Raw genomic sequence first — 72,089 nt, 5'->3', positions numbered from 1 at the left:
GTTGAAAAAAATTTTTTTTTGGACTTAGTCATTTTTCCGTCATTTATCAGACTTTCATATAGGGCAAATGTCAGTGAGCACTCCGATTTCGGTTCCAGAGCATTTCGCCCAATGAGTCCTTGATATTTAGTCGTTTTCAGCCAATTTTCTGGATTTTTGAAAATTTCAATTTTTTGTGAAAATATCCACTAAATGAGGGAATAATATGTGTGAGGGTACCCCAGGAGAGTTCCAAATGTGTGTGGGTAGAATATATATCCCACGGGGTAAAATTGAAAAAAGTTGAAAAAAAATTTTTTTTGGACTTAGTCATTTTTCCGGCGTTTATCAGACTTTCAGATACGGCAAAGGTCAGTGAGCGATCCGATTTCAGTTCCAGAGCGATTCGCCCATTGAGTCCTTCATATTTAGTCGTTTTCAGCCAATATTTTGGATTTTTGAAAATTTCACTTTTTTGTGAAAATATCCACTAAATGAGGCAATAATATGTGTGAGGGTACCCCAGGAGAGTTCCAAATGTGTGTGGGTAGAATATATATCCCACGGGGGTAAAATTGAAAAAAGTTGAAAAAAAATTTTTTTGGACTTAGTCATTTTTCCGGCGTTTATCAGACTTTCAGATAGGGCAAATGTCAGTGAGCGCTCCGATTTCAGTTCCAGAGCGATTCGCCCAATGAGTCCTTGATATTTATTCGTTTTCAGCCAATTTTCTGGATTTTTGAAAATTTCACTTTTTTGTGAAAATATCCACTAAATGAGGGAATAATATGTGTGAGGGTACCCCAAGAGAGTTCCAAATGTGTGTGGGTAGAATATATATCCCACGGGGGTAAAATTGAAAAAAGTTGAAAAAAAATTTTTTTTGGACTTAGTCATTTTTCCGTCATTTATCACACTTTCATATAGGGCAAATGTCAGTGAGCACTCCGATTTCGGTTCCAGAGCATTTCGCCCAATGAGTCCTTGATATTTAGTCGTTTTCAGCCAATTTTCTGGATTTTTGAAAATTTCACTTTTTTGTGAAAATATCCACTAAATGAGGGAATAATATGTGTGAGGGTACCCCAGGAGAGTTCCAAATATGTGTGGGTAGAATATATATCCCACGGTGGTAAAATTGAAAAAAGTTTAAAAAAATTTTTTTTGGGACTTAGTCATTTTTCCGGCGTTTATCAGACTTTCAGACAGGGCAAATGTCAGTGAGCGTTCCGATTTCAGTTCCAGAGCGATTCGCCCAATGAGTCCTTGATATTTAGTCGTTTTCAGCCAATATTTTGGATTTTTGAAAATTTCACTTTTTTGTGAAAATATCCACTAAATGAGGGAATAATATGTGTGAGGGTACCCCAGGAGAGTTCCAAATGTGTGTGGGTAGAATATATATCCCACGCGGGTAAAATTGAAAAAAGTTGAAAAAAAATTTTTGGGAATTAGTCATTTTTCCGGCGTTTATCAGACTTTCAGATAGGGCAAAGGTCATTGAGCGTTCCGATTTCAGTTCCAGAGCGATTCGCCCATTGAGTCCTTGATATTTAGTCGTTTTCAGCCAATTTTCTGGATTTTTGAAAATTTCACTTGTTTGTGAAAATATCCACTAAATGAGGAAATAATTTGAGTGAGGGTACCCCAGGAGAGTTCCAAATGTGTGTGGGTAGAATATATATCCCACGGGGGTAAAATTGAAAAAAGTTAAAAAAAAATTTTTTTGGGACTTATTCATTTTTCCGGCGTTTATCAGACTTTCAGATAGGGCAAATGTCAGTGAGCGCTCCGATTTCAGTTCCAGAGCGATTCGCCCAATGAGTCCTTGATATTTATTCGTTTTCAGCCAATTTTCTGGATTTTTGAAAATTTCACTTTTTTGTGAAAATATCCACTAAATGAGGGAATAATATGTGTGAGGGTACCCCAGGAGAGTTCCAAATGTGTGTGGGTAGAATATATATCCCACGGGGGTAAAATTGAAAAAAGTTGAAAAAAATTTTTTTTTGGACTTAGTCATTTTTCCGGCGTTTATCAGACTTTCAGATACGGCAAAGGTCAGTGAGCGATCCGATTTCAGTTCCAGAGCGATTCGCCCATTGAGTCCTTCATATTTAGTCGTTTTCAGCCAATATTTTGGATTTTTGAAAATTTCACTTTTTTGTGAAATATCCACTAAATGAGGGAATAATATGTGTGAGGGTACCCCAGGAGAGTTCCAAATGTGTGTGGGTAGAATATATATCCCACGGTGGTAAAATTGAAAAAAGTTTAAAAAAATTTTTTTGGGGACTTAGTCATTTTTCCGGCGTTTATCAGACTTTCAGACAGGGCAAATGTCAGTGAGCGTTCCGATTTCAGTTCCAGAGCGATTCGCCCAATGAGTCCTTGATATTTAGTCGTTTTCAGCCAATATTTTGGATTTTTGAAAATTTCACTTTTTTGTGAAAATATCCACTAAATGAGGGAATAATATGTGTGAGGGTACCCCAGGAGAGTTCCAAATGTGTGTGGGTAGAATATATATCCCACGCGGGTAAAATTGAAAAAAGTTGAAAAAAAATTTTTGGGAATTAGTCATTTTTCCGGCGTTTATCAGACTTTCAGATAGGGCAAAGGTCAGTGAGCGTTCCGATTTCAGTTCCAGAGCGATTCGCCCATTGAGTCCTTGATATTTAGTCGTTTTCAGCCAATTTTCTGGATTTTTGAAAATTTCACTTGTTTGTGAAAATATCCACTAAATGAGGAAATAATTTGAGTGAGGATACCCCAGGAGAGTTCCAAATGTGTGTGGGTAGAATATATATCCCACGGGGGTAAAATTGAAAAAAGTTGAATAAATTTTTTTTTTGGACTTAGTCATTTTTCCGGCGTTTATCAGACTTTCAGATAGGGCAAATGTCAGTGAGCGCTCCGATTTCAGTTCCAGAGCGATTCGCCCAATGAGTCCTTGATATTTATTCGTTTTCAGCCAATTTTCTGGATTTTTGAAAATTTCACTTTTTTGTGAAAATATCCACTAAATGAGGGAATAATATGTGTGAGGGTACCCCAGGAGCGTTCCAAATGTGTGTGGGTAGAATATATATCCCACGGGGGTAAAATTGAAAAAAGTTGAAAAAAATTTTTTTTTGGACTTAGTCATTTTTCCGCCGTTTATCAGACTTTCATATAGGGCAAATGTCAGTGAGCGTTCCCATTTCAGTTCCAGAGCGATTCGCCCATTGAGTCCTTCATATTTAGTCGTTTTCAGCCAATATTTTGGATTTTTGAAAATTTCACTTTTTTGTGAAATATCCACTAAATGAGGGAATAATATGTGTGAGGGTACCCCAGGAGAGTTCCAAATGTGTGTGGGTAGAATATATATCCCACGGGGGTAAAATTGAAAAAAGTTGAAAAAAAATTTTTTTTGGACTTAGTCATTTTTCCGGCGTTTATCAGACTTTCAGATACGGCAAAGGTCAGTGAGCGATCCGATTTCAGTTCCAGAGCGATTCACCCATTGAGTCCTTCATATTTAGTCGTTTTCAGCCAATATTTTGGATTTTTGAAAATTTCACTTTTTTGTGAAAATATCCACTAAATGAGGGAATAATATGTGTGAGGGTACCCCAGGAGAGTTCCAAATGTGTGTGGGTAGAATATATATCCCACGGGGGTAAAACTGAAAAAAGTTGAAAAAAAATTTTTTTGGACTTAGTCATTTTTCCGGCGTTTATCAGACTTTCAGATAGGGCAAATGTCAGTGAGCGTTCCAATTTCAGTTCCAGAGCGATTCGCCCAATGAGTCCTTGATATTTAGTCATTTTGAGCCAATTTTCTGGATTTTTGAAAAATTCACTTTTTTGTGAAAATATCCACTAAATGAGGGAATAATATGTGTGAGGGTACCCCAAGAGAGTTCCAAATGTGTGTGGGTAGAATATATATCCCACGGGGGTAAAATTGAAAAAAGTTGAAAAAATTTTTTTTTTGGACTTAGTCATTTTTCCGTCATTTATCAGACTTTCATATAGGGCAAATGTCAGTGAGCACTCCGATTTCGGTTCCAGAGCATTTCGCCCAATGAGTCCTTGATATTTAGTCGTTTTCAGCCAATTTTGTGGATTTTTGAAAATTTCACTTTTTTGTGAAAATATCCACTAAATGAGGGAATAATATGTGTGAGGGTACCCCAGGAGAGTTCCAAATGTGTGTGGGTAGAATATATATCCCACGGGGGTAAAATTGAAAAAAGTTGAAAAAAATTTTTTTTTGGACTTAGTCATTTTTCCGGCGTTTATCAGACTTTCAGATACGGCAAAGGTCAGTGAGCGATCCGATTTCAGTTCCAGAGCGATTCGCCCAATGAGTCCTTGATATTTAGTCGTTTTCAGCCAATATTTTGGATTTTTGAAAATTTCACTTTTTTGTGAAAATATCCACTAAATGAGGGAATAATATGTGTGAGGGTACCCCAGGAGAGTTCCAAATGTGTGTGGGTAGAATATATATCCCACGCGGGTAAAATTGAAAAAAGTTGAAAAAAAATTTTTGGGAATTAGTCATTTTTCCGGCGTTTATCAGACTTTCAGATAGGGCAAAGGTCAGTGAGCGTTCCGATTTCAGTTCCAGAGCGATTCGCCCATTGAGTCCTTGATATTTAGTCGTTTTCAGCCAATTTTCTGGATTTTTGAAAATTTCACTTGTTTGTGAAAATATCCACTAAATGAGGAAATAATTTGTGTGAGGGTACATCAGGAGAGTTCCAAATGTGTGTGGGTAGAATATATATCCCACGGGGGTAAAATTGAAAAAAGTTGAAAAAAATTTTTTTTTGGACTTAGTCATTTTTCCGCCGTTTATCAGACTTTCAGATAGGGCAAATGTCAGTGAGCGTTCCCATTTCAGTTCCAGAGCGATTCGCTCAATGAGTCCTTGATATTTAGTCATTTTCAGCCAATATTTTGGATTTTTGAAAATTTCACTTTTTTGTGAAAATATCCACTAAATGAGGGAATAATATGTGTGAGGGTACCCCAGGAGAGTTCCAAATGTGTGTGGGTAGAATATATATCCCACGCGGGTAAAATTGAAAAAAGTTGAAAAAAAATTTTTTGGGACTTAGTCATTTTTCCGGCGTTTATCAGACTTTCAGATAGGGCAAATGTCAGTGAGCGTTCCGATTTCAGTTCCAGAGCGATTCGCCCAATGAGTCCTTGATATTTAGTCATTTTGAGCCAATTTTCGGGATTTTTGAAAAATTCACTTTTTTGTGAAAATATCCACTAAATGAGGGAATAATATGTGTGAGGGTACCCCAGGAGAGTTCCAAATGTGTGTGGGTAGAATATATATCCCACGGGGGTAAAATTGAAAAAAGTTGAAAAAAATTTTTTTTTGGACTTAGTCATTTTTCCGGCGTTTATCAGACTTTCAGATACGGCAAAGGTCAGTGAGCGATCCGATTTCAGTTCCAGAGCGATTCGCCCATTGAGTCCTTCATATTTAGTCGTTTTCAGCCAATATTTTGGATTTTTGAAAATTTCACTTTTTTGTGAAATATCCACTAAATGAGGGAATAATATGTGTGAGGGTACCCCAGGAGAGTTCCAAATGTGTGTGGGTAGAATATATATCCCACGGGGGTAAAATTGAAAAAAGTTGAAAAAAAATTTTTTTTGGACTTAGTCATTTTTCCGGCGTTTATCAGACTTTCAGATACGGCAAAGGTCAGTGAGCGATCCGATTTCAGTTCCAGAGCGATTCACCCATTGAGTCCTTCATATTTAGTCGTTTTCAGCCAATATTTTGGATTTTTGAAAATTTCACTTTTTTGTGAAAATATCCACTAAATGAGGGAATAATATGTGTGAGGGTACCCCAGGAGAGTTCCAAATGTGTGTGGGTAGAATATATATCCCACGCGGGTAAAATTGAAAAAAGTTGAAAAAAATTTTTTGGGAATTAGTCATTTTTCCGGCGTTTATCAGACTTTCAGATAGGGCAAAGGTCAGTGAGCGTTCCGATTTCAGTTCCAGAGCGATTCGCCCATTGAGTCCTTGATATTTAGTCGTTTTCAGCCAATTTTCTGGATTTTTGAAAATTTCACTTGTTTGTGAAAATATCCACTAAATGAGGAAATAATTTGTGTGAGGGTACCCCAGGAGAGTTCCAAATGTGTGTGGGTAGAATATATATCCCACGGTGGTAAAATTGAAAAAAGTTTAAAAAAATTTTTTTTGGGACTTAGTCATTTTTCCGGCGTTTATCAGACTTTCAGATAGGGCAAATGTCAGTGAGCGTTCCGATTTCAGTTCCAGAGCGATTCGCCCAATGAGTCCTTCATATTTAGTCGTTTTCAGCCAATATTTTGGATTTTTGAAAATTTCACTTTTTTGTGAAATATCCACTAAATGAGGGAATAATATGTGTGAGGGTACCCCAGGAGAGTTCCAAATGTGTGTGGGTAGAATATATATCCCACGGGGGTAAAATTGAAAAAAGTTGAAAAAAAATTTTTTTTGGACTTAGTCATTTTTCCGGCGTTTATCAGACTTTCAGATACGGCAAAGGTCAGTGAGCGATCCGATTTCAGTTCCAGAGCGATTCACCCATTGAGTCCTTCATATTTAGTGGTTTTCAGCCAATATTTTGGATTTTTGAAAATTTCACTTGTTTGTGAAAATATCCACTAAATGAGGGAATAATATGTGTGAGGGTACCCCAGGAGAGTTCCAAATGTGTGTGGGTAGAATATATATCCCACGGTGGTAAAATTGAAAAAAGTTTAAAAAAATTTTTTTTGGGACTTAGTCATTTTTCCGGCGTTTATCAGACTTTCAGATAGGGCAAATGTCAGTGAGCGTTCCGATTTCAGTTCCAGAGCGATTCGCCCAATGAGTCCTTGATATTTAGTCGTTTTCAGCCAATATTTTGGATTTTTGAAAATTTCACTTTTTTGTGAAAATATCCACTAAATGAGGAAATAATTTGTGTGAGGGTACCCCAGGAGAGTTCCAAATGTGTGTGGGTAGAATATATATCCCACGGGGGTAAAATTGAAAAAAGTTGAATAAAAATTTTTTTGGGACTTAGTCACTTTTCCGGCGTTTATCAGACTTTCAGATAGGGCAAATGTCAGTGAGCACTCCGATTTCAGTTCCAGAGCGATTCGCCCAATGAGTCCTTGATATTTAGTCGTTTTCAGCCAATTTTCTGGATTTTTGAAAATTTCACTTTTTTGTGAAAATATCCACTAAATGAGGGAATAATATGTGTGAGGGTACCCCAGGAGAGTTCCAAATGTGTGTGGGTAGAATATATATCCCACGGTGGTAAAATTGAAAAAAGTTTAAAAAAATTTTTTTTGGGACTTAGTCATTTTTCCGGCGTTTATCAGACTTTCAGATAGGGCAAATGTCAGTGAGCGTTCCGATTTCAGTTCCAGAGCGATTCGCCCAATGAGTCCTTGATATTTAGTCGTTTTCAGCCAATATTTTGGATTTTTGAAAATTTCACTTTTTTGTGAAAATATCCACTAAATGAGGGAATAATATGTGTGAGGGTACCCCAGGAGAGTTCCAAATGTGTGTGGGTAGAATATATATCCCACGCGGGTAAAATTGAAAAAAGTTGAAAAAAATTTTTTGGGAATTAGTCATTTTTCCGGCGTTTATCAGACTTTCAGATAGGGCAAAGGTCAGTGAGCGTTCCGATTTCAGTTCCAGAGCGATTCGCCCATTGAGTCCTTGATATTTAGTCGTTTTCAGCCAATTTTCTGGATTTTTGAAAATTTCACTTGTTTGTGAAAATATCCACTATATGAGGAAATAATTTGTGTGAGGGTACCCCAGGAGAGTTCCAAATGTGTGTGGGTAGAATATATATCCCACGGGGGTAAAATTGAAAAAAGTTGAAAAAAATTTTTTTTTGGACTTAGTCATTTTTCCGCCGTTTATCAGACTTTCAGATAGGGCAAATGTCAGTGAGCGTTCCCATTTCAGTTCCAGAGCGATTCGCTCAATGAGTCCTTGATATTTAGTCATTTTCAGCCAATATTTTGGATTTTTGAAAATTTCACTTTTTTGTGAAAATATCCACTAAATGAGGGAATAATATGTGTGAGGGTACCCCAGGAGAGTTCCAAATGTGTGTGGGTAGAATATATATCCCACGGTGGTAAAATTGAAAAAAGTTTAAAAAAATTTTTTTTGGGACTTAGTCATTTTTCCGGCGTTTATCAGACTTTCAGATAGGGCAAATGTCAGTGAGCGTTCCGATTTCAGTTCCAGAGCGATTCGCCCAATGAGTCCTTGATATTTAGTCGTTTTCAGCCAATATTTTGGATTTTTGAAAATTTCACTTTTTTGTGAAAATATCCACTAAATGAGGAAATAATTTGTGTGAGGGTACCCCAGGAGAGTTCCAAATGTGTGTGGGTAGAATATATATCCCACGGGGGTAAAATTGAAAAAAGTTGAATAAAAATTTTTTTGGGACTTAGTCACTTTTCCGGCGTTTATCAGACTTTCAGATAGGGCAAATGTCAGTGAGCACTCCGATTTCAGTTCCAGAGCGATTCGCCCAATGAGTCCTTGATATTTAGTCGTTTTCAGCCAATTTTCTGGATTTTTGAAAATTTCACTTTTTTGTGAAAATATCCACTAAATGAGGGAATAATATGTGTGAGGGTACCCCAGGAGAGTTCCAAATGTGTGTGGGTAGAATATATATCCCACGGTGGTAAAATTGAAAAAAGTTTAAAAAAATTTTTTTTGGGACTTAGTCATTTTTCCGGCGTTTATCAGACTTTCAGATAGGGCAAATGTCAGTGAGCGTTCCGATTTCAGTTCCAGAGCGATTCGCCCAATGAGTCCTTGATATTTAGTCGTTTTCAGCCAATATTTTGGATTTTTGAAAATTTCACTTTTTTGTGAAAATATCCACTAAATGAGGGAATAATATGTGTGAGGGTACCCCAGGAGAGTTCCAAATGTGTGTGGGTAGAATATATATCCCACGCGGGTAAAATTGAAAAAAGTTGAAAAAAATTTTTTGGGAATTAGTCATTTTTCCGGCGTTTATCAGACTTTCAGGTAGGGCAAAGGTCAGTGAGCGTTCCGATTTCAGTTCCAGAGCGATTCGCCCATTGAGTCCTTGATATTTAGTCGTTTTCAGCCAATTTTCTGGATTTTTGAAAATTTCACTTTTTTGTGAAAATATCCACTAAATGAGGGAATAATATGTGTGAGGGTACCCCAGGAGAGTTCCAAATGTGTGTGGGTAGAATATATATCCCACGGTGGTAAAATTGAAAAAAGTTTAAAAAAATTTTTTTTTGGACTTAGTCATTTTTCCGGCGTTTATCAGACTTTCAGATAGGGCAAATGTCAGTGAGCGTTCCGATTTCAGTTCCAGAGCGATTCGCCCAATGAGTCCTTGATATTTAGTCGTTTTCAGCCAATTTTTGGATTTTTGAAAATTTCACTTTTTTGTGAAAATATCCACTAAATGAGGGAATAATATGTGTGAGGGTACCCCAGGAGAGTTCCAAATGTGTGTGGGTAGAATATATATCCCACGCGGGTAAAATTGAAAAAAGTTGAAAAAAATTTTTTGGGAATTAGTCATTTTTCCGGCGTTTATCAGACTTTCAGATAGGGCAAAGGTCAGTGAGCGTTCCGATTTCAGTTCCAGAGCGATTCGCCCATTGAGTCCTTGATATTTAGTCGTTTTCAGCCAATTTTCTGGATTTTTGAAAATTTCACTTGTTTGTGAAAATATCCACTAAATGAGGAAATAATTTGTGTGAGGGTACCCCAGGAGAGTTCCAAATGTGTGTGGGTAGAATATATATCCCACGGTGGTAAAATTGAAAAAAGTTGAGAAAAATTTTTTTTTGGACTTAGTCATTTTTCCGGCATTTATCAGACTTTCAGATAGGGCAAATGTCAGTGAGCGCTCCGATTTCAGTTCCAGAGCGATTTGCCCAGTGAGTCCTTGATATTTAGTCGTTTTCAGGGAATTTTCTGGATTTTTTAAAATTTCACTTGTTTGTGAAAATATCCACTAAATGAGGAAATAATTTGTGTGAGGGTACCCCAGGAGAGTTCCAAATGTGTGTGGGTAGAATATATATCCCACGGGGGTAAAATTGAAAAAAGTTGAAAAAAATTTTTTTTTGGACTTAGTCATTTTTCCGCCGTTTATCAGACTTTCAGATAGGGCAAATGTCAGTGAGCGTTCCCATTTCAGTTCCAGAGCGATTCGCTCAATGAGTCCTTGATATTTAGTCATTTTCAGCCAATATTTTGGATTTTTGAAAATTTCACTTTTTTGTGAAAATATCCACTAAATGAGGGAATAATATGTGTGAGGGTACCCCAGGAGAGTTCCAAATGTGTGTGGGTAGAATATATATCCCACGGGGGTAAAATTGAAAAAAGTTGAAAAAAATTTTTTTTTGGACTTAGTCATTTTTCCGGCGTTTATCAGACTTTCAGATACGGCAAAGGTCAGTGAGCGATCCGATTTCAGTTCCAGAGCGATTCGCCCATTGAGTCCTTCATATTTAGTCGTTTTCAGCCAATATTTTGGATTTTTGAAAATTTCACTTTTTTGTGAAAATATCCACTAAATGAGGGAATAATATGTGTGAGGGTACCCCAGGAGAGTTCCAAATGTGTGTGGGTAGAATATATATCCCACGGTGGTAAAATTGAAAAAAGTTTAAAAAAATTTTTTTTGGGACTTAGTCATTTTTCCGGCGTTTATCAGACTTTCAGATAGGGCAAATGTCAGTGAGCGTTCCGATTTCAGTTCCAGAGCGATTCGCCCAATGAGTCCTTGATATTTAGTCGTTTTCACCCAATATTTTGGATTTTTGAAAATTTCACTTTTTTGTGAAAATATCCACTAAATGAGGGAATAATATGTGTGAGGGTACCCCAGGAGAGTTCCAAATGTGTGTGGGTAGAATATATATCCCACGCGGGTAAAATTGAAAAAAGTTGAAAAATTTTTTTTGGGAATTAGTCATTTTTCCGGCGTTTATCAGACTTTCAGATAGGGCAAATGTCAGTGAGCGTTCCGATTTCAGTTCCAGAGCGATTCGCCCAATGAGTCCTTGATATTTAGTCGTTTTCAGCCAATATTTTGGATTTTTGAAAATTTCACTTTTTTGTGAAAATATCCACTAAATGAGGAAATAATTTGTGTGAGGGTACCCCAGGAGAGTTCCAAATGTGTGTGGGTAGAATATATATCCCACGGGGGTAAAATTGAAAAAAGTTGAATAAAAATTTTTTTGGGACTTAGTCACTTTTCCGGCGTTTATCAGACTTTCAGATACGGCAAAGGTCAGTGAGCGATCCGATTTCAGTTCCAGAGCGATTCGCCCATTGAGTCCTTCATATTTAGTCGTTTTCAGCCAATATTTTCGATTTTTGAAAATTTCACTTTTTTGTGAAAATATCCACTAAATGAGGGAATAATATGTGTGAGGGTACCCCAGGAGAGTTCCAAATGTGTGTGGGTAGAATATATATCCCACGGTGGTAAAATTGAAAAAAGTTTAAAAAAATTTTTTTTGGGACTTAGTCATTTTTCCGGCGTTTATCAGACTTTCAGATAGGGCAAATGTCAGTGAGCGTTCCGATTTCAGTTCCAGAGCGATTCGCCCAATGAGTCCTTGATATTTAGTCGTTTTCAGCCAATATTTTGGATTTTTGAAAATTTCACTTTTTTGTGAAAATATCCACTAAATGAGGGAATAATATGTGTGAGGGTACCCCAGGAGAGTTCCAAATGTGTGTGGGTAGAATATATATCCCACGGGGGTAAAATTGAAAAAAGTTGAAAAAAATTTTTTTTTGGACTTAGTCATTTTTCCGGCGTTTATCAGACTTTCAGATACTGCAAAGGTCAGTGAGCGATCCGATTTCAGTTCCAGAGCGATTCGCCCATTGAGTCCTTCATATTTAGTCGTTTTCAGCCAATATTTTGGATTTTTGAAAATTTCACTTTTTTGTGAAAATATCCACTAAATGAGGGAATAATATGTGTGAGGGTACCCCAGGAGAGTTCCAAATGTGTGTGGGTAGAATATATATCCCACGGGGGTAAAATTGAAAAAAGTTGAATAAAAATTTTTGGGAATTAGTCATTTTTCCGGCGTTTATCAGACTTTCAGATAGGGCAAAGGTCAGTGAGCGTTCCGATTTCAGTTCCAGAGCGATTCGCCCATTGAGTCCTTGATATTTAGTCGTTTTCAGCCAATTTTCTGGATTTTTGAAAATTTCACTTGTTTGTGAAAATATCCACTAAATGAGGAAATAATTTGTGTGAGGGTACCCCAGGAGAGTTCCAAATGTGTGTGGGTAGAATATATATCCCACGGTGGTAAAATTGAAAAAAGTTTAAAAAAATTTTTTTTGGGACTTAGTCATTTTTCCGGCGTTTATCAGACTTTCAGATAGGGCAAATGTCAGTGAGCGTTCCGATTTCAGTTCCAGAGCGATTCGCCCAATGAGTCCTTGATATTTAGTCGTTTTCAGCCAATATTTTGGATTTTTGAAAATTTCACTTTTTTGTGAAAATATCCACTAAATGAGGGAATAATATGTGTGAGGGTACCCCAGGAGAGTTCCAAATGTGTGTGGGTAGAATATATATCCCACGGGGGTAAAATTGAAAAAAGTTGAATAAAAATTTTTGGGAATTAGTCATTTTTCCGGCGTTTATCAGACTTTCAGATAGGGCAAAGGTCAGTGAGCGTTCCGATTTCAGTTCCAGAGCGATTCGCCCATTGAGTCCTTGATATTTAGTCGTTTTCAGCCAATATTTTGGATTTTTGAAAATTTCACTTTTTTGTGAAAATATCCACTAAATGAGGGAATAATATGTGTGAGGGTACCCCAGGAGAGTTCCAAATGTGTGTGGGTAGAATATATATCCCACGGGGGTAAAATTGAAAAAAGTTTAAAAAAAATTTTTTTTGGACTTAGTCATTTTTCCGGCGTTTATCAGACTTTCAGATAGGGCAAATGTCAGTGAGCATTCCGATTTCAGTTCCAGAGCGATTCGCCCATTGAGTCCTTGATATTTAGTCGTTTTCAGCCAATATTTTGGATTTTTGAAAATTTCACTTTTTTGTGAAAATATCCACTAAATGAGGGAATAATATGTGTAAGGGTACCCCAGGAGAGTTCCAAATGTGTGTGGGTAGAATATATATCCCACAGTGGTAAAATTCAAAAAAGTTTTAAAAAAAATTTTTTTTTTGGACTTAGTCATTTTTCCGTCATTTATCAGACTTTCATATAGGGCAAATGTCAGTGAGCACTCCGATTTCGGTTCCAGAGCATTTCGCCCAATGAGTCCTTGATATTTAGTCGTTTTCAGCCAATTTTCTGGATTTTTGAAAATTTCACTTTTTTGTGAAAATATCCACTAAATGAGGGAATAATATGTGTGAGGGTACCCCAGGAGAGTTCCAAATGTGTGTGGGTAGAATATATATCCCACGGGGGTAAAATTGAAAAAAGTTGAAAAAAATTTTTTTGTGGACTTAGTCATTTTTCTGGCGTTTATCAGACTTTCAGATACGGCAAAGGTCAGTGAGCGATCCGATTTCAGTTCCAGAGCGATTCGCCCATTGAGTCCTTCATATTTAGTCGTTTTCAGCCAATATTTTGGATTTTTGAAAATTTCACTTTTTTGTGAAAATATCCACTAAATGAGGGAATAATATGTGTGAGGGTACCCCAGGAGAGTTCCAAATGTGTGTGGGTAGAATATATATCCCACGGTGGTAAAATTGAAAAAAGTTTAAAAAATTTTTTTTTGGGACTTAGTCATTTTTCCGGCGTTTATCAGACTTTCAGAGAGGGCAAATGTCAGTGAGCATTCCGATTTCAGTTCCAGAGCGATTCGCCCAATGAGTCCTTGATATTTAGTCGTTTTCAGCCAATATTTAGGATTTTTGAAAATTTCACTTTTTTGTGAAAATATCCACTAAATGAGGGAATAATATGTGTGAGGGTACCCCAGGAGAGTTCCAAATGTGTGTGGGTAGAATATATATCCCACGGTGGTAAAATTGAAAAAAGTTTAAAAAATTTTTTTTTGGGACTTAGTCATTTTTCCGGCGTTTATCAGACTTTCAGACAGGGCAAATGTCAGTGAGCATTCCGATTTCAGTTCCAGAGCGATTCGCCCAATGAGTCCTTGATATTTAGTCGTTTTCAGCCAATATTTTGGATTTTTGAAAATTTCACTTTTTTGTGAAAATATCCACTAAATGAGGAAATAATTTGTGTGAGGGTACCCCAGGAGAGTTCCAAATGTGTGTGGGTAGAATATATCTCCCACGCGGGTAAAATTGAAAAAAGTTGAATAAAAATTTTTTTGGGACTTAGTCACTTTTCCGGCGTTTATCAGACTTTCAGATAGGGCAAATGTCAGTGAGCACTCCGATTTCAGTTCCAGAGCGATTCGCCCAATGAGTCCTTGATATTTAGTCGTTTTCAGCCAATTTTCTGGATTTTTGAAAATTTCACTTTTTTGTGAAAATATCCACTAAATGAGGGAATAATATGTGTGAGGGTACCCCAGGAGAGTTCCAAATGTGTGTGGGTAGAATATATATCCCACGGTGGTAAAATTGAAAAAAGTTTAAAAAAAATTTTTTTGGGACTTAGTCATTTTTCCGGCGTTTATCAGACTTTCAGATAGGGCAAATGTCAGTGAGCGTTCCGATTTCAGTTCCAGAGCGATTCGCCCAATGAGTCCTTGATATTTAGTCGTTTTCAGCCAATATTTTGGATTTTTGAAAATTTCACTTTTTTGTGAAAATATCCACTAAATGAGGGAATAATATGTGTGAGGGTACCCCAGGAGAGTTCCAAATGTGTGTGGGTAGAATATATATCCCACGCGGGTAAAATTGAAAAAAGTTGAAAAAAATTTTTTGGGAATTAGTCATTTTTCCGGCGTTTATCAGACTTTCAGATAGGGCAAAGGTCAGTGAGCGTTCCGATTTCAGTTCCAGAGCGATTCGCCCATTGAGTCCTTGATATTTAGTCGTTTTCAGCCAATTTTCTGGATTTTTGAAAATTTCACTTGTTTGTGAAAATATCCACTAAATGAGGAAATAATTTGTGTGAGGGTACCCCAGGAGAGTTCCAAATGTGTGTGGGTAGAATATATATCCCACGGTGGTAAAATTGAAAAAAGTTTAAAAAAATTTTTTTTGGGACTTAGTCATTTTTCCGGCGTTTATCAGACTTTCAGATAGGGCAAATGTCAGTGAGCGTTCCGATTTCAGTTCCAGAGCGATTCGCCCAATGAGTCCTTGATATTTAGTCGTTTTCAGCCAATATTTTGGATTTTTGAAAATTTCACTTTTTTGTGAAAATATCCACTAAATGAGGGAATAATATGTGTGAGGGTACCCCAGGAGAGTTCCAAATGTGTGTGGGTAGAATATATATCCCACAGTGGTAAAATTCAAAAAAGTTTAAAAAAAAATTTTTTTTTGGACTTAGTCATTTTTCCGTCATTTATCAGACTTTCAGATACGGCAAAGGTCAGTGAGCAATCCGATTTCGGTTCTAGAGCATTTCGCCCAATGAGTCCTTGATATTTAGTTGTTTTCAGCCAATTTTCTGGATTTTTGAAAATTTCACTTGTTTGTGAAAATATCCACTAAATGAGGAAATAATTTGTGTGAGGGTACCCCAGGAGAGTTCCAAATGTGTGTGGGTAGAATATATATCCCACGGTGGTAAAATTGAAAAAAGTTTAAAAAAATTTTTTTTGGGACTTAGTCATTTTTCCGGCGTTTATCAGACTTTCAGATAGGGCAAATGTCAGTGAGCGTTCCGATTTCAGTTCCAGAGCGATTCGCCCAATGAGTCCTTGATATTTAGTCGTTTTCAGCCAATATTTTGGATTTTTGAAAATTTCACTTTTTTGTGAAAATATCCACTAAATGAGGGAATAATATGTGTGAGGGTACCCCAGGAGAGTTCCAAATGTGTGTGGGTAGAATATATATCCCACGGGGGTAAAATTGAAAAAAGTTGAATAAAAATTTTTGGGAATTAGTCATTTTTCCGGCGTTTATCAGACTTTCAGATAGGGCAAAGGTCAGTGAGCGTTCCGATTTCAGTTCCAGAGCGATTCGCCCATTGAGTCCTTGATATTTAGTCGTTTTCAGCCAATTTTCTGGATTTTTGAAAATTTCACTTGTTTGTGAAAATATCCACTAAATGAGGAAATAATTTGTGTGAGGGTACCCCAGGAGAGTTCCAAATGTGTGTGGGTAGAATATATATCCCACGGTGGTAAAATTGAAAAAAGTTTAAAAAAATTTTTTTTGGGACTTAGTCATTTTTCCGGCGTTTATTAGACTTTCAGATAGGGCAAATGTCAGTGAGCGTTCCGATTTCAGTTCCAGAGCGATTCGCCCAATGAGTCCTTGATATTTAGTCGTTTTCAGCCAATATTTTGGATTTTTGAAAATTTCACTTTTTTGTGAAAATATCCACTAAATGAGGGAATAATATGTGTGAGGGTACCCCAGGAGAGTTCCAAATGTGTGTGGGTAGAATATATATCCCACGGGGGTAAAATTGAAAAAAGTTTAAAAAAAATTTTTTTTGGACTTAGTCATTTTTCCGGCGTTTATCAGACTTTCAGATAGGGCAAATGTCAGTGAGCATTCCGATTTCAGTTCCAGAGCGATTCGCCCATTGAGTCCTTGATATTTAGTCGTTTTCAGCCAATATTTTGGATTTTTGAAAATTTCACTTTTTTGTGAAAATATCCACTAAATGAGGGAATAATATGTGTAAGGGTACCCCAGGAGAGTTCCAAATGTGTGTGGGTAGAATATATATCCCACAGTGGTAAAATTCAAAAAAGTTTTAAAAAAAATTTTTTTTTGGACTTAGTCATTTTTCCGTCATTTATCAGACTTTCATATAGGGCAAATGTCAGTGAGCACTCCGATTTCGGTTCCAGAGCATTTCGCCCAATGAGTCCTTGATATTTAGTCGTTTTCAGCCAATTTTCTGGATTTTTGAAAATTTCACTTTTTTGTGAAAATATCCACTAAATGAGGGAATAATATGTGTGAGGGTACCCCAGGAGAGTTCCAAATGTGTGTGGGTAGAATATATATCCCACGGGGGTAAAATTGAAAAAAGTTGAAAAAAATTTTTTTGTGGACTTAGTCATTTTTCTGGCGTTTATCAGACTTTCAGATACGGCAAAGGTCAGTGAGCGATCCGATTTCAGTTCCAGAGCGATTCGCCCATTGAGTCCTTCATATTTAGTCGTTTTCAGCCAATATTTTGGATTTTTGAAAATTTCACTTTTTTGTGAAAATATCCACTAAATGAGGGAATAATATGTGTGAGGGTACCCCAGGAGAGTTCCAAATGTGTGTGGGTAGAATATATATCCCACGGTGGTAAAATTGAAAAAAGTTTAAAAAATTTTTTTTTGGGACTTAGTCATTTTTCCGGCGTTTATCAGACTTTCAGAGAGGGCAAATGTCAGTGAGCATTCCGATTTCAGTTCCAGAGCGATTCGCCCAATGAGTCCTTGATATTTAGTCGTTTTCAGCCAATATTTAGGATTTTTGAAAATTTCACTTTTTTGTGAAAATATCCACTAAATGAGGGAATAATATGTGTGAGGGTACCCCAGGAGAGTTCCAAATGTGTGTGGGTAGAATATATATCCCACGGTGGTAAAATTGAAAAAAGTTTAAAAAATTTTTTTTTGGGACTTAGTCATTTTTCCGGCGTTTATCAGACTTTCAGACAGGGCAAATGTCAGTGAGCATTCCGATTTCAGTTCCAGAGCGATTCGCCCAATGAGTCCTTGATATTTAGTCGTTTTCAGCCAATATTTAGGATTTTTGAAAATTTCACTTTTTTGTGAAAATATCCACTAAATGAGGGAATAATATGTGTGAGGGTACCCCAGGAGAGTTCCAAATGTGTGTGGGTAGAATATATATCCCACGGTGGTAAAATTCAAAAAAGTTTAAAAAAAAATTTTTTTTTGGACTTAGTCATTTTTCCGTCATTTATCAGACTTTCAGAAAGGGCAAATGTCAGTGAGCATTCCGATTTCAGTTCCAGAGCGATTCGCCCAATGAGTCCTTGATATTTAGTCGTTTTCAGCCAATTTTCTGGATTTTTGAAAATTTCACTTTTTTGTGAAAATATCCACTAAATGAGGGAATAATATGTGTGAGGGTACCCCAGGAGAGTTCCGAATGTGTGTGGGTAGAATATATATCCCACGGTGGTAAAATTGAAAAAAGTTGAGAAAAATTTTTTTTTGGACTTAGTCATTTTTCCGGCATTTATCAGACTTTCAGATAGGGCAAATGTCAGTGAGCGCTCCGATTTCAGTTCCAGAGCGATTTGCCCAGTGAGTCCTTGATATTTAGTCGTTTTCAGCCAATTTTCTGGATTTTTTAAAATTTCACTTGTTTGTGAAAATATCCACTAAATGAGGAAATAATTTGTGTGAGGGTACCCCAGGAGAGTTCCAAATGTGTGTGGGTAGAATATATATCCCACGGGGGTAAAATTGAAAAAAGTTTAAAAAAAATTTTTTTGGACTTAGTCATTTTTCCGGCGTTTATCAGACTTTCAGATAGGACAAATGTCAGTGAGCGTTCCGATTTCAGTTCCAGAGCGATTCGCCCAATGAGTCCTTGATATTTAGTCATTTTGAGCCAGTTTTCTGGATTTTTGAAAAATTCACTTTTTTGTGAAAATATCCACTAAATGAGGGAATAATATGTGTGAGGGTACCCCAAGAGAGTTCCAAATGTGTGTGGGTAGAATATATATCCCACGGGGGTAAAATTGAAAAAAGTTGAAAAAAAATTTTTTTTGGACTTAGTCATTTTTCCGTCATTTATCAGACTTTCATATAGGGCAAATGTCAGTGAGCACTCCGATTTCGGTTCCAGAGCATTTCGCCCAATGAGTCCTTGATATTTAGTCGTTTTCAGCCAATTTTCTGGATTTTTGAAAATTTCACTTTTTTGTGAAAATATCCACTAAATGAGGGAATAATATGTGTGAGGGTACCCCAGGAGAGTTCCAAATGTGTGTGGGTAGAATATATATCCCACGGGGGTAAAATTGAAAAAAGTTGAAAAAAATTTTTTTTTGGACTTAGTCATTTTTCCGGCGTTTATCAGACTTTCAGATACGGCAAAGGTCAGTGAGCGATCCGATTTCAGTTCCAGAGCGATTCGCCCATTGAGTCCTTCATATTTAGTCGTTTTCAGCCAATATTTTGGATTTTTGAAAATTTCACTTTTTTGTGAAAATATCCACTAAATGAGGGAATAATATGTGTGAGGGTACCCCAGGAGAGTTCCAAATGTGTGTGGGTAGAATATATATCCCACGGTGGTAAAATTGAAAAAAGTTTAAAAAAATTTTTTTGGGGACTTAGTCATTTTTCCGGCGTTTATCAGACTTTCAGATAGGGCAAATGTCAGTGAGCGTTCCGATTTCAGTTCCAGAGCGATTCGCCCAATGAGTCCTTGATATTTAGTCGTTTTCAGGGAATATTTTGGATTTTTGAAAATTTCACTTTTTTGTGAAAATATCCACTAAATGAGGGAATAATATGTTTGAGGGTACCCAGGAGATTTCCAAATGTGTTTGGGTAGAATATATATCCCATGGGGGTAAAATTGAAAAAAGTTGAATAAATTTTTTTTTTGGACTTAGTCATTTTTCCGGCGTTTATCAGACTTTCAGATAGGGCAAATGTCAGTGAGCACTCCGATTTCAGTTCCAGAGCGATTCGCCCAATGAGTCCTTGATATTTATTCGTTTTCAGCCAATTTTCTGGATTTTTGAAAATTTCACTTTTTTGTGAAAATATCCACTAAATGAGGGAATAATATGTGTGAGGGTACCCCAGGAGAGTTCCAAATGTGTGTGGGTAGAATATATATCCCACGGGGGTAAAATTGAAAAAAGTTGAAAAAAAATTTTTTTGGACTTAGTCATTTTTCCGGCGTTTATCAGACTTTCAGATAGGGCAAATGTCAGTGAGCGTTCCGATTTCAGTTCCAGAGCGATTCGCCCAATGAGTCCTTGATATTTAGTCATTTTGAGCCAATTTTCTGGATTTTTGAAAATTTCACTTTTTTGTGAAAATATCCACTAAATGAGGGAATAATATGTGTGAGGGTACCCCAGGAGAGTTCCAAATGTGTGTGGGTAGAATATATATCCCACGGTGGTAAAATTGAAAAAAGTTTAAAAAAATTTTTTTGGGGACTTAGTCATTTTTCCGGCGTTTATCAGACTTTCAGATAGGGCAAATGTCAGTGAGCGTTCCGATTTCAGTTCCAGAGCGATTCGCCCAATGAGTCCTTGATATTTAGTCGTTTTCAGCCAATATTTTGGATTTTTGAAAATTTCACTTTTTTGTGAAAATATACACTAAATGAGGGAATAATATGTTTGAGGGTACCCAGGAGAGTTCCGAATGTGTGTGGGTAGAATATATATCCCACGGTGGTAAAATTGAAAAAAGTTGAGAAAAATTTTTTTTTGGACTTAGTCATTTTTCCGGCATTTATCAGACTTTCAGATAGGGCAAATGTCAGTGAGCGCTCCGATTTCAGTTCCAGAGCGATTTGCCCAGTGAGTCCTTGATATTTAGTCGTTTTCAGCCAATTTTCTGGATTTTTTAAAATTTCACTTGTTTGTGAAAATATCCACTAAATGAGGAAATAATTTGTGTGAGGGTACCCCAGGAGAGTTCCAAATGTGTGTGGGTAGAATATATATCCCACGGGGGTAAAATTGAAAAAAGTTTAAAAAAAATTTTTTTGGACTTAGTCATTTTTCCGTCATTTATCAGACTTTCAGACAGGGCAAATGTCAGTGAGCATTCCGATTTCAGTTCCAGAGCGATTCGCCCAATGAGTCCTTGATATTTAGTCGTTTTCAGCCAATTTTCTGGATTTTTGAAAATTTCACTTTTTTGTGAAAATATCCACTAAATGAGGGAATAATATGTGTGAGGGTACCCCAGGAGAGTTCCAAATGTGTGTGGGTAGAATATATATCCCACGCGGGTAAAATTGAAAAAAGTTGAAAAAAAATTTTTGGGAATTAGTAATTTTTCCGGCGTTTATCAGACTTTCAGATAGGGCAAAGGTCAGTGAGCGTTCCGATTTCAGTTCCAGAGCGATTCGCCCATTGAGTCCTTGATATTTAGTCGTTTTCAGCCAATTTTCTGGATTTTTGAAAATTTCACTTGTTTGTGAAAATATCCACTAAATGAGGAAATAATTTGTGTGAGGGTACCCCAGGAGAGTTCCAAATGTGTGTGGGTAGAATATATATCCCACGGGGGTAAAATTGAAAAAAGTTGAAAAAAAATTTTTTTTGGACTTAGTCATTTTTCCGGCGTTTATCAGACTTTCAGATAGGGCAAATGTCAGTGAGCGTTCCGATTTCAGTTCCAGAGCGATTCACCCATTGAGTCCTTGATATTTAGTCGTTTTCAGCCAATATTTTGGATTTTTGAAAATTTCACTTTTTTGTGAAAATATCCACTAAATGAGGGAATAATATGTTTGAGGGTACCCAGGAGAGTTCCGAATGTGTGTGGGTAGAATATATATCCCACGGTGGTAAAATTGAAAAAAGTTGAGAAAAATTTTTTTTTGGACTTAGTCATTTTTCCGGCATTTATCAGACTTTCAGATAGGGCAAATGTCAGTGAGCGCTCCGATTTCAGTTCCAGAGCGATTTGCCCAGTGAGTCCTTGATATTTAGTCGTTTTCAGCCAATTTTCTGGATTTTTTAAAATTTCACTTGTTTGTGAAAATATCCACTAAATGAGGAAATAATTTGTGTGAGGGTACCCCAGGAGAGTTCCAAATGTGTGTGGGTAGAATATAAATCCCACGGGGGTAAAATTGAAAAAAGTTGAATAAATTTTTTTTTTGGACTTAGTCATTTTTCCGGCGTTTATCAGACTTTCAGATAGGGCAAATGTCAGTGAGCGCTCCGATTTCAGTTCCAGAGCGATTCGCCCAATGATTCCTTGATATTTATTCGTTTTCAGCCAATTTTCTGGATTTTTGAAAAATTCACTTTTTTGTGAAAATATCCACTAAATGAGGGAATAATATGTGTGAGGGTACCCCAGGAGAGTTCCAAATGTGTGTGGGTAGAATATATATCCCACGGGGGTAAAATTGAAAAAAGTTGAAAAAAATTTTTTTTTGGACTTAGTCATTTTTCCGGCGTTTATCAGACTTTCAGATACGGCAAAGGTCAGTGAGCGATCCGATTTCAGTTCCAGAGCGATTCGCCCATTGAGTCCTTCATATTTAGTCGTTTTCAGCCAATATTTTGGATTTTTGAAAATTTCACTTTTTTGTGAAAATATCCACTAAATGAGGGAATAATATGTGTGAGGGTACCCCAGTAGAGTTCCAAATGTGTGTGGGTAGAATATATATCCCACGGGGGTAAAATTGAAAAAAGTTGAAAAAAAATTTTTTTTGGACTTAGTCATTTTTCCGGCGTTTATCAGACTTTCAGATAGGGCAAATGTCAGTGAGCGTTCCGATTTCAGTTCCAGAGCGATTCACCCATTGAGTCCTTGATATTTAGTCGTTTTCAGCCAGTATTTTGGATTTTTGAAAATTTCACTTTTTTGTGAAAATATCCACTAAATGAGGGAATAATATGTGTGAGGGTACCCCAGGAGAGTTCCAAATGTGTGTGGGTAGAATATATATCCCACGGGGGTAAAATTGAAAAAAGTTGAAAAAAATTTTTTTTTGGACTTAGTCATTTTTCCGGCGTTTATCAGACTTTCAGATACGGCAAAGGTCAGTGAGCGATCCGATTTCAGTTCCAGAGCGATTTGCCCATTGAGTCCTTCATATTTAGTCGTTTTCAGCCAATATTTTGGATTTTTGAAAATTTCACTTTTTTGTGAAAATATCCACTAAATGAGGGAATAATATGTGTGAGGGTACCCCAGGAGAGTTCCAAATGTGTGTGGGTAGAATATATATCCCACGCGGGTAAAATTGAAAAAAGTTGAAAAAAAATTTTTGGGAATTAGTCATTTTTCCGGCGTTTATCAGACTTTCAGATAGGGAAAGGTCAGTGAGCGTTCCGATTTCAGTTCCAGAGCGATTCCCCATTGAGTCCTTGATATTTAGTCGTTTTCAGCCAATTTTCTGGATTTTTGAAAATTTCACTTGTTTGTGAAAATATCCACTAAATGAGGAAATAATTTGTGTGAGGGTACCCCAGGAGAGTTCCAAATGTGTGTGGGTAGAATATATATCCCACGGGGGTAAAATTGAAAAAAGTTGAAAAAAAATTTTTTTTGGACTTAGTCATTTTTCCGGCGTTTATCAGACTTTCAGATAGGGCAAATGTCAGTGAGCGTTCCGATTTCAGTTCCAGAGCGATTCACCCATTGAGTCCTTGATATTTAGTCGTTTTCAGCCAATATTTTGGATTTTTGAAAATTTCACTTTTTTGTGAAAATATCCACTAAATGAGGGAATAATATGTTTGAGGGTACCCAGGAGAGTTCCGAATGTGTGTGGGTAGAATATATATCCCACGGTGGTAAAATTGAAAAAAGTTGAGAAAAATTTTTTTTTGGACTTAGTCATTTTTCCGGCATTTATCAGACTTTCAGATAGGGCAAATGTCAGTGAGCGCTCCGATTTCAGTTCCAGAGCGATTTGCCCAGTGAGTCCTTGATATTTAGTCGTTTTCAGCCAATTTTCTGGATTTTTTAAAATTTCACTTGTTTGTGAAAATATCCACTAAATGAGGAAATAATTTGTGTGAGGGTACCCCAGGAGAGTTCCAAATGTGTGTGGGTAGAATATAAATCCCACGGGGGTAAAATTGAAAAAAGTTGAATAAATTTTTTTTTTGGACTTAGTCATTTTTCCGGCGTTTATCAGACTTTCAGATAGGGCAAATGTCAGTGAGCGCTCCGATTTCAGTTCCAGAGCGATTCGCCCAATGATTCCTTGATATTTATTCGTTTTCAGCCAATTTTCTGGATTTTTGAAAAATTCACTTTTTTGTGAAAATATCCACTAAATGAGGGAATAATATGTGTGAGGGTACCCCAGGAGAGTTCCAAATGTGTGTGGGTAGAATATATATCCCACGGGGGTAAAATTGAAAAAAGTTGAAAAAAATTTTTTTTTGGACTTAGTCATTTTTCCGGCGTTTATCAGACTTTCAGATACGGCAAAGGTCAGTGAGCGATCCGATTTCAGTTCCAGAGCGATTCGCCCATTGAGTCCTTCATATTTAGTCGTTTTCAGCCAATATTTTGGATTTTTGAAAATTTCACTTTTTTGTGAAAATATCCACTAAATGAGGGAATAATATGTGTGAGGGTACCCCAGTAGAGTTCCAAATGTGTGTGGGTAGAATATATATCCCACGGTGGTAAAATTGAAAAAAGTTTAAAAAAATTTTTTTGGGGACTTAGTCATTTTTCCGGCGTTTATCAGACTTTCAGATAGGGCAAATGTCAGTGAGCGTTCCGATTTCAGTTCCAGAGCGATTCGCCCAATGAGTCCTTGATATTTAGTCGTTTTCAGCCAATATTTTGGATTTTTGAAAATTTCACTTTTTTGTGAAAATATCCACTAAATGAGGGAATAATATGTGTGAGGGTACCCCAGGAGAGTTCCAAATGTGTGTGGGTAGAATATATATCCCACGCGGGTAAAATTGAAAAAAGTTGAAAAAAATTTTTGGGAATTAGTCATTTTTCCGGCGTTTATCAGACTTTCGGATAGGGCAAAGGTCAGTGAGCGTTCCGATTTCAGTTCCAGAGCGATTCGCCCAATGAGTCCTTGATATTTAGTCATTTTGAGCCAATTTTCTGGATTTTTGAAAAATTCACTTTTTTGTGAAAATATCCACTAAATGAGGGAATAATATGTGTGAGGGTACCCCAGGAGAGTTCCAAATGTGTGTGGGTAGAATATATATCCCACGGAGGTAAAATTGAAAAAAGTTGAAAAAAATTTTTTTTTGGACTTAGTCATTTTTCCGCCGTTTATCAGACTTTCAGATAGGGCAAATGTCAGTGAGCGTTCCCATTTCAGTTCCAGAGCGATTCGCTCAATGACTCCTTGATATTTAGTCATTTTCAGCCAATATTTTGGATTTTTGAAAATTTCACTTTTTTGTGAAAATATCCACTAAATGAGGGAATAATATGTGTGAGGGTACCCCAGGAGAGTTCCAAATGTGTGTGGGTAGAATATATATCCCACGCGGGTAAAATTGAAAAAAGTTGAAAAAAATTTTTTGGGACTTAGTCATTTTTCCGGCGTTTATCAGACTTTCAGATAGGGCAAATGTCAGTGAGCGTTCCGATTTCAGTTCCAGAGCGATTCGCCCAATGAGTCCTTTATATTTAGTCATTTTGAGCCAATTTTCTGGATTTTTGAAAAATTCACTTTTTTGTGAAAATATCCACTAAATGAGGGAATAATATGTGTGAGGGTACCCCAAGAGAGTTCCAAATGTATGTGGGTAGAATATATATCCCACGGGGGTAAAATTGAAAAAAGTTGAAAAAAAATTTTTTTTGGACTTAGTCATTTTTCCGTCATTTATCAGACTTTCATATAGGGCAAATGTCAGTGAGCACTCCGATTTCGGTTCCAGAGCATTTCGCCCAATGAGTCCTTGATATTTAGTCGTTTTCAGCCAATTTTCTGGATTTTTGAAAATTTCACTTTTTTGTGAAAATATCCACTAAATGAGGGAATAATATGTGTGAGGGTACCCCAGGAGAGTTCCAAATGTGTGTGGGTAGAATATATATCCCACGGGGGTAAAATTGAAAAAAGTTGAAAAAAATTTTTTTTTGGACTCAGTCATTTTTCCGGCGTTTATCAGACTTTCAGATACGGCAAAGGTCAGTGAGCGATCTGATTTCAGTTCCAGAGCGATTCGCCCATTGAGTCCTTCATATTTAGTCGTTTTCAGCCAATATTTTGGATTTTTGAAAATTTCACTTTTTTGTGAAAATATCCACTAAATGAGGGAATAATATGTGTGAGGGTACCCCAGGAGAGTTCCAAATGTGTGTGGGTAGAATATATATCCCACGCGGGTAAAATTGAAAAAAGTTGAAAAAAAATTTTTGGGAATTAGTCATTTTTCCGGCGTTTATCAGACTTTCAGATAGGGCAAAGGTCAGTGAGCGTTCCGATTTCAGTTCCAGAGCGATTCGCCCAATGAGTCCTTGATATTTAGTCATTTTGAGCCACTTTTCTTGATTTTTGAAAAATTCACTTTTTTGTGAAAATATCCACTAAATGAGGGAATAATATGTGTGAGGGTACCCCAGGAGAGTTCCAAATGTGTGTGGGTAGAATATATATCCCACGGGGGTAAAATTGAAAAAAGTTTAAAAAAAATTTTTTTTGGACTTAGTCATTTTTCCGGCGTTTATCAGACTTTCAGATAGGGCAAATGTCAGTGAGCGTTCCGATTTCAGTTCCAGAGCGATTCACCCATTGAGTCCTTGATATTTAGTCGTTTTCAGCCAATATTTTGGATTTTTGAAAATTTCACTTTTTTGTGAAAATATCCACTAAATGAGGGAATAATATGTTTGAGGGTACCCAGGAGAGTTCCGAATGTGTGTGGGTAGAATATATATCCCACGGTGGTAAAATTGAAAAAAGTTGAGAAAATTTTTTTTTTGGACTTAGTCATTTTTCCGGCATTTATCAGACTTTCAGATAGGGCAAATGTCAGTGAGCGCTCCGATTTCAGTTCCAGAGCGATTTGCCCAGTGAGTCCTTGATATTTAGTCGTTTTCAGCCAATTTTCTGGATTTTTGAAAATTTCACTTGTTTGTGAAAATATCCACTAAATGAGGAAATAATTTGTGTGAGGGTACCCCAGGAGAGTTCCAAATGTGTGTGGGTAGAATATATATCCCACGGGGGTAAAATTGAAAAAAGTTGAATAAATTTTTTTTTTGGACTTAGTCATTTTTCCGGCATTTATCAGACTTTCAGATAGGGCAAATGTCAGTGAGCGCTCCGATTTCAGTTCCAGAGCGATTCGCCCAATGAGTCCTTGATATTTATTCGTTTTCAGCCAATTTTCTGGATTTTTGAAAATTTCACTTTTTTGTGAAAATATCCACTAAATGAGGGAATAATATGTGTGAGGGTACCCCAGGAGAGTTCCAAATGTGTGTGGGTAGAATATATATCCCACGGGGGTAAAATTGAAAAAAGTTGAAAAAAATTTTTTTTTGGACTTAGTCATTTTTCCGACGTTTATCAGACTTTCAGATACGGCAAAGGTCAGTGAGCGATCCGATTTCAGTTCCAGAGCGATTCGCCCATTGAGTCCTTCATATTTAGTCGTTTTCAGCCAATATTTTGGATTTTTGAAAATTTCACTTTTTTGTGAAAATATCCACTAAATGAGGGAATAATATGTGTGAGGGTACCCCAGGAGAGTTCCAAATGTGTGTGGGTAGAATATATATCCCACGCGGGTAAAATTGAAAAAAGTTGAAAAAAATTTTTTGGGAATTAGTCATTTTTCCGGCGTTTATCAGACTTTCAGATACGGCAAAGGTCAGTGAGCGATACGATTTCAGTTCCAGAGCGATTCACCCATTGAGTCCTTCATATTTAGTCGTTTTCAGCCAATATTTTGGATTTTTGAAAATTTCACTTTTTTGTGAAAATATCCACTAAATGAGGGAATAATATGTGTGAGGGTACCCCAGGAGAGTTCCAAATGTGTGTGGGTAGAATATATATCCCACGGTGGTAAAATTGAAAAAAGTTTAAAAAAATTTTTTTTGGGACTTAGTCATTTTTCCGGTGTTTATCAGACTTTCAGATAGGGCAAATGTCAGTGAGCGTTCCGATTTCAGTTCCAGAGCGATTCGCCCAATGAGTCCTTGATATTTAGTCGTTTTCAGCCAATATTTTGGATTTTTGAAAATTTCACTTTTTTGTGAAAATATCCACTAAATGAGGGAATAATATGTGTGAGGGTACCCCAGGAGAGTTCCAAATGTGTGTGGGTAGAATATATATCCCACGCGGGTAAAATTGAAAAAAGTTGAAAAAAAATTTTTGGGAATTAGTCATTTTTCCGGCGTTTATCAGACTTTCAGATAGGGCAAAGGTCAGTGAGCGTTCCGATTTCAGTTCCAGAGCGATTCGCCCATTGAGTCCTTGATATTTAGTCGTTTTCAGCCAATTTTCTGGATTTTTGAAAATTTCACTTGTTTGTGAAAATATCCACTAAATGAGGAAATAATTTGTGTGAGGGTACCCCAGGAGAGTTCCAAATGTGTGTGAGTAGAATATATATCCCACGGGGGTAAAATTGAAAAAAGTTGAAAAAAATTTTTTGGGACTTAGTCATTTTTCCGGCGTTTATCAGACTTTCAGATAGGGCAAATGTCAGTGAGCGTTCCGATTTCAGTTCCAGAGCGATTCGCCCAATGAGTCCTTTATATTTAGTCATTTTGAGCCAATTTTCTGGATTTTTGAAAAATTCACTTTTTTGTGAAAATATCCACTAAATGAGGGAATAATATGTGTGAGGGTACCCCAAGAGAGTTCCAAATGTATGTGGGTAGAATATATATCCCACGGGGGTAAAATTGAAAAAAGTTGAAAAAAAATTTTTTTTGGACTTAGTCATTTTTCCGTCATTTATCAGACTTTCATATAGGGCAAATGTCAGTGAGCACTCCGATTTCGGTTCCAGAGCATTTCGCCCAATGAGTCCTTGATATTTAGTCGTTTTCAGCCAATTTTCTGGATTTTTGAAAATTTCACTTTTTTGTGAAAATATCCACTAAATGAGGGAATAATATGTGTGAGGGTACCCCAGGAGAGTTCCAAATGTGTGTGGGTAGAATATATATCCCACGGGGGTAAAATTGAAAAAAGTTGAAAAAAATTTTTTTTTGGACTCAGTCATTTTTCCGGCGTTTATCAGACTTTCAGATACGGCAAAGGTCAGTGAGCGATCTGATTTCAGTTCCAGAGCGATTCGCCCATTGAGTCCTTCATATTTAGTCGTTTTCAGCCAATATTTTGGATTTTTGAAAATTTCACTTTTTTGTGAAAATATCCACTAAATGAGGGAATAATATGTGTGAGGGTACCCCAGGAGAGTTCCAAATGTGTGTGGGTAGAATATATATCCCACGCGGGTAAAATTGAAAAAAGTTGAAAAAAAATTTTTGGGAATTAGTCATTTTTCCGGCGTTTATCAGACTTTCAGATAGGGCAAAGGTCAGTGAGCGTTCCGATTTCAGTTCCAGAGCGATTCGCCCAATGAGTCCTTGATATTTAGTCATTTTGAGCCACTTTTCTTGATTTTTGAAAAATTCACTTTTTTGTGAAAATATCCACTAAATGAGGGAATAATATGTGTGAGGGTACCCCAGGAGAGTTCCAAATGTGTGTGGGTAGAATATATATCCCACGGGGGTAAAATTGAAAAAAGTTTAAAAAAAATTTTTTTTGGACTTAGTCATTTTTCCGGCGTTTATCAGACTTTCAGATAGGGCAAATGTCAGTGAGCGTTCCGATTTCAGTTCCAGAGCGATTCACCCATTGAGTCCTTGATATTTAGTCGTTTTCAGCCAATATTTTGGATTTTTGAAAATTTCACTTTTTTGTGAAAATATCCACTAAATGAGGGAATAATATGTTTGAGGGTACCCAGGAGAGTTCCGAATGTGTGTGGGTAGAATATATATCCCACGGTGGTAAAATTGAAAAAAGTTGAGAAAATTTTTTTTTTGGACTTAGTCATTTTTCCGGCATTTATCAGACTTTCAGATAGGGCAAATGTCAGTGAGCGCTCCGATTTCAGTTCCAGAGCGATTTGCCCAGTGAGTCCTTGATATTTAGTCGTTTTCAGCCAATTTTCTGGATTTTTGAAAATTTCACTTGTTTGTGAAAATATCCACTAAATGAGGAAATAATTTGTGTGAGGGTACCCCAGGAGAGTTCCAAATGTGTGTGGGTAGAATATATATCCCACGGGGGTAAAATTGAAAAAAGTTGAATAAATTTTTTTTTTGGACTTAGTCATTTTTCCGGCATTTATCAGACTTTCAGATAGGGCAAATGTCAGTGAGCGCTCCGATTTCAGTTCCAGAGCGATTCGCCCAATGAGTCCTTGATATTTATTCGTTTTCAGCCAATTTTCTGGATTTTTGAAAATTTCACTTTTTTGTGAAAATATCCACTAAATGAGGGAATAATATGTGTGAGGGTACCCCAGGAGAGTTCCAAATGTGTGTGGGTAGAATATATATCCCACGGGGGTAAAATTGAAAAAAGTTGAAAAAAATTTTTTTTTGGACTTAGTCATTTTTCCGACGTTTATCAGACTTTCAGATACGGCAAAGGTCAGTGAGCGATCCGATTTCAGTTCCAGAGCGATTCGCCCATTGAGTCCTTCATATTTAGTCGTTTTCAGCCAATATTTTGGATTTTTGAAAATTTCACTTTTTTGTGAAAATATCCACTAAATGAGGGAATAATATGTGTGAGGGTACCCCAGGAGAGTTCCAAATGTGTGTGGGTAGAATATATATCCCACGCGGGTAAAATTGAAAAAAGTTGAAAAAAATTTTTTGGGAATTAGTCATTTTTCCGGCGTTTATCAGACTTTCAGATACGGCAAAGGTCAGTGAGCGATACGATTTCAGTTCCAGAGCGATTCACCCATTGAGTCCTTCATATTTAGTCGTTTTCAGCCAATATTTTGGATTTTTGAAAATTTCACTTTTTTGTGAAAATATCCACTAAATGAGGGAATAATATGTGTGAGGGTACCCCAGGAGAGTTCCAAATGTGTGTGGGTAGAATATATATCCCACGGTGGTAAAATTGAAAAAAGTTTAAAAAAATTTTTTTTGGGACTTAGTCATTTTTCCGGTGTTTATCAGACTTTCAGATAGGGCAAATGTCAGTGAGCGTTCCGATTTCAGTTCCAGAGCGATTCGCCCAATGAGTCCTTGATATTTAGTCGTTTTCAGCCAATATTTTGGATTTTTGAAAATTTCACTTTTTTGTGAAAATATCCACTAAATGAGGGAATAATATGTGTGAGGGTACCCCAGGAGAGTTCCAAATGTGTGTGGGTAGAATATATATCCCACGCGGGTAAAATTGAAAAAAGTTGAAAAAAAATTTTTGGGAATTAGTCATTTTTCCGGCGTTTATCAGACTTTCAGATAGGGCAAAGGTCAGTGAGCGTTCCGATTTCAGTTCCAGAGCGATTCGCCCATTGAGTCCTTGATATTTAGTCGTTTTCAGCCAATTTTCTGGATTTTTGAAAATTTCACTTGTTTGTGAAAATATCCACTAAATGAGGAAATAATTTGTGTGAGGGTACCCCAGGAGAGTTCCAAATGTGTGTGAGTAGAATATATATCCCACGGGGGTAAAATTGAAAAAAGTTGAAAAAAAATTTTTTTTGGACTTAGTCATTTTTCCGGCGTTTATCAGACTTTCAGATAGGGCAAATGTCAGTGAGCGTTCCCATTTCAGTTCCAGAGCGATTCGCTCAATGAGTCCTTGATATTTATTCATTTTCAGCCAATATTTTGGATTTTTGAAAATTTCACTTTTTTGTGAAAATATCCACTAAATGAGAGAATAATATGTGTGAGGGTACCCCAGGAGAGTTCCAAATGTGTGTGGGTAGAATATATATCCCACGCGGGTAAAATTGAAAAAAGTTGAAAAAAATTTTTTGGGAATTAGTCATTTTTCCGGCGTTTATTAGACTTTCAGAGAGGGCAAATGTCAGTGAGCGTTCCGATTTCAGTTCCAGAGCGATTCGCCCAATGAGTCCTTGATATTTAGTCATTTTCAGCCAATTTTCTGGATTTTTGAAAAATTCACTTTTTTGTGAAAATATCCACTAAATGAGGGAATAATATGTGTGAGGGTACCCCAGGAGAGTTCCAAATGTGTGTGGGTAGAATATATATCCCACGGGCGTAAAATTGAAAAAAGTTGAAAAAAATTTTTTTTTGGACTTACTCATTTTTCCGGCGTTTATCAGACTTTCAGATACGGCAAAGGTCAGTGAGCGATACGATTTCAGTTCCAGAGCGATTCACCCATTGAGTCCTTCATATTTAGTCGTTTTCAGCCAATATTTTGGATTTTTGAAAATTTCACTTTTTTGTGAAAATATCCACTAAATGAGGGAATAATATGTGTGAGGGTACCCCAGGAGAGTTCCAAATGTGTGTGGGTAGAATATATATCCCACGGTGGTAAAATTGAAAAAAGTTTAAAAAAATTTTTTTTGGGACTTAGTCATTTTTCCGGCGTTTATCAGACTTTCAGATAGGGCAAATGTCAGTGAGCGTTCCGATTTCAGTTCCAGAGCGATTCGCCCAATGAGTCCTTGATATTTAGTCGTTTTCAGCCAATATTTTGGATTTTTGAAAATTTCACTTTTTTGTGAAAATATCCACTAAATGAGGGAATAATATGTGTGAGGGTACCCCAGGAGAGTTTCAAATGTGTGTGGGTAGAATATATATCCCACGCGGGTAAAATTGAAAAAAGTTGAAAAAAAATTTTTGGGAATTAGTCATTTTTCCGGCGTTTATCAGACTTTCAGATAGGGCAAAGGTCAGTGAGCGTTCCGATTTCAGTTCCAGAGCGATTCGCCCATTGAGTCCTTGATATTTAGTCGTTTTCAGCCAATTTTCTGGATTTTTGAAAATTTCACTTTTTTGTGAAAATATCCACTAAATGAGGGAATAATATGTGTGAGGGTACCCCAGGAGAGTTCCAAATGTGTGTGGGTAGAATATATATCCCACGGGCGTAAAATTGAAAAAAGTTGAAAAAAATTTTTTTTTGGACTTAGTCATTTTTCCGGCGTTTATCAGACTTTCAGATACGGCAAAGGTCAGTGAGCGATACGATTTCAGTTCCAGAGCGATTCACCCATTGAGTCCTTCATATTTAGTCGTTTTCAGCCAATATTTTGGATTTTTGAAAATTTCACTTTTTTGTGAAAATATCCACTAAATGAGGGAATAATATGTGTGAGGGTACCCCAGGAGAGTTCCAAATGTGTGTGGGTAGAATATATATCCCACGGTGGTAAAATTGAAAAAAGTTTAAAAAAATTTTTTTTGGGACTTAGTCATTTTTCCGGCGTTTATCAGACTTTCAGATAGGGCAAATGTCAGTGAGCGTTCCGATTTCAGTTCCAGAGCGATTCGCCCAATGAGTCCTTGATATTTAGTCGTTTTCAGCCAATATTTTGGATTTTTGAAAATTTCACTTTTTTGTGAAAATATCCACTAAATGAGGGAATAATATGTGTGAGGGTACCCCAGGAGAGTTCCAAATGTGTGTGGGTAGAATATATATCCCACGCGGGTAAAATTGAAAAAAGTTGAAAAAAATTTTTTGGGAATTAGTCATTTTTCCGGCGTTTATCAGACTTTCAGATAGGGCAAAGGTCAGTGAGCGTTCCGATTTCAGTTCCAGAGCGATTCGCCCATTGAGTCCTTGATATTTAGTCGTTTTCAGCCAATTTTCTGGATTTTTGAAAATTTCACTTGTTTGTGAAAATATCCACTAAATGAGGAAATAATTTGTGTGAGGGTACCCCAGGAGAGTTCCAAATGTGTGTGGGTAGCATATATATCCCACGGGGGTAAAATTGAAAAAAGTTGAAAAAAAATTTTTTTTGGACTTAGTCATTTTTCCGGCGTTTATCAGACTTTCAGATAGGGCAAATGTCAGTGAGCGTTCCCATTTCAGTTCCAGAGCGATTCGCTCAATGAGTCCTTGATATTTATTCATTTTCAGCCAATATTTTGGATTTTTGAAAATTTCACTTTTTTGTGAAAATATCCACTAAATGAGAGAATAATATGTGTGAGGGTACCCCAGGAGAGTTCCAAATATGTGTGCGTAGAATATATATCCCACGGGGGTAAAATTGAAAAAAGTTGAAAAATTTTTTTTTTTTTAATTAGTCATTTTTCCGGCGTTTATCAGACTTTCAGATAGGGCAAATGTCAGTGAGCGTTCCGATTTCAGTTCCAGAGCGATTCGCCCAATGAGTCCTTGATATTTAGTCATTTTGAGCCAATTTTCTGGATTTTTGAAAAATTCACTTTTTTGTGAAAATATCCACTAAATGAGGGAATAATATGTGTGAGGGTACCCCAAGAGAGTTCCAAATGTGTGTGGGTAGAATATATATCCCACGGGGGTAAAATTGAAAAAAGTTGAAAAAAATTTTTTTTTGGACTTAGTCATTTTTCCGGCGTTTATCAGACTTTCAGATAGGGCAAATGTCAGTGAGCGTTCCGATTTCAGTTCCAGAGCGATTCGCCCAATGAGTCCTTGATATTTAGTCATTTTCAGCCAATTTTCTGGATTTTTGAAAAATTCACTTTTTTGTGAAAATATCCACTAAATGAGGGAATAATATGTGTGAGGGTACCCCAAGAGAGTTCCAAATGTGTGTGGGTAGAATATATATCCCACGGTGGTAAAATTGAAAAAAGTTGAGAAAAATTTTTTTTTGGACTTAGTCATTTTTCCGGCGTTTATCAGACTTTCAGATAGGGCAAATGTCAGTGAGCGTTCCGATTTCAGTTCCAGAGCGATTCGCCCAATGAGTCCTTGATATTTAGTCATTTTCAGCCAATTTTCTGGATTTTTGAAAAATTCACTTTTTTGTGAAAATATCCACTAAATGAGGGAATAATATGTGTGAGGGTTCACCAAGAGAGTTCCAAATGTGTGTGGGTAGAATATATATCCCACGGTGGTAAAATTGAAAAAAGTTGAGAAAAATTTTTTTTTGGACTTAGTCATTTTTCCGGCGTTTATCAGACTTTCAGATAGGGCAAATGTCAGTGAGCGTTCCGATTTCAGTTCCAGAGCGATTCGCCCATTGAGTCCTTGATATTTAGTCATTTTCAGCCAATATTTTGGATTTTTGCAAATTTCACTTTTTTGTGAAAATATCCACTAAATGAGGGAATAATATGTGTGAGGGTACCCCAGGAGAGTTCCAAATGTGTGTGGGTAGAATATATATCCCACGGTGGTAAAATTGAAAAAAGTTGAAAATTTTTTTTTTTAATTAGTCATTTTTCCGGCGTTTATCAGACTTTCAGATAGGGCAAATGTGAGTGAGCGCTCCGATTTCAGTTCAAGAGCGATTCGCCCAATGAGTCCTTGATATTTATTCGTTTTCAGCCAATTTTCTGGATTTTTGAAAATTTCACTTTTTTGTGAAAATATCCACTAAATGAGGGAATAATATGTCTGAGGGTACCCCAGGAGAGTTCCAAATGTGTGTGGGTAGAATATATATCCCACGGTGGTAAAATTGAAAAAAGTTGAGAAAAATTTTTTTTTGGACTTAGTCATTTTTCCGGCGTTTATCAGACTTTCAGATACGGCAAAGGTCAGTGAGCGATACGATTTCAGTTCCAGAGCGATTCACCCATTGAGTCCTTCATATTTAGTCGTTTTCAGCCAATATTTTGGATTTTTGAAAATTTCACTTTTTTGTGAAAATATCCACTAAATGAGGGAATAATATGTGTGAGGGTACCCCAGGAGAGTTCCAAATGTGTGTGGGTAGAATATATATCCCACGGTGGTAAAATTGAAAAAAGTTTAAAAACATTTTTTTTGGGACTTAGTCATTTTTCCGGTGTTTATCAGACTTTCAGATAGGGCAAATGTCAGTGAGCGTTCCGATTTCAGTTCCAGAGCGATTCGCCCAATGAGTCCTTGATATTTAGTCGTTTTCAGCCAATATTTTGGATTTTTGAAAATTTCACTTTTTTGTGAAAATATCCACTAAATGAGGGAATAATATGTGTGAGGGTACCCCAGGAGAGTTCCAAATGTGTGTGGGTAGAATATATATCCCACGCGGGTAAAATTGAAAAAAGTTGAAAAAAAATTTTTGGGAATTAGTCATTTTTCCGGCGTTTATCAGACTTTCAGATAGGGCAAAGGTCAGTGAGCGTTCCGATTTCAGTTCCAGAGCGATTCGCCCATTGAGTCCTTGATATTTAGTCGTTTTCAGCCAATTTTCTGGATTTTTGAAAATTTCACTTGTTTGTGAAAATATCCACTAAATGAGGAAATAATTTGTGTGAGGGTACCCCAGGAGAGTTCCAAATGTGTGTGAGTAGAATATATATCCCACGGGGGTAAAATTGAAAAAAGTTGAAAAAAAATTTTTTTTGGACTTAGTCATTTTTCCGGCGTTTATCAGACTTTCAGATAGGGCAAATGTCAGTGAGCGTTCCCATTTCAGTTCCAGAGCGATTCGCTCAATGAGTCCTTGATATTTATTCATTTTCAGCCAATATTTTGGATTTTTGAAAATTTCACTTTTTTGTGAAAATATCCACTAAATGAGAGAATAATATGTGTGAGGGTACCCCAGGAGAGTTCCAAATGTGTGTGGGTAGAATATATATCCCACGCGGGTAAAATTGAAAAAAGTTGAAAAAAATTTTTTGGGACTTAGTCATTTTTCCGGCGTTTATTAGACTTTCAGAGAGGGCAAATGTCAGTGAGCGTTCCGATTTCAGTTCCAGAGCGATTCGCCCAATGAGTCCTTGATATTTAGTCATTTTCAGCCAATTTTCTGGATTTTTGAAAAATTCACTTTTTTGTGAAAATATCCACTAAATGAGGGAATAATATGTGTGAGGGTACCCCAGGAGAGTTCCAAATGTGTGTGGGTAGAATATATATCCCACAGTGGTAAAATTGAAAAAAGTTGAAAAAAATTTTTTTTTGGACTTAGTCATTTTTCCGTCATTTATCAGACTTTCATATAGGGCAAATGTCAGTGAGCACTCCGATTTCGGTTCCAGAGCATTTCGCCCTATGAGTCCTTGATATTTAGTCGTTTTCAGCCAATTTTCTGGATTTTTGAAAATTTCACTTTTTTGTGAAAATATCCACTAAATGAGGGAATAATATGTGTGAGGGTACCCCAGTAGAGTTCCAAATGTGTGTGGGTAGAATATATATCCCACGGGCGTAAAATTGAAAAAAGTTGAAAAAAATTTTTTTTTGGACTTACTCATTTTTCCGGCGTTTATCAGACTTTCAGATACGGCAAAGGTCAGTGAGCGATACGATTTCAGTTCCAGAGCGATTCACCCATTGAGTCCTTCATATTTAGTCGTTTTCAGCCAATATTTTGGATTTTTGAAAATTTCACTTTTTTGTGAAAATATCCACTAAATGAGGGAATAATATGTGTGAGGGTACCCCAGGAGAGTTCCAAATGTGTGTGGGTAGAATATATATCCCACGGTGGTAAAATTGAAAAAAGTTTAAAAAAATTTTTTTTGGGACTTAGTCATTTTTCCGGCGTTTATCAGACTTTCAGATAGGGCAAATGTCAGTGAGCGTTCCGATTTCAGTTCCAGAGCGATTCGCCCAATGAGTCCTTGATATTTAGTCGTTTTCAGCCAATATTTTGGATTTTTGAAAATTTCACTTTTTTGTGAAAATATCCACTAAATGAGGGAATAATATGTGTGAGGGTACCCCAGGAGAGTTTCAAATGTGTGTGGGTAGAATATATATCCCACGCGGGTAAAATTGAAAAAAGTTGAAAAAAAATTTTTGGGAATTAGTCATTTTTCCGGCGTTTATCAGACTTTCAGATAGGGCAAATGTCAGTGAGCGTTCCGATTTCAGTTCCAGAGCGATTCGCCCAATGAGTCCTTGATATTTAGTCATTTTCAGCCAATTTTCTGGATTTTTGAAAAATTCACTTTTTTGTGAAAATATCCACTAAATGAGGAAATAATTTGTGTGAGGGTACCCCAGGAGAGTTCCAAATGTGTGTGGGTAGAATATATATCCCACGGGGGTAAAATTGAAAAAAGTTGAATAAATTTTTTTTTTGGACTTAGTCATTTTTCCGGCATTTATCAAACTTTCAGATAGGGCAAATGTCAGTGAGCGCTCCGATTTCAGTTCCAGAGCGATTCGCCCAATGAGTCCTTGATATTTATTCGTTTTCAGCCAATTTTCTGGATTTTTGAAAATTTCACTTTTTTGTGAAAATATCCACTAAATGAGGGAATAATATGTGTGAGGGTACCCCAGGAGAGTTCCAAATGTGTGTGGGTAGAATATATATCCCACGGGGGTAAAATTGAAAAAAGTTGAAAAAAATTTTTTTTTGGACTTAGTCATTTTTCCGACGTTTATCAGACTTTCAGATACGGCAAAGGTCAGTGAGCGATCCGATTTCAGTTCCAGAGCGATTCGCCCATTGAGTCCTTCATATTTAGTCGTTTTCAGCCAATATTTTGGATTTTTGAAAATTTCACTTTTTTGTGAAAATATCCACTAAATGAGGGAATAATATGTGTGAGGGTACCCCAGGAGAGTTCCAAATGTGTGTGGGTAGAATATATATCCCACGCGGGTAAAATTGAAAAAAGTTGAAAAAAATTTTTTGGGAATTAGTCATTTTTCCGGCGTTTATCAGACTTTCAGATAGGGCAAAGGTCAGTGAGCGTTCCGATTTCAGTTCCAGAGCGATTCGCCCATTGAGTCCTTGATATTTAGTCGTTTTCAGCCAATTTTCTGGATTTTTGAAAATTTCACTTTTTTGTGAAAATATCCACTAAATGAGGGAATAATATGTGTGAGGGTACCCCAGGAGAGTTCCAAATGTGTGTGGGTAGAATATATATCCCACGGGCGTAAAATTGAAAAAAGTTGAAAAAAATTTTTTTTTGGACTTAGTCATTTTTCCGGCGTTTATCAGACTTTCAGATACGGCAAAGGTCAGTGAGCGATACGATTTCAGTTCCAGAGCGATTCACCCATTGAGTCCTTCATATTTAGTCGTTTTCAGCCAATATTTTGGATTTTTGAAAATTTCACTTTTTTGTGAAAATATCCACTAAATGAGGGAATAATATGTGTGAGGGTACCCCAGGAGAGTTCCAAATGTGTGTGGGTAGAATATATATCCCACGGTGGTAAAATTGAAAAAAGTTTAAAAACATTTTATTTGGGACTTAGTCATTTTTCCGGTGTTTATCAGACTTTCAGATAGGGCAAATGTCAGTGAGCGTTCCGATTTCAGTTCCAGAGCGATTCGCCCAATGAGTCCTTGATATTTAGTCGTTTTCAGCCAATATTTTGGATTTTTGAAAATTTCACTTTTTTGTGAAAATATCCACTAAATGAGGGAATAATATGTGTGAGGGTACCCCAGGAGAGTTCCAAATGTGTGTGGGTAGAATATATATCCCACGCGGGTAAAATTGAAAAAAGTTGAAAAAAAATTTTTGGGAATTAGTCATTTTTCCGGCGTTTATCAGACTTTCAGATAGGGCAAAGGTCAGTGAGCGTTCCGATTTCAGTTCCAGAGCGATTCGCCCATTGAGTCCTTGATATTTAGTCGTTTTCAGCCAATTTTCTGGATTTTTGAAAATTTCACTTGTTTGTGAAAATATCCACTAAATGAGGAAATAATTTGTGTGAGGGTACCCCAGGAGAGTTCCAAATGTGTGTGAGTAGAATATATATCCCACGGGGGTAAAATTGAAAAAAGTTGAAAAAAAATTTTTTTTGGACTTAGTCATTTTTCCGGCGTTTATCAGACTTTCAGATAGGGCAAATGTCAGTGAGCGTTCCCATTTCAGTTCCAGAGCGATTCGCTCAATGAGTCCTTGATATTTATTCATTTTCAGCCAATATTTTGGATTTTTGAAAATTTCACTTTTTTGTGAAAATATCCACTAAATGAGAGAATAATATGTGTGAGGGTACCCCAGGAGAGTTCCAAATGTGTGTGGGTAGAATATATATCCCACGCGGGTAAAATTGAAAAAAGTTGAAAAATTTTTTTTTTTTTAATTAGTCATTTTTCCGGCGTTTATCAGACTTTCAGATTGGGCAAATGTCAGTGAGCGCTCTGATTTCAGTTCCAGAGCGATTCGCCCAATGAGTCTTTGATATTTAGTCGTTTTCAGCCAATTTTCTGGATTTTTGAAAATTTCACTTGTTTGTGAAAATATCCACTAAATGAGGAAATAATTTGTGTGAGGGTACCCCAGGAGAGTTCCAAATATGTGTGGGTAGAATATATATCCCACGGGGGTAAAATTGAAAAAAGTTGAAAAAAATTTTTTTTTGGACTTAGTCATTTTTCCGGCGTTTATCAGACTTTCAGATAGGGCAAATGTCAGTGAGCGTTCCGATTTCAGTTCCAGAGCGATTCGCCCAATGAGTCCTTGATATTTAGTCATTTTCAGCCAATTTTCTGGATTTTTGAAAAATTCACTTTTTTGTGAAAATATCCACTAAATGAGGGAATAATATGTGTGAGGGTACCCCAAGAGAGTTCCAAATGTGTGTGGGTAGAATATATATCCCACGGTGGTAAAATTGAAAAAAGTTGAGAAAAATTTTTTTTTGGACTTAGTCATTTTTCCGGCGTTTATCAGACTTTCAGATAGGGCAAATGTCAGTGAGCGTTCCGATTTCAGTTCCAGAGCGATTCGCCCAATGAGTCCTTGATATTTAGTCATTTTCAGCCAATTTTCTGGATTTTTGAAAAATTCACTTTTTTGTGAAAATATCCACTAAATGAGGGAATAATATGTGTGAGGGTTCACCAAGAGAGTTCCAAATGTGTGTGGGTAGAATATATATCCCACGGTGGTAAAATTGAAAAAAGTTGAGAAAAATTTTTTTTTGGACTTAGTCATTTTTCCGGCGTTTATCAGACTTTCAGATAGGGCAAATGTCAGTGTGCGTTCCGATTTCAGTTCCAGAGCGATTCGCCCATTGAGTCCTTGATATTTAGTCATTTTCAGCCAATATTTTGGATTTTTGCAAATTTCACTTTTTTGTGAAAATATCCACTAAATGAGGGAATAATATGTGTGAGGGTACCCCAGGAGAGTTCCAAATGTGTGTGGGTAGAATATATATCCCACGGTGGTAAAATTGAAAAAAGTTGAAAATTTTTTTTTTTAATTAGTCATTTTTCCGGCGTTTATCAGACTTTCAGATAGGGCAAATGTGAGTGAGCGCTCCGATTTCAGTTCAAGAGCGATTCGCCCAATGAGTCCTTGATATTTATTCGTTTTCAGCCAATTTTCTGGATTTTTGAAAATTTCACTTTTTTGTGAAAATATCCACTAAATGAGGGAATAATATGTCTGAGGGTACCCCAGGAGAGTTCCAAATGTGTGTGGGTAGAATATATATCCCACGGTGGTAAAATTGAAAAAAGTTGAGAAAAATTTTTTTTTTGGACTTAGTCATTTTTCCGGCGTTTATCAGACTTTCAGATAGGGCAAATGTCAGTGAGCGTTCCGATTTCAGTTCCAGAGCGATTCGCCCAATGAGTCCTTGATATTTAGTCATTTTCAGCCAATTTTCTGGATTTTTGAAAAATTCACTTTTTTGTGAAAATATCCACTAAATGAGGGAATAATATGTGTGAGGGTACCCCAAGAGAGTTCCAAATGTGCAAATGTGTGTGGGTAGAATATATATCCCACGGTGGTAAAATTGAAAAAAGTTGAGAAAAATTTTTTTTTGGACTTAGTCATTTTTACGGCGTTTATCAGACTTTCAGATAGGGCAAATGTCAGTGAGCGTTCCGATTTCAGTTCCAGAGCGATTCGCCCATTGAGTCCTTGATATTTAGTCATTTTCAGCCAATATTTTGGATTTTTGAAAATTTCACTTTTTTGTGAAAATATCCTCTAAATGAGGGAATAATATGTGTGAGGGTACCCCAGGAGAGTTCCAAATGTGTGTGGGTAGAATATATATCCCACGGTGGTAAAATTGAAAAAAGTTGAAAATTTTTTTTTTTTTTAATTAGTCATTTTTCCGGCGTTTATCAGACTTTCAGATAGGGCAAATGTCAGTGAGCGCTCCGATTTCAGTTCCAGAGCTATTCGCCCAATGAGTCCTTGATATTTATTCGTTTTCAGCCAATTTTCTGGATTTTTGAAAATTTCACTTTTTTGTGATAATATCCACTAAATGAGGGAATAATATGTGTGAGGGTACCCCAGGGGAGTTCGAAATGTGTGTGGGTAGAATATATATCGCACGTGGGTAAAATTGAAAAAAGTTGAAAAAAATTTTTTGGGACTTAGTCATTTTTCCGGCGTTTATCAGACTTTCAGATAGGGCAAATGTCAGTGAGTGTTTCGATTTCAGTTCCAGAGCGATTCGCCCAATGAGTCCTTGATATTTAGTCGTTTTCAGCCAATATTTTGGATTTTTGAAAATTTCACTTTTTTGTGAAAATATCCACTAAATGAGGGAATAATATGTGTGAGGGTACCCAGGAGAGTTCCGAATGTGTGTGGGTAGAATATATATCCCACGGTGGTAAAATTGAAAAAAGTTGAGAAAATTTTTTTTTGGATTTAGTCATTTTTCCGGCATTTATCAGACTTTCAGATAGGGCAAATGTCAGTGAGCGCTCCGATTTCAGTTAAAGAGCGATTTGCCCAATGAGTCCTTGATATTTAGTCGTTTTCAGCCAATTTTCTGGATTTTTGAAAATTTCACTTGTTTGTGAAAATATCCACTAAATGAGGAAATAATTTGTGTGAGGGTACCCCAGGAGAGTTCCAAATGTGTGTGGGTAGAATATATATCCCACGGGGGTAAAATTGAAAAAAGTTGAAAAAAATTTTTTTTTGGACTTAGTCATTTTTCCGGCGTTTATCAGACTTTCAGATAGGGCAAAGGTTAGTGAGTGTTCCGATTTCAGTTCCAGAGCGATTCGCCCATTGAGTCCTTGATATTTAGTCGTTTTTAGCCAATATTTTGGATTTTTGAAAATTTCACTTTTTTGTGAAAATATCCACTAAATGAGGGAATAATATGTGTGATGGTACGCCAGGAGAGTTCCAAATGTGTGTGGGTAGAATATATATCCCACGGGGGTAAAATTGAAAAAAGTAGAAAAAAATTTTTTTTTGGACTTAGTCATTTTTCCGGCGTTATCAGACTTTCAGATAATGTCAGTGAGCGCTCCGATTTCAGTTCCAGAGCGATTCGCCCAATGAGTCCTTGATATTTATTCGTTTTCAGCCAATTTTCTGGATTTTTGAAAAATTCACTTTTTTGTGAAAATATACACTAAATGAGGGAATAATATGTGTGAGGGTACCCCAAGAGAGTTCCAAATGTGTGTGGGTAGAATATATATCCCACGGGGGTAAAATTGAAAAAAGTTGAAAAAAAATTTTTGGGACTTAGTCATTTTTCCGGCGTTTATCAGACTTTCAGATAGGGCAAAGGTCAGTGAGCGTTCCGATTTCAGTTCCAGAGCGATTCGCCCATTGAGTCCTTGATATTTAGCCAATATTTTGGATTTTTGAAAATTTCAATTTTTTGTGAAAATATCCACTAAATGAGGGAATAATATGTGTGAGGGTACCCCAGGAGAGTTCCAAATGTGTGTGGGTAGAATATATATCCCACGGGGGTAAAATTGAAAAAAGTTGAAAAAAATTTTTTTTTGGACTTAGTCATTTTTCCGGCGTTTATCAGACTTTCAGATAGGGCAAATGTCAGTGAGCGTTCCGATTTCAGTTCCAGAGCGATTCGCCCAATGAGTCCTTGATATTTAGTCATTTTCAGCCAATATTTTGGATTTTTGAAAATTTCAATTTTTTGTGAAAATATCCACTAAATGAGGGAATAATATGTGTGAGGATACCCCAGGAGAGTTCCAAATGTGTGTGGGTAGAATATGTATCCCACGGGGGTAAAATTGAAAAAAGTTGAAAAAAATTTTTTGGGACTTAGTCATTTTTCCGGCGTTTATCAGACTTTCAGATAGGGCAAAGGTCAGTGAGCGTTCCGATTTCAGTTCCAGAGCGATTCGCCCATTGAGTCCTTGATATTTAGTCGTTTTCAGCCAATATTTTGGATTTTTGAAAATTTCAATTTTTTGTGAAAATATCCACTAAATGAGGGAATAATATGTGTGAGGGTACCCCAGGAGAGTTCCAAATGTGTGTGGGTAGAATATATATCCCACGCGGGTAAAATTGAAAAAAGTTGAAAAAAATTTTTTTTTTCGACTTAGTCATCTTTCCGGCGTTTATCAAACTTTCAGATAGGGCAAATGTCAGTGAGCGTTACGATTTCAGTTCCAGAGCGATTCGCCCAATGAGTCCTTGATATTTAGTCATTTTCAGCCAATTTTCTGGATTTTTGAAAAATTCACTTTTTTGTGAAAATATACACTAAATGAGGGAATAATATGTGTGAGGGTACCCCAAGAGAGTTCCAAATGTGTGTGGGTAGAATATATATCCCACGGGGGTAAAATTGAAAAAAGTTGAAAAAAAATTTTTGGGACTTAGTCATTTTTCCGGCGTTTATCAGACTTTCAGATAGGGCAAAGGTCAGTGAGCGTTCCGATTTCAGTTCCAGAGCGATTCGCCCATTGAGTCCTTGATATTTAGCCAATATTTTGGATTTTTGAAAATTTCAATTTTTTGTGAAAATATCCACTAAATGAGGGAATAATATGTGTGAGGATACCCCAGGAGAGTTCCAAATGTGTGTGGGTAGAATATGTATCCCACGGGGGTAAAATTGAAAAAAGTTGAAAAAAATTTTTTGGGACTTAGTCATTTTTCCGGCGTTTATCAGACTTTCAGACAGGGCAAAGGTCAGTGAGCGTTCCGATTTCAGTTCCAGAGCGATTCGCCCATTGAGTCCTTGATATTTAGTCGTTTTCAGCCAATATTTTGGATTTTTGAAAATTTCAATTTTTTGTGAAAATATCCACTAAATGAGGGAATAATATGTGTGAGGGTACCCCAGGAGAGTTCCAAATGTGTGTGGGTAGAATATATATCCCACGCGGGTAAAATTGAAAAAAGTTGAAAAAATTTTTTTTTTTGACTTAGTCATTTTTCCGGCATTTATCAGACTTTCAGATAGGGCAAAGGTCAGTGAGCGTTCCGATTTCAGTTCCAGAGCGATTCGCCCATTGAGTCCTTGATATTTAGTCGTTTTCAGCCAATATTTTGGATTTTTGAAAATTTCACTTTTTTGTGAAAATATCCACTAAATGAGGGAATAATATGTGTGAGGGTACCCCAGGAGAGTTCCAAATGTGTGTGGGTAGAATATATATCCCACGCGGGTAAAATTGAAAAAAGTTGAAAAAAATTTTTTTTTTCGACTTAGTCATCTTTCCGGCGTTTATCAAACTTTCAGATAGGGCAAATGTCAGTGAGCGTTACGATTTCAGTTCCAGAGCGATTCGCCCAATGAGTCCTTGATATTTAGTCATTTTCAGCCAATTTTCTGGATTTTTGAAAAATTCACTTTTTTGTGAAAATATACACTAAATGAGGGAATAATATGTGTGAGGGTACCCCAAGAGAGTTCCAAATGTGTGTGGGTAGAATATATATCCCACGGGGGTAAAATTGAAAAAAGTTGAAAAAAAATTTTTGGGACTTAGTCATTTTTCCGGCGTTTATCAGACTTTCAGATAGGGCAAAGGTCAGTGAGCGTTCCGATTTCAGTTCCAGAGCGATTCGCCCATTGAGTCCTTGATATTTAGTCGTTTTCAGCCAATATTTTGGATTTTTGAAAATTTCAATTTTTTGTGAAAATATCCACTAAATGAGGGAATAATATGTGTGAGGGTACCCCAGGAGAGTTCCAAATGTGTGTGGGTAGAATATATATCCCACGCGGGTAAAATTGAAAAAAGTTGAAAAAATTTTTTTTTTTGACTTAGTCATTTTTCCGGCATTTATCAGACTTTCAGATAGGGCAAATGTCAGTGAGCGCTCCGATTTCAGTTCCAGAGTGATTCGCCCAATGAGTCCTTGATATTTATTCGTTTTCAGCCAATTTTCAGGATTTTTGAAAATTTCACTTTTTTGTGAAAATATCCACTAAATGAGGGAATAATATGTGTGAGGGTACCCCAGGAGAGTTCCAAATGTCTGTGGGTAGAATATATATCCCACGGGAGTAAAATTGAAAAAAGTTGAAAAAAATTTTTTTTTGGACTTAGTCATTTTTCCGGCGTTTATCAGACTTTCAGATAGGGCAAATGTCAGTGAGCGTTCCGATTTCAGTTCCAGAGCGATTCGCCCAATGAGTCCTTGATATTTAGTCATTTTCAGCCAATTTTCTGGATTTTTGAAAAATTCACTTTTTTGTGAAAATATCCACTAAATGAGGGAATAATATGTGTGAGGGTACCCCAAGAGAGTTCCAAATGTGTGTGGGTAGAATATATATGCCACGGGGGTAAAATTGAAAAAAGTTGAAAAAAATTTTTTGGGACTTAGTCATTTTTCCGGCGTTTATCAGACTTTCAGATAGGGCAAAGGTCAGTGAGCGTTCCGATTTCAGTTCCAGAGCGATTCGCCCATTGAGTCCTTGATATTTAGTCGTTTTCAGCCAATATTTTGGATTTTTGAAAATTTCACTTTTTTGTGAAAATATCCACTAAATGAGGGAATAATATGTGTGAGGGTACCCCAGGAGAGTTCCAAATGTGTGTGGGTAGAATATATATCCCACGCGGGTAAAATTGAAAAAAGTTGAAAAAAATTTTTTTTTTCGACTTAGTCATTTTTCCGGCGTTTATCAGGCTTTCAGATAGGGCAAATGTCAGTGAGCGCTCCGATTTCAGTTCCAGAGCGATTCGCCCAATGAGTCCTTGATATTTATTCGTTTTCAGCCAATTTTCTGGATTTTTGAAAATTTCACTTTTTTGTGAAAATATCCACTAAATGAGGGAATAATATGTGTGAGGGTACCCCAGGAGAGTTCCAAATGTGTGTGGGTAGAATATATATCCCACGCGGGTAAAATTGAAAAAAGTTGAAAAAATTTTTTTTTTTGACTTAGTCATTTTTCTGGCATTTATCAGACTTTCAGATAGGGCAAATGTCAGTGAGCGCTCCGATTTCAGTTCCAGAGCGATTCGCCCAATGAGTCCTTGATATTTATTTGTTTTCAGCCAATTTTCTGGATTTTTGAAAATTTCACTTTTTTGTGAAAATATCCACTAAATGAGGGAATAATATGTGTGAGGGTACCCCAGGAGAGTTCCAAATGTGTGTGGGTAGAATATATATCCCACGGGGGTAAAATTGAAAAAAGTTGAAAAAAATTTTTTTTTGGACTTAGTCATTTTTCCGGCGTTTATCAGACTTTCAGATAGGGCAAATGTCAGTGAGCGTTCCGATTTCAGTTCCAGAGCGATTCGCCCAATGAGTCCTTGATATTTAGTCATTTTCAGCCAATATTTTGGATTTTTGAAAATTTCAATTTTTTGTGAAAATATCCACTAAATGAGGGAATAATATGTGTGAGGGTACCCCAGGAGAGTTCCAAATGTGTGTGGGTAGAATATATATCCCACGGGGGTAAAATTGAAAAAAGTTGAAAAAAATTTTTTTTTGGACTTAGTCATTTTTCCGGCGTTTATCAGACTTTCAGATAGGGCAAATGTCAGTGAGCGTTCCGATTTCAGTTCCAGAGCGATTCGCCCAATGAGTCCTTGATATTTAGTCATTTTCAGCCAATTTTCTGGATTTTTGAAAAATTCACTTTTTTGTGAAAATATCCACTAAATGAGGGAATAATATGTGTGAGGGTACCCCAAGAGAGTTCCAAATGTGTGTGGGTAGAATATATATCCCACGGGGGTAAAATTGAAAAAAGTTGAAAAAATTTTTTTATGACTTAGTCATTTTTCCGGCGTTTATCAGACTTTCAGATAGGGCAAAGGTCAGTGAGCATTCCGATTTCAGTTCCAGAGCGATTCTCCCATTGAGTCCATGATATTTAGTCGTTTTCAGCCAATATTTTGGATTTTTGAAAATTTCACTTTTTTGTGAAAATATCCACTAAATGAGGGAATAATATGTGTGAGGGTACCCCAGGAGTGTTCCAAATGTGTGTGGGTAGAATATATATCCCACGGGGGTAAAATTGAAAAAAGTAGAAAAAAAATTTTTTTTGGACTTAGTCATTTTTCCGGCGTTTATCAGACTTTCAGATAGGGCAAATGTCAGTGAGCGCTCCGATTTCAGTTCCAGAGCGATTCGCCCAATGAGTCCTTGATATTTATTCGTTTTCAGCCAATTTTCTGGATTTTTGAAAAATTCACTTTTTTGTGAAAATATCCACTAAATGAGGGAATAATATGTGTGAGGGTACCCCAAGAGAGTTCCAAATGTGTGTGGGTAGAATATATATCCCACGGGGGTAAAATTGAAAAAAGTTTAAAAAAATTTTTTGGGACTTAGTCATTTTTCCGGCGTTTATCAGACTTTCAGATAGGGCAAATGTCAGTGAGCGCTCCAATTTCAGTTCCAGAGCGATTCGCCCAATGAGTCCTTGATATTTATTCGTTTTCAGCCAATTTTCTGGATTTTTGAAAATTTCACTTTTTTGTGAAAATATCCACTAAATGAGGGAATAATATGTGTGAGGGTACCCCAGGAGAGTTCCAAATGTGTGTGGGTAGAATATATATCCCACGGTGGTAAAATTGAAAAAAGTTGAAAAAAATTTTTTTTTTTACTTAGTCATTTTTCCGGCGTTTATCAGACTTTCAGAGAGGGCAAATGTCAGTGAGCATTCCGATTTCAGTTCCAGAGCGATTCGCCCAATGAGTACTTGATATTTAGTCGTTTTCAGCCAACTTTCTGGATTTTTGAAAATTTCACTTCTTTGTGAAAATATCCACTAAATGAGGAAATAATTTGTGTGAGGGTACCCCAGGAGAGTTCCAAATGTGTGTGGGTAGAATATATATCCCACGGGGGTAAAATTGAAAAAAGTTGAAAAAAATTTTTTTTTGGACTTAGTCATTTTTCTGGCGTTTATCAGACTTTCAGATAGGGCAAATGTCAGTGAGCATTCCGATTTCAGTTCCAGAGCGATTCGCCCAGTGAGTCCTTGATATTTAGTCGTTTTCAGCCAATATTTTGGATTTTTGAAAATTTCACTTTTTTGTGAAAATATCCACTAAATGATGGAATAATATGTGTGAGGGTACCCCAGGAGAGTTCCAAATGTGTGTGGGTAGAATATATATCCCACGTGGGTAAAATTGAAAAAAGTTGAAAAAAAATTTTTGGGACTTAGTCATTTTTCCGGCATTTATCAGACTTTCAGATAGGGCAAATGTCAATGAGCGCTCCGATTTCAGTTCCAGAGCGATTCGCCCAATGAGTCCTTGATATTTAGTCATTTTCAGCCAATATTTTGGATTTTTGAAAATTTCACTTTTTTGTGAAAATATCCACTAAATGAGGGAATAATATGTGTGAGGGTACCCCAGGAGAGTTCCAAATGTGTGTGGGTAGAATATATATCCCACGGTGGTAAAATTGAAAAAAGTTGAAAAAAATTTTTTTTTTGACTTAGTCATTTTTCCGGCATTTATCAGACTTTCAGATAGGGCAAATGTCAGTGAGCGCTCCAATTTCAGTTCCAGAGCGATTCGCCCAATGAGTCCTTGATATTTATTCGTTTTCAGCCAATTTTCTGGATTTTTGAAAATTTCACTTTTTTGTGAAAATATCCACTAAATGAGGGAATAATATGTGTGAGGGTACCCCAGGAGAGTTCCAAATGTGTGTGGGTAGAATATATATCCCACGGTGGTAAAATTGAAAAAAGTTGAAAAAAATTTTTTTTTTTACTTAGTCATTTTTCCGGCGTTTATCAGACTTTCAGAGAGGGCAAATGTCAGTGAGCATTCCGATTTCAGTTCCAGAGCGATTCGCCCAATGAGTACTTTATATTTAGTCGTTTTCAGCCAACTTTCTGGATTTTTGAAAATTTCACTTCTTTGTGAAAATATCCACTAAATGAGGAAATAATTTGTGTGAGGGTACCCCAGGAGAGTTCCAAATGTGTGTGGGTAGAATATATATCCCACGGGGGTAAAATTGAAAAAAGTTGAAAAAAAAATTTTTTTTCGACTTAGTCATTTTTCCGGCGTTTATCAGACTTTCAGAGAGGGCAAATGTCAGTGAGCATTCCGATTTCAGTTCCAGAGCGATTCGCCCTATGAGTACTTGATATTTAGTCGTTTTCAGCCAACTTTCTGGATTTTTGAAAATTTCACTTCTTTGTGAAAATATCCACTAAATGAGGAAATAATTTGTGTGAGGGTACCCCAGGAGAGTTCCAAATGTGTGTGGGTAGAATATATATCCCACGGGGGTAAAATTGAAAAAAGTTGAAAAAAATTTTTTTTTGGACTTAGTCATTTTTCTGGCGTTTATCAGACTTTCAGATAGGGCAAATGTCAATGAGCGCTCCGATTTCAGTTCCAGAGCGATTCGCCCAATGAGTCCTTGATATTTATTCGTTTTCAGCCAATTTTCTGGATTTTTGAAAATTTCACTTTTTTGTGAAAATATCCACTAAATGAGGGAATAATATGTGTGAGGGTACCCCAGGAGAGTTCCAAATGTGTGTGGGTAGAATATATATCCCACGGGGGTAAAATTGAAAAAAGTTGAAAAAAATTTTTTTTTGGACTTAGTCATTTTTCCAGCGTTTATCAGACTTTCAGATAGGGCAAATGTCAGTGAGCATTCCGATTTCAGTTCCAGAGCGATTCGCCCAATGAGTCCTTGATATTTAGTCATTTTCAGCCAATATTTTGGATTTTTGAAAATTTCACTTTTTTGTGAAAATATCCACTAAATGAGGGAATAATATGTGTGAGGGTACCCCAGGAGAGTTCCAAATGTGTGTGGGTAGAATATATATCCCACGGTGGTAAAATTGAAAAAAGTTGAAAAAAATTTTTTTTTTTACTTAGTCATTTTTCCGGCGTTTATCAGACTTTCAGAGAGGGCAAATGTCAGTGAGCATTCCGATTTCAGTTCCAGAGCGATTCGCCCAATGAGTACTTGATATTTAGTCGTTTTCAGCCAACTTTCTGGATTTTTGAAAATTTCACTTCTTTGTGAAAATATCCACTAAATGAGGAAATAATTTGTGTGAGGGTACCCCAGGAGAGTTCCAAATGTGTGTGGGTAGAATATATATCCCACGGGGGTAAAATTGAAAAAAGTTGAAAAAAATTTTTTTTTGGACTTAGTCATTTTTCTGGCGTTTATCAGACTTTCAGATAGGGCAAATGTCAGTGAGCATTCCGATTTCAGTTCCAGAGCGATTCGCCCAGTGAGTCCTTGATATTTAGTCGTTTTCAGCCAATATTTTGGATTTTTGAAAATTTCACTTTTTTGTGAAAATATCCACTAAATGATGGAATAATATGTGTGAGGGTACCCCAGGAGAGTTCCAAATGTGTGTGGGTAGAATATATATCCCACGTGGGTAAAATTGAAAAAAGTTGAAAAAAAATTTTTGGGACTTAGTCATTTTTCCGGCATTTATCAGACTTTCAGATAGGGCAAATGTCAATGAGCGCTCCGATTTCAGTTCCAGAGCGATTCGCCCAATGAGTCCTTGATATTTAGTCATTTTCAGCCAATATTTTGGATTTTTGAAAATTTCACTTTTTTGTGAAAATATCCACTAAATGAGGGAATAATATGTGTGAGGGTACCCCAGGAGAGTTCCAAATGTGTGTGGGTAGAATATATATCCCACGGTGGTAAAATTGAAAAAAGTTGAAAAAAATTTTTTTTTTGACTTAGTCATTTTTCCGGCATTTATCAGACTTTCAGATAGGGCAAATGTCAGTGAGCGCTCCAATTTCAGTTCCAGAGCGATTCGCCCAATGAGTCCTTGATATTTATTCGTTTTCAGCCAATTTTCTGGATTTTTGAAAATTTCACTTTTTTGTGAAAATATCCACTAAATGAGGGAATAATATGTGTGAGGGTACCCCAGGAGAGTTCCAAATGTGTGTGGGTAGAATATATATCCCACGGTGGTAAAATTGAAAAAAGTTGAAAAAAATTTTTTTTTTTACTTAGTCATTTTTCCGGCGTTTATCAGACTTTCAGAGAGGGCAAATGTCAGTGAGCATTCCGATTTCAGTTCCAGAGCGATTCGCCCAATGAGTACTTTATATTTAGTCGTTTTCAGCCAACTTTCTGGATTTTTGAAAATTTCACTTCTTTGTGAAAATATCCACTAAATGAGGAAATAATTTGTGTGAGGGTACCCCAGGAGAGTTCCAAATGTGTGTGGGTAGAATATATATCCCACGGGGGTAAAATTGAAAAAAGTTGAAAAAAAAATTTTTTTTCGACTTAGTCATTTTTCCGGCGTTTATCAGACTTTCAGAGAGGGCAAATGTCAGTGAGCATTCCGATTTCAGTTCCAGAGCGATTCGCCCTATGAGTACTTGATATTTAGTCGTTTTCAGCCAACTTTCTGGATTTTTGAAAATTTCACTTCTTTGTGAAAATATCCACTAAATGAGGAAATAATTTGTGTGAGGGTACCCCAGGAGAGTTCCAAATGTGTGTGGGTAGAATATATATCCCACGGGGGTAAAATTGAAAAAAGTTGAAAAAAATTTTTTTTTGGACTTAGTCATTTTTCTGGCGTTTATCAGACTTTCAGATAGGGCAAATGTCAATGAGCGCTCCGATTTCAGTTCCAGAGCGATTCGCCCAATGAGTCCTTGATATTTATTCGTTTTCAGCCAATTTTCTGGATTTTTGAAAATTTCACTTTTTTGTGAAAATATCCACTAAATGAGGGAATAATATGTGTGAGGGTACCCCAGGAGAGTTCCAAATGTGTGTGGGTAGAATATATATCCCACGGGGGTAAAATTGAAAAAAGTTGAAAAAAATTTTTTTTTGGACTTAGTCATTTTTCCAGCGTTTATCAGACTTTCAGATAGGGCAAATGTCAGTGAGCATTCCGATTTCAGTTCCAGAGCGATTCGCCCAATGAGTCCTTGATATTTAGTCATTTTCAGCCAATATTTTGGATTTTTGAAAATTTCACTTTTTTGTGAAAATATCCACTAAATGAGGGAATAATATGTGTGAGGGTACCCCAGGAGAGTTCCAAATGTGTGTGGGTAGAATATATATCCCACGGTGGTAAAATTGAAAAAAGTTGAAAAAAATTTTTTTTTTGACTTAGTCATTTTTCCGGCATTTATCAGACTTTCAGATAGGGCAAATGTCAGTGAGCGCTCCAATTTCAGTTCCAGAGCGATTCGCCCAATGAGTCCTTGATATTTATTCGTTTTCAGCCAATTTTCTGGATTTTTGAAAATTTCACTTTTTTGTGAAAATATCCACTAAATGAGGGAATAATATGTGTGAGGGTACCCCAGGAGAGTTCCAAATGTGTGTGGGTAGAATATATATCCCACGGTGGTAAAATTGAAAAAAGTTGAAAAAAATTTTTTTTTTTACTTAGTCATTTTTCCAGCGTTTATCAGACTTTCAGAGAGGGCAAATGTCAGTGAGCATTCCGATTTCAGTTCCAGAGCGATTCGCCCAATGAGTACTTGATATTTAGTCGTTTTCAGCCAACTTTCTGGATTTTTGAAAATTTCACTTCTTTGTGAAAATATCCACTAAAGGAGGAAATAATTTGTGTGAGGGTACCCCAGGAGAGTTCCAAATGTGTGTGGGTAGAATATATATCCCACGGGGGTAAAATTGAAAAAAGTTGAAAAAAAAATTTTTTTTCGACTTTGTCATTTTTCCGGCGTTTATCAGACTTTCAGATAGGGCAAATGTCAGTGAGCGTTCCGTTTTCAGTTCCAGAGCGATACGCCCAATGAGTCCTTGATATGTAGTCGTTTTCAGCCAATATTCTGGATTTTTGAAAAATCCACTTTTTTGTGAAAATATCCACTAAATGAGGGAATAATATGTGGGAGGGTACCCCAGGAGAGTTCCAAATGTGTGTGGGTAGAATATATATCCCACGGTGGTAAAATTGAAAAAAGTTGAAAAAAATTTTTTTTTGGACTTAGTCATTTTTCCGGCGTTTATCAGACTTTCAGATAGGGCAAATGTCAGTGAGCGTTCCGATTTCAGTTCCAGAGCGATTTGCCCAATGAGCCCTTGATATTTATTCGTTTTCAGCCAATATTTTGTATTTTTGAAAATTTCACTTTTTTGAAAATATCCACTAAATGAGGGAATAATATGTGTGAGGGTACCCCAGGAGAGTTCCAAATGTGTGTGGGTAGAATATATATCGCACGCGGGTAAAATTGAAAAAAGTTGAAAAAAAAATTTTGGGACTTAGTCATTTTTCCGGCGTTTATCAGACTTTCAGATAGGGCAAAGGTCAGTGAGCGTTCCGATTTCAGTTCCCGAGCGATTCGCCTATTGAGTCCTTGATATTTAGTCATTTTCAGCCAATATTTTGGATTTTTGCAAATTTCACTTTTTTGTGAAAATATCCACTAAATGAGGGAATAATATGTGTGAGGGTACCCCAGGAGAGTACCAAATGTGTGTGGGTAGAATATATATCGCACGCGGGTAAAATTGAAAGAAGTTGAAAAAAAAATTTTTGGGACTTAGTCATTTTTCCGGCGTTTATCAGACTTTCAGATAGGGCAAAGGTCAGTGAGCGTTCAGATTTCAGTTCCAGAGCGATTCGCCCATTGAGTCCTTGATATTTAGTCGTTTTCAGACAATATTTCGGATTTTTGAAAATTTCACTTTTTTGTGAAAATATCCACTAAATGAGGGAATAATATGTGTGAGGGTACCCCAGGAGAGTTCCAAATGTGTGTGGGTAAAATATATATCCCACGGGGGTAAAATTGAAAAAAGTTGAAAAATTTTTTTTGGGGACTTAGTCATTTTTCCGGCGTTTATCAGACTTTCAGATAGGGGAAATATCAGTGAGCATTCCGATTTCAGTTCCAGAGCGATTCGCCCAATGAGTCCTTGATATTTATTCGTTTTCAGCCATTTTTCTGGATTTTTGAAAATTTCACTTTTTTGTGAAAATATCCACTAAATGAGGGAATAATATGTGTGAGGGTACCTCAGGAGAGTTCCAAATGTGTGTGGGTAGAATATATATCCCACGGGGTAAAATTGAAAAAAGTTGAAAAAAATTTTTTTTTGGACATAGTCATTTTTCCGGCGTTTATCAGACTTTCAGATAGGGCAAATGTCAGTGAGCGTTCCGATTTCAGTTCCAGAGCGATTCACCCAATGAGTCCTTGATATTTAGTCGTTTTCAGCCAATTTTCTGGATTTTTGAAAAATTCACTTTTTTGTGAAAATATCCACTAAATGAGGGAATAATATGTGTGAGGGTACCCCAGAAGAGTTCCAAATGTGTGTGGGTAGAATATATATCCCACGGGGGTAAAATTGAAATAAGTTGAAAAAAAAATTTTTTGGACTTAGTCATTCTTCCGGCGTTTATCAGACTTTCAGATAGGGGAAATATCAGTGAGCGTTCCGATTTCAGTTCCAGAGCGATTCGCCCAATGAGTCCTTGATATTTATTCGTTTTCAGCCATTTTTCTGGATTTTTGAAAATTTCACTTTTTTGTGAAAATATCCATTAAATGAGGGAATAATATGTGTGAGGGTACCCCAGGAGAGTTCCAAATGTGTGTGGGTAGAATATATATCTCACGGGGGTAAAATTGAAAAAAGTTGAAAAAATTTTTTTTTTGGACTTAGTCATTTTTCCGGCGTTTATCAGACTTTCAGATAGGGCAAAGGTCAGTGAGCGTTCCGATTTCAGTTCCAGAGCGATTCGCCTATTGAGTCCTTGATATTTAGTCATTTTCAGCCAATATTTTGGATTTTTGCAAATTTCACTTTTTTGTGAAAATATCCACTAAATGAGGGAATAATATGTGTGAGGGTACCCCAGGAGAGTTCCAAATGTGTGTGGGTAGAATATATATCGCACGCGGGTAAAATTGAAAAAAGTTGAAAAAAAAATTTTTGGGACTTAGTCATTTTTCCGGCGTTTATCAGACTTTCAGATAGGGCAAAGGTCAGTGAGCGTTCCGATTTCAGTTACAGAGCGATTCGCCCATTGAGTCCTTGATATTTAGTCGTTTTCAGCCAATATTTTGGATTTTTGAAAATTTCACTTTTTTGTGAAAATATCCACTAAATGAGGGAATAATATGTGTGAGGGTACCCCAGGAGAGTTCCAAATGTGTGTGGGTAGAATATATATCCCACAGTGGTAAAATTGAAAAAAGTTAAAAAAATTTTTTTTTTGGACTTAGTCATTTTTCCGGCATTTATCAGACTTTCAGATAGGGCAAATGTCAGTGAGCATTCCGATTTCAGTTCCAGAGCGATTCGCCCAATGAGTCCTTGATATTTAGTCGTTTTCAGCCAATTTTCTGAATTTTTGAAAAATTCACTTTTTTGTGAAAATATCCAATAAATGAGGGAATAATATGTGTGAGGGTACCTCAGGAGAGTTCCAAATGTGTGTGGGTAGAATATATATCCTACGGGGGTAAAATTGAAAAAAGTTGAAAAAATTTTTTTTCTGAACAGTCATTTTTCCGGCGTTTATCAGACTTCCAGATAGGGCAAATGTCAGTGAGCGTTCCGATTTCAGTTCCAGAGCGATTCACCCAATGAGTCCTTGCTATTTAGTCGTTTTCAGCCAATTTTCTGGATTTTTGAAAAATTCACTTTTTTGTGAAAATATCCACTAAATGAGGGAATAATATGTGTGAGGGTACCCCAGGAGAGTTCCAAATGTGTGTGGGTAGAATATATATCCCACGGTGGTAAAATTGAAAAAAGTTAAAAAAAAATTTTTTTTTGACTTCGTCATTTTTCCGGCATTTATCAGACTTTCAGATAGGGCAAATGTCAGTGAGCATTCCGATTTCAGTTCCAGAGCGATTCGCCCAATGAGTCCTTGATATTTAGTCGTTTTCAGCCAATTTTCTGAATTTTTGAAAATTTCACTTTTTTGTGAAAATATCCAATAAATGAGGGAATAATATGTGTGAGGGTACCCCAGGAGAGTTCCAAATGTGTGTGGGTAGAATATATATCGCACGCGGGTAAAATTGAAAAAAGTTAAAAAAAATTTTTTGGGACTTAGTCATTTTTCCGGCGTTTATCAGACTTTCAGGTAGGGCAAAGGTCAGTGAGCGTTCCGATTTCAGTTCCAGAGCGATTCGCCCATTGAGTCCATGATATTTAGTCGTTTTCAGCCAATATTTCGGATTTTTGAAAATTTCACTTTTTTGTGAAAATATCCACTAAATGAGGGAATAATATGTGTGAGGGTACCCCAGGAGAGTTCCAAATGTATGTGGGAAGAATATATATCCCACGGAGATAAAATTGAAAAAAGTTGAAAAAAATTTTTTTTGGGACTTAGTCATTTTTCCGGCGTTTATCAGACTTTCAGATAGGGCACATGTCAGTCAGCATTCCGATTTCAGTTCCAGAGCGATTCGCCCAATGAGTCCTTGATATTTAGTCATTTTCAGCCGATTTTCTGGATTTTTGAAAAATTCACTTTTTTGTGAAAATATCCACTAAATAAGGGAATAATATGTGTGAGGGTACCCCAGGAGAGTTCCAAATGTGTGTGGGTAGAATATATATCCCACGGGGGTAAAATTGAAAAAAGTTGAAAAAATTTTTTTGGGGACTTAGTCATTTTTCCGGCGTTTATCAGACTTTCAGATAGGGGAAATATCAGTGAGCATTCCGATTTCAGTTCCAGAGCGATTCGCCCAATGAGTCCTTGATATTTATTCGTTTTCAGCCATTTTTCTGGATTTTTGAAAATTTCACTTTTTTGTGAAAATATCCACTAAATGAGGGAATAATATGTGTGAGGTTACCTCAGGAGAGTTCCAAATGTGTGTGGGTAGAATATATATCCCACGGGGGTAAAATTGAAAAAAGTTGAAAAAAATTTTTTTTTGGACATAGTCATTTTTCCGGCGTTTATCAGACTTTCAGATAGGGCAAATGTCAGTGAGCGTTCCGATTTCAGTTCCAGAGCGATTCACCCAATGAGTCCTTGATATTTAGTCGTTTTCAGCCAATTTTCTGGATTTTGGAAAAATTCACTTTTTTGTGAAAATATCCACTAAATGAGGGAATAATATGTGTGAGGGTACCCCAGGAGAGTTCCAAATGTGTGTGGGTAAAATATATATCCCACGGGGGTAAAATTGAAAAAAGTTGAAAAAAATTTTTTGGGGACTTAGTCATTTTTCCGGCTTTTATCAGACTTTCAGATAGGGCAAATGTCAGTGAGCATTCCGATTTCAGTTCCAGAGCGATTCACCCAATGAGTCATTGATATTTAGTCATTTTCAGCCAATTTTCTGGATTTTTGAAAAATTCACTTTTTTGTGAAAATATCCACTAAATGAGGGAATAATATGTGTGAGGGTACCCCAGGAGAGTTCCAAATGTGTGTGGGTAGAATATATATCCCACGGGGGTAAAATTGAAATAAGTTGAAAAAAAAATTTTTTGGACTTAGTCATTTTTCCGGCGTTTATCAGACTTTCAGATAGGGCAAATGTCAGTGAGCGTTCCGATTTCAGTTCCAGAGTGATTCGCCCAATGAGTCCTTGATATTTAGTCGTTTTCAGCCAATTTTCTGAATTTTTGAAAAATCAACTTTTTTGTGAAAATATCCAATAAATGAGGGAATAATATGTGTGAGGGCACCCCAGGAGAGTTCCAAATGTGTGTGGGTAGAATATATATCCCACGGTGGTAAAATTGAAAAATGTTGAAAAAATTTTTTTTTTGGACTTAGTCATTTTTCCGGCATTTATCAGACTTTCAGATAGGGCAAATGTCAGTGAGCATTCCGATTTCAGATCCAGAGCGATTCGCCCATTGAGTCCCTGATATTTAGTCTTTTTCAGCCAATTTTCTGAATTTTTGAAAATTTCACTTTTTTGTGAAAATATCCAATAAATGAGGGAATAATATGTGTGAGGGCACCCCAGGAGAGTTCCAAATGTGTGTGGGTAGAATATATATCTCACGGGGGTAAAATTGAAAAAAGTTGAAAAAAATTTTTTTTTGACTTAGTCATTTTTCCGGCGTTTATCAGACTTTCAGATAGGGCAAATGTCAGTGAGCGTTGCGATTTCAGTTCCAGAGCGATTTGCCCAATGAGTCCTTGATATTTATTCGTTTTCAGCCAATATTTTGTATTTTTGAAAATTTCACTTTTTTGAAAATATCCACTAAATGAGGGAATAATATGTGTGAGGGTACCCCAGGAGAGTTCCAAATGTGTGTGGGTAGAATATATATCGCACGCGGGTAAAATTGAAAAAAGTTGAAAAAAATTTTTTGGGACTTAGTCATTTTTCCGGCGTTTATCACACTTTCAGATAGGGCAAATGTCAGTCAGCATTCCGATTTCAGTTCCAGAGCGATTCGCCCAATGAGTCCTTGATATTTAGTCGTTTTCAGCCAATTTTCTGAATTTTTGAAAAATCCACTTTTTTGTGAAAATATCCACTAAATGAGGGAATAATATGTGTGAGGGTACCCCAGGAGAGTTCCAAATGTGTGTGAGTAGAATATATATCGCACGCCGGTAAAATTGAAAAAAGTTGAAAAAAATTTTTTTTTGGACTTAGTCATTTTTCCGGCGTTTATCAGACTTTCAGATAGGGCAAATGTCAGTGAGCGTTCCGATTTCAGTTCCAGAGCGATTCGCCCAATGAGTCTTTGATATTTAGTCGTTTTCAGCCAATATTTTGTATTTTTGAAAATTTCACTTTTTTGAAAATATCCACTAAATGAGGGAATAATATGTGTGAGGGTACCCCAGGAGAGTTCCAAATGTGTGTGGGTAGAATATATATCGCACGCGGGTAAAATTGAAAAAAGTTGAAAAAATTTTTTTGGGACTTAGTCATTTTTCCGGCGTTTATCAGACTTTCAGATAGGGCAAAGGTCAGTGAGCGTTACGATTTCAGTTCCAGAGCGATTCGCCCATTGAGTCCTTGATATTTAGTCGTTTTCAGCCAATATTTCGGATTTTTGAAAATTTCACTTTTTTGTGAAAATATCCACTAAATGAGGGAATAATATGTGTGAGGGTACCCCAGGAGAGTTCCAAATGTATGTGGGAAGAATACATATCCCACGGAGATAAAATTGAAAAAAGTTGAAAAAAATTTTTTTTGGGACTTAGTCATTTTTCCGGCGTTTATCAGACTTTCAGATAGGGCAAATGTCAGTCAGCATTCCGATTTCAGTTCCAGAGCGATTCGCCCAATGAGTCCTTGATATTTAGTCATTTTCAGCCAATTTTCTGGATTTTTGAAAAATTCACTTTTTTTGTGAAAATATCCACTAAATGAGGGAATAATATGTGTGAGGGTACCCCAGGAGAGTTCCAAATGTGTGTGGGTAGAATATATATCCCACGGGGGTAAAATTGAAAAAAGTTGAAAAAAATTTTTTGGGGACTTAGTCATTTTTCCGGCGTTTATCAGACTTTCACATAGGGGAAATATGAGTGAGCGTTCCGATTTCAGTTCCAGAGCGATTCGCCCAATGAGTCCTTGATATTTAGTCGTTTTCAGCTAATTTTCTGAATTTTTGAAAAATCCACTTTTTTGTGAAAATATCCACTAAATGAGGGAATAATATGTGTGAGGGTACCCCAGGAGAGTTCCAAATGTGTGTGAGTAGAATATATATCGCACGCGGGTAAAATTGAAAAAAGTTGAAAAAAAAATTTTTGGGACTTAGTCATTTTTCCGGCGTTTATCAGACTTTCAGATAGGGCAAAGGTCAGTGAGCGTTCCGATTTCAGTTACAGAGCAATTCGCCCATTGAGTCCTTGTTATTTAGTCGTTTTCAGCCAATATTTTGGATTTTTGAAAATTTCACTTTTTTGTGAAAATATCCACTAAATGAGGGAATAATATGTGTGAGGGTACCCCAGGAGAGTTCCAAATATGTGTGGGTAGAATATATATCCCACGGTGGTAAAATTGAAAAAAGTTGAAAAAATTTTTTTTTTGGACTTAGTCATTTTTCCGGCATTTATCAGACTTTCAGATAGGGCAAATGTCAGTGAGCATTCCGATTTCAGTTCCATAGCGATTCGCCCAATGAGTCCTTGATATTTAGTCGTTTTCAGCCAATTTTCTGAATTTTTGAAAATTTCACTTTTTTGTGAAAATATCCACTAAATGAGGGAATAATAAGTGTGAGTGTACCCCAGGAGAGTTCCAAATGTGTGTGGGTAGAATATATATCCCACGGTGGTAAAATTGAAAAAAGTTGATAAATTTTTTTTTTGACTTAGTCATTTTTCCGGCATTTATCAGACTTTCAGATAGGGCAAATGTCAGTGAGTGCTCCGATTTCAGTTCCAGAGCGATTCGCCCAATGAGTCCTTGATATTTATTCGTTTTCAGCCAATTTTCTGGATTTTTGAAAATTTCACTTTTTTGTGAAAATATCCACTAAATGAGGGAATAATATGTGTGAGGGTACCCCAGGAGAGCTCCAAATGTATGTGGGAAGAATATATATCCCACGGAGATAAAATTGTAAAAAGTTGGAAAAAATTTTTTTTTTGGACTTAGTCATTTTTACGGCGTTTATCAGACTTTCAGATAGGGCAAATGTCAGTGAGCGCTCCGATTTCAGTTCCAGAGCGATTCGCCCAATGAGTCCTTGATATTTATTCGTTTTCAGCCAATTTTCTGGATTTTTGAAAATTTCACTTTTTTGTGAAAATATCCACTAAATGAGGGAATAATATGTTTGAGGGTACCCCAGGAGAGTTCCATATGTGTGTAGGTAGAATATATATCCCACGGGGGTAAAATTGAAAAAAGTTGAAAAAAAATTTTTTTTTGACTTAGTCATTTTTCCGGCATTTATCAGACTTTCAGATAGGGCAAATGTCAGTGAGCATTCCGATTTCAGTTCCAGAGCGATTCGCCCAATGAGTCCTTGATATTTATTCGTTTTCAGCCAATTTTCTGGATTTTTGAAAATTTCACTTTTTTGTGAAAATATCCACTAAATGAGGGAATAATATGTGTGAGGGTACCCCAGGAGAGTTCCAAATGTGTGTGGGTAGAATATATATCTCACGGGGGTAAAATTGAAAAAAGTTGAAAAAAATTTTTTTTTTGGACTTAGTCATTTTTCCGGCGTTTATCAGACTTTCAGATAGGGCAAATGTCAGTGAGCGTTCCGATTTCAGTTCCAGAGCGATTTGCCCAATGAGTCCTTGATATTTTTTCGTTTTCAGCCAATATTTTGTATTTTTGAAAATTTCACTTTTTTGAAAATATCCACTAAATGAGGGAATAATATGTGTGAGGGTACCCCAGGAGAGTTCCAAATGTGTGTGGGTAGAATATATATCGCACGCGGGTAAAATTGAAAAAAGTTGAAAAAAAATTTTTGGGACTTAGTCATTTTTCCGGCGTTTATCAGACTTTCAGATAGGGCAAAGGTCAGTGAGCGTTCCGATTTCAGTTCCAGAGCGATTCGCTCATTGAGTCCTTGATATTTAGTCGTTTTCAGCCAATATTTCGGATTTTTGAAAATTTCACTTTTTTGTGAAAATATCCACTAAATGAGGGAATAATATGTGTGAGGGTACCCAGGAGAGTTATAAATGTATGTGGGAAGAATATATATCCCACGGAGATAAAATTGAAAAAAGTTGAAAAAAATTTTTTTTTGGACATAGTCATTTTTCCGGCGTTTATCAGACTTTCATATAGGGCAAATGTCAGTGAGCGTTCCGATTTCAGTTCCAGAGCGATTCACCCAATGAGTCCTTGATATTTAGTCGTTTTCAGCCAATTTTCTGGATTTTTGAAAATTTCACTTTTTTGTGAAAATATCCACTAAATGAGGGAATAATATGTGTGAGGGTACCCCAGGAGAGTTCCAAATGTGTGTCGGTAGAATATATATCCCACGGGGGTAAAATTGAAATAAGTTGAAAAAAAAATTTTTTGGACTTAGTCATTCTTCCGGTGTTTATCAGACTTTCAGATAGGGGAAATATCAGTGAGCGTTCCGATTTCAGTTCCAGAGCGATTCGCCCAATGAGTCCTTGATATTTATTCGTTTTCAACCATTTTTCTGAATTTTTGAAAAATCCACTTTTTTGTGAAAATATCCACTAAATGAGGGAATAATATGTGTGAGGGTACCCCAGGAGAGTTCCAAATGTGTGTGGGTAGAATATATATCCCACGCGGGTAAAATTGAAAAAAGTTGAAACAAAATTTTTTGGACTTAGTCATTTTTCCGGCGTTTATCAGACTTTCAGATAGGGCAAAGGTCAGTGAGCGTTCCGATTTCAGTTCCAGAGTGATTCGCCTATTGAGTCCTTGATATTTAGTCATTTTCAGCCAATATTTTGGATTTTTGCAAATTTCACTTTTTTGAAAATATCCACTAAATGAGGGAATAATATGTGTGAGGGTACCCCAGGTTAGTTCCAAATGTGTGTGGGTAGAATATATATCGCACGCGGGTAAAATTGAAAAAAGTTGAAAAAATTTTTTGGGACTTAGTCATTTTTCCGGCGTTTATCAGACTTTCAGATAGGGCAAATGTCAGTGAGCATTCCGATTTCAGTTCCAGAGCGATTCGCCCAATGAGTCCTTGATATTTAGTCGTTTTCAGCCAATTTTCTGGATTTTTGAAAATTTCACTTGTTTGTGAAAATATCCACTAAATGAGGAAATAATTTGTGTGAGGGTACCCCAGGAGAGTTCCAAATGTGTGTGGGTAGAATATATATCCCACGGGGGTAAAATTGAAAAAAGTTGAAAAAAATTTTTTTTTGGACTTAGTCATTTTTCCGACGTTTATCAGACTTTCAGATAGGGCAAATGTCAGTGAGCGTTTCGATTTCAGTTCCAGAGCGATTCGCCCAATGAGTCCTTCATATTTAGTCATTTTCAGCCAATTTTCTGGATTTTTGACAAATTCACTTTTTTGTGAAAATATCCACTAAATGAGGGAATAATATGTGTGAGGGTACCCCAGGAGAGTTCCAAATGTGTGTGGGTAGAATATATATCCCACGGGGGTAAAATAAAAAAAAGTTGAAAAAATTTTTTTTTTGGACTTAGTCATTTTTACGGCGTTTATCAGACTTTCAGATAGGGCAAATGTCAGTGAGCGTTTCGATTTCAGTTCCAGAGCGATTCGCCCAATGAGTCCTTGATATTTATTCGTTTTCAGCCAATATTTTGTATTTTTGAAAATTTCACTTTTTTGTGAAAATATCCACTAAATGAGGGAATAATATGTTTGAGGGTACCCAGGAGAGTTCCGAATGTGTGTGGGTAGAATATATATCCCACGGGGGTAAAATTGAAAAAAGTTGAAAAAAATTTTTTTTTGGACTTAGTCATTTTTCTGGCGTTTATCATACTTTCAGATAGGGCAAATGTAAGTGAGCGCTCTGATTTCAGTTCCAGAGCGATTCGCCCAATGAGTCCTTGATATTTAGTCGTTTTCAGCCAATATTTTGGATTTTTGAAAATTTCACTTTTTTGTGAAAATATCCACTAAATGAGGGAATAATATGTGTGAGGGTACCCCAGGAGAGTTCCAAATGTGTGTGGGTAGAATATATATCCCACGGTGGTAAAATTAAAAAAAGTTGAAAAAAAATTTTTTGGACCTAGTCATTTTTCCGGCGTTTATCAGACTTTCAGATAGGGCAAATGTCAGTGAGCGCTCCGATTTCAGTTCCAGAGCGATTCGCCCAATGAGTCCTTGATATTTAGTCGTTTTCAGCCAATATTTTGGATTTTTGAAAATTTCACTTTTTTGTGAAAATATCCACTAAATGAGGGAATAATATGTGTGAGGGTACCCCAGGAGAGTTCCAAATGTGTGTGGGTAGAATATATATCCCACGTGGGTAAAATTGAAAAAAGTTTAAAAAAAATTTTTGGGACTTAGTCATTTTTCCGGCGTTTATCAGACTTTCAGATAGGGCAAAGGTCAGTGAGCGTTCCGATTTCAGTTCCAGAGCGATTCGCCCATTGAGTCCTTGATATTTAGTCGTTTTCAGCCAATATTTTGGATTTTTGAAAATTTCACTTTTTTGTGAAAATATCCACTAAATGAGGGAATAATATGTGTGAGCGTACCCCAGAAGAGTTCCAAATGTGTGTGGGTAGAATATATATCCCACGCGGGTAAAATTGAAAAAAAGTTGAAAAAAAATTTTTTGGACTTAGTCATTTTTCCGGCGTTTATCAGACTTTCAGATAGGGCAAAGGTCAGTGAGCGTTCCGATTTCAGTTCCAGAGCGATTCGCCCATTGAGTCCTTGATATTTAGTCGTTTTCAGCCAATATTTTGGATTTTTGAAAATTTCACTTTTTTGTGAAAATATCCACTAAATGAGGGAATAATATGTTTGAGGGTACCCAGGAGAGTTCCGAATGTGTGTGGGTAGAATATATATCCCACGGGGGTAAAATTGAAAAAAGTTGAATAAAATTTTTTTTTGGACTTAGTCACTTTTCCGGCGTTTATCAGACTTTCAGATAGGGCAAATGTCAGTGAGCGCTCCGATTTCAGTTCCAGAGCGATTCGCCCAATGAGTCCTTGATATTTATTCGTTTTCAGCCAATTTTCTGGATTTTTGAAAATTTCACTTTTTTGTGAAAATATCCACTAAATGAGGGAATAATATGTGTGAGGGTACCCCAGGAGAGTTCCAAATGTGTGTGGGTAGAATATATATCCCACGGGGGTAAAATTGAAAAAAGTTTAAAAAAATTTTTTTTTGGACTTAGTCATTTTTCCGGCGTTTATCAGACTTTCAGATAGGGCAAATGTCAGTGAGCATTCCGATTTCAGTTCCAGAGCGATTCGCCCATTGAGTCCTTGATATTTAGTCGTTTTCAGCCAATATTTTGGATTTTTGAAAATATCACTTTTTTGTGAAAATATCCACTAAATGAGGGAATAATATGTGTGAGGGTACCCCAGGAGAGTTCCAAACGTGTGTGGGTAGAATATATATCCCACGCGGGTAAAATTGAAAAAAAGTTGAAAAAAAATTTTTTGGACTTAGTCATTTTTCCGGCGTTTATCAGACTTTCAGATAGGGCAAAGGTCAGTGAGCGTTCCGATTTCAGTTCCAGAGCGATTCGCCCATTGAGTCCTTGATATTTAGTCGTTTTCAGCCAATATTTTGGATTTTTGAAAATTTCACTTTTTTGTGAAAATATCCACTAAATGAGGGAATAATATGTTTGAGGGTACCCAGGAGAGTTCCGAATGTGTGTGGGTAGAATATATATCCCACGGTGGTAAAATTGAAAAAAGTTGAGTAAAATTTTTTTTTGGACTTAGTCATTTTTCCGGCATTTATCAGACTTTCAGATAGGGCAAATGTCAGTGAGCGCTCCGATTTCAGTTCCAGAGCGATTTGCCCAATGAGTCCTTGATATTTAGTTGTTTTCAGCCAATTTTCTGGATTTTTGAAAATTTCACTTTTTTGTGAAAATATCCACTAAATGAGGAAATAATTTGTGTGAGGGTACCCCAGGAGAGTTCCAAATGTGTGTGGGAAGAATATATATCCCACGGGGGTAAAATTGAAAAAAGTTGAATAAATTTTTTTTTTGGACTTAGTCACTTTTCCGGCGTTTATCAGACTTTCAGATAGGGCAAATGTCAATGAGCGCTCCGATTTCAGTTCCAGAGCGATTCGCCCAATGAGTCCTTGATATTTATTCGTTTTCAGCCAATTTTCTGGATTTTTGAAAATTTCACTTTTTTGTGAAAATATCCACTAAATGAGGGAATAATATGTGTGAGGGTACCCCAGGAGAGTTCCAAATGTGTGTGGGTAGAATATATATCCCACAGTGGTAAAATTCAAAAAAGTTGAAAAAAATTTTTTTTTTGGACTTAGTCATTTTTCCGGCATTTATCAGACTTTCAGATAGGGCAAATGTCAGTGAGCGCTCCGATTTCAGTTCCAGAGCGATTCGCCCAATGAGTCTTTGATATTTATTCGTTTTCAGCCAATTTTCTGGATTTTTGAAAATTTCACTTTTTTGTGAAAATATCCACTAAATGAGGGAATAATATGTGTGAGGGTACCCCAGGAGAGTTCCAAATGTGTGTGGGTAGAATATATATCCCACGGGGGTAAAATTGAAAAAAATTTTTTTTTGGACTTAGTCATTTTTCCGGCGTTTATCAGACTTTCAGATACGGCAAAGGTCAGTGAGCGATCCGATTTCAGTTCCAGAGCGATTCGCCCATTGAGTCCTTCATATTTAGTCGTTTTCAGCCAATATTTTGGAATTTTGAAAATTTCACTTTTTTGTGAAAATATCCACTAAATGAGGGAATAATATGTGTGAGGGTACCCCAGGAGAGTCCCAAATGTGTGTGGGTAGAATATATATCCCACGGTGGTAAAATTGAAAAAAGTTTAAAAAAATTTTTTTTTGGACTTAGTCATTTTTCCGGCGTTTATCAGACTTTCAGATACGGCAAAGGTCAGTGAGCGATCCGATTTCAGTTCCAGAGCGATTCGCCCATTGAGTCCTTCATATTTAGTCGTTTTCAGCCAATATTTTGGAATTTTGAAAATTTCACTTTTTTGTGAAAATATCCACTAAATGAGGGAATAATATGTGTGAGCGTACCCCAGGAGAGTTCCAAATGTGTGTGGGTAGAATATATATCCCACGCGGGTAAAATTGAAAAAAAGTTGAAAAAAAATTTTTTGGACTTAGTCATTTTTCCGGCGTTTATCAGACTTTCAGATAGGGCAAAGGTCAGTGAGCGTTCCGATTTCAGTTCCAGAGCGATTCGCCCATTGAGTCCTTGATATTTAGTCATTTTCAGCCAATATTTTGGATTTTTGAAAATTTCACTTTTTTGTGAAAATATCCACTAAATGAGGGAATAATATGTTTGAGGGTACCCAGGAGAGTTCCGAATGTGTGTGGGTAGAATATATATCCCACGGTGGTAAAATTGAAAAAAGTTGAGAAAAATTTTTTTTTGGACTTAGTCATTTTTCCGGCATTTATCAGACTTTCAGATAGGGCAAATGTCAGTGAGCGCTCCGATTTCAGTTCCAGAGCGATTTACCCAATGAGTCCTTGATATTTAGTTGTTTTCAGCCAATTTTCTGGATTTTTGAAAATTTCACTTGTCTGTGAAAATATCCACTAAATGAGGAAATAATTTGTGTGAGGGTACCCCAGGAGAGTTCCAAATGTGTGTGGGAAGAATATATATCCCACGGGGGTAAAATTGAAAAAAGTTGAATAAAATTTTTTTTTGGACTTAGTCACTTTTCCGGCGTTTATCAGACTTTCAGATAGGGCAAATGTCAGTGAGCGCTCCGATTTCAGTTCCAGAGCGATTCGCCCAATGAGTCCTTCATATTTATTCGTTTTCAGCCAATTTTCTGGATTTTTGAAAATTTCACTTTTTTGTGAAAATATCCACTAAATGAGGGAATAATATGTGTGAGGGTACCCCAGGAGAGTTCCAAATGTGTGTGGGTAGAATATATATCCCACGGGGGTAAAATTGAAAAAAGTTTAAAAAAATTTTTTTTTGGACTTAGTCATTTTTCCGGCGTTTATCAGACTTTCAGATAGGGCAAATGTCAGTGAGCATTCCGATTTCAGTTCCAGAGCGATTCGCCCATTGAGTCCTTGATATTTAGTCGTTTTCAGCCAATATTTTGGATTTTTGAAAATATCACTTTTTTGTGAAAATATCCACTAAATGAGGGAATAATATGTGTGAGGGTACCCCAGGAGAGTTCCAAACGTGTGTGGGTAGAATATATATCCCACGGGGGTAAAATTGAAAAAAGTTGAAAAAAAATTTTTTTTGGACTTAGTCATTTTTCCGGCGTTTATCAGACTTTCAGATAGGGCAAATGTCAGTGAGCGCTCCGATTTCAGTTCCAGAGCGATTCGCCCAATGAGTCCTTGATATTTATTCGTTTTCAGCCAATTTTCTGGATTTTTGAAAATTTCACTTTTTTGTGAAAATATCCACTAAATGAGGGAATAATATGTGTGAGGGTACCCCAGGAGAGTTCCGAATGTGTGTGGGTAGAATATATATCTCACGGGGGTAAAATTGAAAAAAGTTGAAAAAAATTTTTTTTTGGACTTAGTCATTTTTCCGGCGTTTATCAGACTTTCAGATAGGGCAAATGTCAGTGAGCGTTCCGATTTCAGTTCCAGAGCGATTTGCCCAATGAGTCCTTGATATTTTTTCGTTTTCAGCCAATATTTTGTATTTTTGAAAATTTCACTTTTTTGAAAATATCCACTAAATGAGGGAATAATATGTGTGAGGGTACCCCAGGAGAGTTCCAAATGTGTGTGGGTAGAATATATATCGCACGCGGGTAAAATTGAAAAAAGTTGAAAAAAAATTTTTGGGACTTAGTCATTTTTCCGGCGTTTATCAGACTTTCAGATAGGGCAAAGGTCAGTGAGCGTTCCGATTTCAGTTCCAGAGCGATTCGCCCATTGAGTCCTTGATATTTAGTCGTTTTCAGCCAATATTTCGGATTTTTGAAAATTTCACTTTTTTGTGAAAATATCCACTAAATGAGGGAATAATATGTGTGAGGGTACCCCAGGAGAGTTATAAATGTATGTGGGAAGAATATATATCCCACGGAGATAAAATTGAAAAAAGTTGAAAAAAAAATTTTTTGGACTTAGTCATTCTTCCGGCGTTTATCAGACTTTCAGATAGGGCAAATGTCAGTGAGCGTTCCGATTTCAGTTCCAGAGCGATTTGCCCAATGAGTCCTTGATATTTTTTCGTTTTCAGCCAATATTTTGTATTTTTGAAAATTTCACTTTTTTGAAAATATCCACTAAATGAGGGAATAATATGTGTGAGGGTACCCCAGGAGAGTTCCAAATGTGTGTGGGTAGAATATATATCGCACGCGGTTAAAATTGAAAAAAGTTGAAAAAAAATTTTTTGGACTTAGTCATTCTTCCGGCGTTTATCAGACTTTCAGATAGGGCAAATGTCAGTGAGCGCTCCGATTTCAGTTCCAGAGCGATTCGCCCAATGAGTCCTTGATATTTATTCGTTTTCAGCCAATTTTCTGGATTTTTGAAAATTTCACTTTTTTGTGAAAATATCCACTAAATGAGGGAATAATATGTGTGAGGGTACCCCAGGAGAGTTCCAAATGTGTGTGGGTAGAATATATATCCCACAGTGGTAAAATTCAAAAAAGTTGAAAAAAATTTTTTTTTTGGACTTAGTCATTTTTCCGTCATTTATCAGACTTTCATATAGGGCAAATGTCAGTGAGCACTCCGATTTCGGTTCCAGAGCATTTCGCCCAATGAGTCCTTGATATTTAGTCGTTTTCAGCCAATTTTCTGGATTTTTGAAAATTTCACTTTTTTGTGAAAATATCCACTAAATGAGGGAATAATATGTGTGAGGGTACCCCAGGAGAGTTCCAAATGTGTGTGGGTAGAATATATATCCCACGGGGGTAAAATTGAAAAAAATTTTTTTTTGGACTTAGTCATTTTTCCGGCGTTTATCAGACTTTCAGATACGGCAAAGGTCAGTGAGCGATCCGATTTCAGTTCCAGAGCGATTCGCCCATTGAGTCCTTCATATTTAGTCGTTTTCAGCCAATATTTTGGAATTTTGAAAATTTCACTTTTTTGTGAAAATATCCACTAAATGAGGGAATAATATGTGTGAGGGTACCCCAGGAGAGTCCCAAATGTGTGTGGGTAGAATATATATCCCACGGTGGTAAAATTGAAAAAAGTTTAAAAAAATTTTTTTTGGGACTTAGTCATTTTTCCGGCGTTTATCAGACTTTCACATAGGGCAAATGTCAGTGAGCGTTCCGATTTCAGTTCCAGAGCGATTCGCCCATTGAATCCTTGATATTTAGTCATTTTAAGCCAATATTTTGGATTTTTGCAAATTTCACTTTTTTGTGAAAATATCCACTAAATGAGGGAATAATATGTGTGAGGGTACCCCAGGAGAGTTCCAAACGTGTGTGGGTAGAATATATATCCCACGGGGGTAAAATTGAAAAAAGTTGAAAAAAATTTTTTTTTGGACTTAGTCATTTTTCCGGCGTTTATCAGACTTTCAGATAGGGCAAATGTCAGTGAGCGCTCCGATTTCAGTTCCAGAGCGATTCGCCCAATGAGTCCTTGATATTTATTCGTTTTCAGCCAATTTTCTGGATTTTTGAAAATTTCACTTTTTTGTGAAAATATCCACTAAATGAGGGAATAATATGTGTGAGCGTACCCCAGGAGAGTTCCAAACGTGTGTGGGTAGAATATATATCCCACGCGGGTAAAATTTAAAAAAAGTTGAAAAAAAATTTTTTGGACTTAGTCATTTTTCCGGCGTTTATCAGACTTTCAGATAGGGCAAAGGTCAGTGAGCGTTCCGATTTCAGTTCCAGAGCGATTCGCCCATTGAGTCCTTGATATTTAGTCGTTTTCAGCCAATATTTTGGATTTTTGAAAATTTCACTTTTTTGTGAAAATATCCACTAAATGAGGGAATAATATGTTTGAGGGTACCCAGGAGAGTTCCGAATGTGTGTGGGTAGAATATATATCCCACGGAGATAAAATTGAAAAAAGTTGAAAAATTTATTTTTTGGGACTTAGTCATTTTTCCGGCGTTTATCAGACTTTCAGATAGGGCAAATGTCAGTCAGCATTCCGATTTCATTTCAAGAGCGATTCGCCCAATGAGTCCTTGATATTTAGTCATTTTCAGCCAATTTTCTGGATTTTGGAAAAATTCACTTTTTTGTGAAAATATCCACTAAATGAGGGAATAATATGTGTGAGGGTACCCCAGGAGAGTTCCAAATGTGTGTGGGTAAAATATATATCCCACGGGGGTAAAATTGAAAAAAGTTGAAAAAAATTTTTTGGGGACTTAGTCATTTTTCCGGCATTTATCAGACTTTCAGATAGGGGAAATATCAGTGAGTGTTCCGATTTCAGT

The sequence above is a fragment of the Phyllobates terribilis genome, unplaced genomic scaffold (genome assembly GCF_046119375.1).
Source record: "Phyllobates terribilis strain yellow unplaced genomic scaffold, ASM4611937v1 Scaffold_9__5_contigs__length_417890890, whole genome shotgun sequence".
NCBI classification, from domain to species: domain Eukaryota; kingdom Metazoa; phylum Chordata; class Amphibia; order Anura; family Dendrobatidae; genus Phyllobates; species Phyllobates terribilis.
The sequence above is the reverse complement of the archived record's forward strand: the minus strand, read 5'-3'. Positions refer to the sequence as shown.